Raw genomic sequence first — 72,089 nt, 5'->3', positions numbered from 1 at the left:
TAGCGCAATACATATAGGATTCAATATGGGAATTCTAGAATTTGACACATCAAATGCTCGTCAATGAACCTCCGAGAACGTCGGTACAACGTCGTGTATTGTTTATGGTGAATGAACTTTCTTTCCCATAACGAATTCTCTATAGCCCGTTGAAACGTTCCATCTGAAATTCAATGAATTCTTATATGTTAGTATGTGAACTAGTGTAGTTGACATAGGTATAAAAATGATCGCATTACTCACTTTTTACCTAAGAGGAGCTCGTGGATGATAGTGGTACACCATATTTCTAACTCTTACGTACTCTCGCATTGCCCCTTTAATGTATTGGAATCGAAATGCCAAGTCTCTCCATTTGCGGTTGTTGGTATTCGCGGTACGCCCCTGAAAGAACTCTTTAACTCTCTTCCAAAACATTGAATAGATTTCATTCGGACGTTCATGGAACGTATTAGCAAAGGATTTAACGAGACACAAATCTGCAAACAGTTCCCATTCCATTTTCTAGGCTAAGTGTGTGATATGAGAGTGGGTGAAAGAGATTGTCCTTATATAGATAAGGACTCAACGGCTATTTTTTTCAAATTCAAATCAAACAATCGGATTTTAGGTATGTCCATAAAAACCGATTCTAAAAGTTACATAACTTTTCTTCTTAGAAATCGGATTACATTTATGTACAGAAACACCGATTCTAAAAGTTAAAGAACTTTTCTTCTTAGCAATCGGATTACATTTATATACATAAAAACCGATTCTTGGCTTCAAAAGTTACAGGAGTTTTCTTCATGACAATCGGATTTTATAAAGGTACATGTAAACCGAATTTGAAACTGGACCTCTGGGAAATTGTCAGAATCGGTTTACATATAGTTACACGTAAACTGATTCTGACTGAAATGCCAGAATCCTACAATTTTTGCACATATTGTAGTTGGTTATTTTATCGCGTCTTGGATAAACACAAACAATTTTTTAAAGAGACCAGATTAAGTCATTCATAAACTAGGAATATAACCAAACATAATTCGACAATAAGTTTAAGACGAGACATAAGTTTTGACTCCATAATTATCCATAGTTAAAGACATAAACATGAATGTAACCATTTATTCATCAACATCCCCACCACGACCACGACCACCGCGTCCTCATTTAGGAGGTTGGGCACTGCTTGATGCACCTTCAGACATCCTTTTTGGGGGTGCTCTCTTCCTTTTTTTCTTTGGCTCCTCCTCCTCCTCATCATCATCATCTTCTTCCTGCTCCCCAAACTTTGCACCAGCTTCTACATCTTCGAGACCGTTCAATTCATCAATTAGCTTTTCATTGGCCTTCACATTTTTCCCTTTCCTGATTTCTAGCTTTGCCTGGGTTATCAAGTGTCCGACTCGTCTTCTCTGTTTCAATTTCAAATAACAAACATTCAATATATAATGCTAAAACCATTAACAAAATCGTAATTGAGTAACAATACGTACCAAGTAATCGAGAGCCGTATCTTTGTCCTCTATCTTGGGCCTCTCATCTACTCGTATCACTCGAGTATGCGAAACTTTGAGGTACCCCGGTATGTAACCCAGAATTGTCTCGTCATCTGCTCGAGATGGACCATCCAAAGGATATCTGTGAAATGCTCTGTCGTCCCAATAATCACATGATGGTAAAGGCTTGTGAACAATGAAAATATCATTATCATATGATTTGGTTTTTGTCCAATTGATGTTGAACATCTTGTGCGCCTTTGGGATTTTCTGTACGTAACCGCATTGTCTTGCAAATCTCCTCGGGTTGTACATTACATATCTTCTTGGGTGAAACAAAGGCCCACAATATTCACTTTTCTCTCTGCATCAAACCTTCTTTCCTTTTCCTTTAGCCAAATCCTGCTTGTAAGGATCAAAGACAACATCCTTCGTCGTCAAGTTGTCTAACTGGCGTCTCAAATTCAGAAAATCCATTTTTTGTTTCTTCGGCTTACTTCTGTAGTTGTACTTGTCTCCATAATGCTCTCCGTCCCATTCCTTGTTCTCAAAATCCCTTTTAGCAAATATTGGGAAGTGCAAATATATCCACGCCTGCAGAAAAGCCATATTCCCTCCGAGTTGGTTCCTGGCTTCCCTATAAGCCTTTCTCAACTCCTTCAACGAGTGTGCAAGCATGGAAGTGCGCTAAGAGTATTCGTGTATCTTGTCAAATGGTTGCAACAACTGGATAAAGTTGGCGTTCACACGCGCACTGGAAACGTCGGGGAAGATAACAACTCCCAGGACATAGAGGACATACGCATTGGTCGTGGCGATGATACATTGTGGCGTCACCTCTTTTCCCTGAGCACGAAGTTTCTTTGTTCCCATGAAGTTGTCCCTCAGCTTCGAGAGATGGAATATCCTCTGCTTTGACTTGCCTACTAGCATCTCCTTCTTGGTCTTCTCCTCATCCCATTGGAACACTTCCTTGGTCCACGCATAAATCTTGTCCCACGCAAGCTCTTGCGCTTACCCTTTGTGCTTCATGGCTTTACCTTCTATGCTTAGCCCGGTAATGAACTTCGCATCATTTGGAGTTATCGTCATTTCTCCAAACGAAAGATGTAAAGTATCTGTTTCCCCGTAGTATTTCTCGGCAAAGGCGGAACAAAGACGTCTTTCGTAACCAAGGTGGTCCAAATTGTCGATCGAAGGTACCAACCCCGTAGAATTGACTAGATCGACTACTTCCGGAACTTCTCCTTCGGTGGATTCTGGTGCTATAAGTGGCCATTGCCTCATCATACTCACTGACGTTCCTGGCTTCATAAGAAGAACGACATCCTTGTAATCCTATAAAACAAAACAACCACGATGGACAATCAAAACACTACACGGATAATAATGTTTACATCACATAGCATAAGGTTTAGGTACTTACTATGGTATTGTAAATGACGGAGGCCCAACTGCTTTTGTAACCCCATAATACATTTCCTTCATCACCGGGTATAGTGGATCATCAGGGCCGCGAGCAAACATCTTCAGCGGGTCGGGCATGTGGTTACCTTTCTTCTTCTTTGCTCCTTCTTTCTTCTTACCTTTTTCTTGAGCGTCTCCTCCTTGGTCTTGTTGTTAAACTTCTTGTTCTTGCACTTTTTCTTGAACGACTTCTCTTATCTCTTCATCAACTTCCTTCTCACTTTCATCCTCACCTTCTTCTTCATCACTTTCATCCTCACCTCCTTCTTCATTATTTTCATCCTCACCTCCTTCTTCATCACTTTCACTCTCATCACTTTCTTCTTCAACACATTTCTTCCCACGACTTTCTTCTTCAACACCTTTCTTGCCACGACTATCTTCATCACTTTCACTCTCATCACTTTCTTCTTCAACACCTTTCTTGCCACGACTTTCTTCTTCTACATTCATCTCCTCCTCATCACCTTCTTGTTCAGTAGGTGTATTAGAATCAGATTCTTCATGTGTTGGTTGCTCCGCTGGAGGTGGTGGGTCATTGATGTTGATCCCTTTCGCTTTAATCCCCGCGGCCCTTCGATGGGAAGCATTCAAATTTTTACCGCCTTGTCGACGAGGTTGCAAAGGCTTAGGAGTAGCAAGGTCATGTCTCTTCTTATATTTCTTTTCGGCTTGATTTTGTTGGTTGTCCTTGTTTGGCCTGTAGAATACGGAGTTAAGCGACAAGCAACAATGGAATCGAATGCATTTTTTCTAAGTCAAGGTACACAATCGGTTTTTGTTAAGTGCTAATGTAAACCGATTCCAGAAATCGGTTTACTCAATATACATATAAAGTCCGATTCCAACTACACAATCGGTTTTTGTGAAGACATATGTAATCCGATTCCAACAAAATAAAGATCCACGAATATTGGCTACAACAATCGGTCTATTTATACATTAATGTTCCCCGATTCCTTTTCACATGCAGAAGAATCGGTTTATAAGTTGAAGAACATAATCCGTTTCTAACAAGCATCGGGTTACTTCGACATTAACGTAACCTGAATCTGTGAACACTGAAACTTTTTGATTTCAAAATTCTCGATTTCTAACCTAATGCATGTTACTAAAACCTAGTTTAGAGGATTAGGTTGATAGAAAAGTACCTGATTCGACCCATTTCTTCCTCTTGTGCGATACGAGAGGCTTCGGATTGTTATTGCACTTCCTTCGTTCTATTTCGAATCGCTTCAACAAGTCCGGGATTGTACGCACTAGAATGATTTCTGTTAGTAGCGTACTTAGTTCTTGGTTTGGACATTTTATAGAAGAAAGAAAAGATTAATCGTTTTTGAATCGTCGATCATCGACGATTTTCGGTTTCAAAAATATAAAAAGAGAGGGAGTAGAGGAGATGAAGAATCGGTTTTTAGGTTAGAATTGAAAACTAATTTTTGTTAGTTAGGTTTATTAAGGATTGATGGGGGTAATTTAGTAATATTAATATTTTTTGAGGGTAATTTTTTTAGTTTACATAAATATTAGATACCCCTTATCATTGTGTATTAGGTAGATGAAGCAATCTATAGGCCCTAATTAAGTGGCATATGCCCCAATTTAGCCAGGATAAGATTATCATGTGAACTAGGAGGTTTTAACCATAATAAATCTTGAGCAATCTTTAAGGACTTCTGGCGTGCGTTACAGATGCCAAGAGCAAGTTTTCCAAAGAAATTTCCCATGGAATAATTTTTAAGGAACGAACAAACACAAACTTATCAGGTTTGGAGTGCTTGCCTGCTCTGATACCAATTGAAAAAGTGGGGGTACAACAACCACACCCAATATTTCGCTTAGCAATCTATACGGACAAATTCCAATGTACTTTGTAGAGAATCAACTAGACAGTCAGACTCAATTCAGATGAAAATTATATCAAAGAGTTTATATCTCAATCTCTCGATTTGATATATACTCAAGCAAATTGAAATCTGCGGGTCTTTATCAAATACTAGAGAGATAACTTGGATGGTACCAAAGACCAATATCCAAGTGCCAATCAATTTAAATCAACAACCAAAAGGTTGGATATTCTAATTGATTGAACAACGCACAACCTGTGATATTTCAATTATATAACAAAATATAATGCGGAAAAGAAATAACGCAGACACCAGAATTTTGTTACCGAGGAAACCGCAAATGCAGAAAATCCCCGGGACCTAGTCCAGATTGAACACACACAGTATTAAGCCGCTACAGACACTAGCCTACTCCAAACTAACTTCGGTCTGGACTGTAGTTGAACCCCAATCAATCTCACACTGATCCAAGGTACAGTTATGCTCCTACGTCTCTGATCCCAGCAGGATGCTACGTACTTGATTCCCTTAGATGATCCTACCCACAACTAAGAGTTGCTACGACCCAAAGTCGAAGACTTTAATAAACAAATCTGTATCACACAGAAAAGTCTACGGTAATAGATAAATCCGTTTCCCACGAATATACCTACGAGTTTTGTTCCGTCTTTTGATAAATCAAGGTGAACATGAACCAATTGATAAACTGGACTTATATTCCCGAAGAACAACCTAGTATTATCAATCACCACACAATAATCCTAATCGACGCAGCGAAAAAAGATATTGTGGAATCACAAATGATGAGACGAAGTGTTTGTGATTACTTTTCTATCTTGCCTATCGGAGATATAAATCTCAAGCCAATTATTACAATTGTACTCGTAACGATAGAAGATGCAAGATCAGATCACACAACTACAAGAAAAGTAGTATCGGTCTGGCTTCACAATCCCAATGAAGTCTTTAAGTCGTTAACCTGGTTTTAGAAGAAGAAACCAAAGGTTAAAGGAGAATTGACTCTAGCTATGTGATAGACACATTTTTGTGTCTAATTTGTCCTCAATGTCCGTATTGTTGGAACTCTATTTTTGTACTAATATTGTGTTTTTATGTATTTTTAGGAAATAAACATTTTTGGAAAATTCGGCTCGAAAAGTTGATTTTGGCACCTGGAGGACAAGTGTTATTCGGACTCTCGCTTTTGGATAAGGGGTAACTTAATTACTAAGGGGCACCCCAAAGGAAGATGCTATTCACACCCATACTCTGGATAGGGGGCTACCATTTTCTTCCCCATTTGAAACGATTTTGGCGGGAAATTTCTAAACAGTTCTGGCAGAATTTCGATCGTTAAAATGAAGGGGTTATGGGTCGATTCAATGGCTGAAATTTGGTATAGAGATGTGATATAGGTTAAGGAACATAGTATGGGTGACATGATCGATCAAATTTGGCTGGAATTTTCGGTATGATTCACACACCCAAAACAGAGCACGTGTATTGTAACACGAGCAAAATTGAAGTTCTTGTGTGCATGGGGGAGTTCTGCTGGCGTTGGAAGAGTGTTGAGGCGTGAATAAGTATAATGGGAGCGTGCAGGATCAAAGTTAACGCATGCATGGGATTAAAAATGGAAATTTTTGTTATTATTGGCAGCCGAGAATATTTGGATTAAATGGAGAATATATGCAATCAATGGTCGGATTTTTGGCTCCAATTCACTATAAATACAAGGAAAAATAGTTTGGGAAAGGTGTCGAGAGTCTGGGGGGCTGAGGAGAGCCAGAGAAGAAGAAATTCGAGTTTTCCCAAACTCGGTTTCTGCTGCTGCTGCTGCTGCTAATGAACATGAAGAACACGAAGAACGGACCTGCAACATCAATCGTTTTTCTACAGTAGTAACGACTAACACTTGCGGGTCGTAATCGGGCAGTCTTATTTTCCACAGCGTTTGCGACAGAGCTTCAGCAGTCTTATTTTATCACTGAGGGTCGTAGTTCTCTGGTTTTATTGTATTTCTCATATTCTCATCATTTGTAAACCATTTTTGAGCCATAATAAATTATTTTGAGAGCATTTTTACTATGATGAGTTAAACCCCAACACTGGGACGACGGAGGAGGCCGAGCTTCATACATGGGTAATTTTATTAATTCTTTTTAAGACTTTTGTATTAAAAATTAATTGAAATATGATTTGATTAAATTGGGTGTTATTTGATTAGATGGGTCATGCTTAGCTTAGGTGATCTGATGTTCCATGCTTAACATTTACAATCAATGTTTTGAGAATCTACTTTGGCAAAATAAGAGTCCATATATGTTTTGAGCGATTATTGTTGAGAATAAATCATTGAGCCCTATGTTATGAAGATTGGCCTAATCATTAGTCCCAGTACCTCTCTACCAATTTGTCAATATTTTTGTATATAATTTTTATAAATCTAAAAATCCTTCACCTTCACAAGTCTTAGAGTTCGAACCTTCATTATTACAACCCACGAAAAATCTCTAATCATTTTGGCGCCGCCGACGGGGATTTGTGTTTAGGTAGAATTTTTAGGTTTTTATTATTTTTTTACTATTATTTGTTCCTTTTTACGTTTCTTTTTGTGTCTTTGATTTACAGGTTCGAAGTGGAATATTAAGGACTTGGGATCAAAAAGCTTAAAGCTAAAAGCTAAAAGAGAAGAAAAAAAAAGACATAATTTTTTTTTTAAGGATTTGTAAATAGGCTTTATCTTTCATAATTTTTGTAATTTTTGGACTTTTTATTTGGACTTTATTCTGGACAATTGGACTTTATTCTTTTTTTTAACCCTACGGAAGGGTATTATTATTAAAAAAAAAATTATATAAACTGTGTGCAGGGAAGGACGACGATTACTATATCGTCTCGGCCCCTCGGGTTCGCACACGGACACCGGAGTCAGTGGCCCGAGTCGACTACAACGGTTCTTCCCCCGTCTGGTATGGGAGGTAAAATTCTAAACACCCGCGAATCTCCTGCAAGCGGGTTTACTGTTTGCCTTAAGGTGAATATATGTTGAGGACTTGAATACGGCTGTTTTAAATTCCTAGTAAAGGGCAAGGCCTGGCCAATACAAGATAAGGGTTCGGATTTCATCACCGTTCTCTTCTTGCCCGCCTTAGGAAAACGAAACCAAATGCGATCCTAAGCCTAAAATTTTGACTAGAACGAGACCTATAGGGTAACGATCTTAATAGGAAACTCGTTAGAAAAATATTGGTTGCTCTTTAAGCACACTTCAAAGTTCATGATGGTTTCTGTGAGTTGAATGCGTGACTGTGTCGCCTTATAATGCGGTGAGGCCTTGGGTATCAAAGCTCTACTAATCTTCCCTCGTCTCTATTCAACTTACTTTGACTCGGATTGATTCCAGAGGGGTTTTCTCAAATTGTAACGAATTCCCTTTCGAAAGATAGAAGTTGGTCTAGAAACAATCTAAGTGGAGCCATCATGCTTTTTGTTTGCTAGAATTTATAGGTTTGATTTGGTCGAGTCAGCCTTGTTTGTGATTGTGTAGAATTCCTCAGTAGTTTGTGTTTCCTCGGTGATGAATCCTTTTCAGGAGACGCCACCTGAGATGACGTTACGAGAATATACGTCTAGAAATTCTCGTTATCAAGAGACGTCTTCGGAAATGACTCTTGGTGAATATATGCGTGGGCAGCGATATATGGATACTCCAACTTTTATTGAGGAATCACCTCTAACGATCTATGAGAAATATTATAAACATAGACCATGTAGTTGGGAACAAAGCTTGAGAATTCGTGAATATCAAAAATTATATTGTGATGATGAGGAGGAGGAGGATGGTTATGATGATTATAATGATATTTCTAGTTCAAATCCAAATAATTTTAATAATTATTTACCTATTCAAAAGGACGAGGATTTGACTAGAAATACCCCCGTTTTAGACGATGATTACGAAACCGATGATGGTTTAGAGGAACCAGTTTATCTTGAGAGTACTGTTTTCGAGTCAAACGATTTAGAAACAATAGTCTTAGATTAACTCGTAGAGATTAGCGGGGATGAACCTGACTTAGAAAAATCAATCGCCCACTTTCAGGAATCTGATGACCTATAAATTAGGGAGATTATGACCAGTCTACCTAGAGACGCCGAAAACTCTAAGTTTGGGGGTGATTATCATTCTCCATGTTCTTTAACTCTTACAAAAATCCCTCACGTGGGACTTGACATCAATGCCTCAACCATCTTACAAGACTATCTTCGTACTCGTTTTCCCGAACTTAATAATATTCAACACGAGTCTCAACTGTTAGAAACCATCCTCTGGTTGATGAGGTTAGCCCAGGCAATAATATTAAGATTGACTTTGTTTTCCCACCAAAAACTTTTCTACCAATTGTGGGAACATATAAATTTCAGATGTGTCAATTATTAAGTTTTGAGACTAAACCTAATTACTTTAGGAGATTAGGGTCGACACATATGTTTAAGGAAGACCACCACTCTCTTTGTGGTCAGCTGTGTAAGTCAAATTTGATTGACTTTAAGGATCCCCAGTTATTCAGGTTGTTATTATTTTTAATTGAGTTTTTCCAGACTTTTAAGCCTGAACTGTTGGATCTTAACTATGAGGAAGTGCATCCAATGAAAATATTCTATCAAGATCCTTTCATAGAACCTGAACCTGAACCACAATGGGACATAGGTATCTTAATCAGGAAACTGGATAAGGGTATGCAGTACATGTTCATTTTCTTGGCTTGTTGCAGATTCCTTTTACTTGTGATAGCTCTATTTGGTTTCGATAACCCACAATTATTTCGGCTATTGCTATATGATTCGAGGTGATTAAACCTTTCTTAGTCTGGCTGAAGACTATAAACTTAGCACTTCTTGGGAGGTAACCCAATCTCATGCAACCCGGTAATATCCTTCCTTCACTCTTTTGCTTCAAATAGTAACTGTCTCTCCTTGTTCATGCTTTTAATTTCATCTTTAGAACATTGAGGACAATGTTAATTTTAAGTTTGGGGGTATGGGAGAAACTTTTTAGTTGCAATAAATAAACTCCAGAGCCTAGAAATTTACGCCTATTAAGGATAACACTAACCAATCTAAGTGGATGGAAACATTTTTGTTTTAGAAGTTGAGGAACCAATCTGACTAGATGGAAACATCTATAGAGTCTATTCATAAAAGCACAGAGCTCAGGTGTCAGAATTAACATGATAGTTTCGCCATATCTCGTCGAGTCCTTTTCACTTTCTATTTTTAGTTTTCTTTTATTTCAAGTGATTTGGTGGGGCACACGATTCAAGTTGTTACCTTTGCTAGGGTAAAATAGAGTGAATGAGTTACCTTTACAAAAAAAAAAAAAAATTAGACCAGACCAGTAGACCAATCGGAATAAATACTAACACTTGGATAGCAATATGTGTGTGTTCTCCCTGTCTCCGTCGCCTAAACAAGCGTGTAATGCAGGATCCACGGGAATCACCATGTAATCTGCTGACAAGAAACATGCGCTTCGGTCCACAAGGTCCAATCATGTTGTTAGTTCTTAAATAAATGTGTTTAATAAAGTCGACCACTGGTACCCTTGTATATGCCAGTTGTGTTGACCTAGAGTTAGGATTATTAACCACTGGTTCCCTTGTATATGCCAGTGTGTTAATATTAGTCAGACCGGTATCTCAGTCATTTAGGTTAGGTTCATCTTGGCAGAGGCCTTCAGACAGATATGGGAAACACCGTTCGCTTTTCAACCATCTACATTTTTCTTTTTCCATCTTCTTAATCTTTTCATGTGATTAGTATGACTCCGAGTATGATGTCCATCGTGAAACTATCTTAGTAGAGCTCTGTCACTTATATGAATTTTAGTATGCTTGAGTGCAAACTCGTGTACAACAATTGGAATTTCGCATCAGGGTTCTTCCTCTTAGAGTCAATAATTGTATGCCAACCAAGGAGGTTCTTTAGTGCTTTCCAAGGTTTTGCGTAGATAGCTAGAGTCTGGAGTAAAGGTTTTGTGGGTACACCTCTGGTAAACCCTCCGGAGACAACACTCCGCCACTAGGGCCACCTAGGGGTTCAAATGATTTTCCTTTCTAGAATAAATTTGCTCGAGGACTAGCAAATAATAAGTTTGGGGGTATTTGATAGACACATTTTTGTGTCTAATTTGTCCTCAATGTCCGTATTGTTGGAACTCTATTTTTGTACTAATATTGTGTTTTTATGTATTTTTAGGAAATAAACATTTTTGGAAAATTCGGCTCGAAAAGTTGATTTTGGCACCCGGAGGACAAGTGTTATTCGGACTCTCGCTTTTGGATAAGGGGTAACCTAATTACTAAGGGGCACCCCCAGGTCACCCCCAAGGCAGATTCTATTCGCACCCATACTCTGGATAGGGGGCTACCAGTTTCTTCCCCATTTGAAACGATTTTGGCGGGAAATTTCTAAACAGTTCTGGCAGAATTTCGATCGTCAAAATGAAGGGGTTATGGGTCGATTCAATGGCTGAAATTTGGTATAGAGATGTGATATAGGTTAAGGAACATAGTATGGGTGACATGATCGATCAAATTTGGCTGGAATTTTCGGTATGATTCACACACCCAAAACAGAGCACGTGTACTGTAACACGAGCAAAATTGAAGTTCTTGTGTGCATGGGGGAGTTCTGCTGGCGTTGGAAGAGTGTTGAGGCGTGAATAAGTAGAATGGGAGCGTGCAGGATCAAAGTTAACGCGTGCATGGGATTAAAAATGGAAATTTTCGTTATTATTGGCAGCCGAGAATATTTGGATTAAATGGAGAATATATGCAATCAATGGTCGGATTTTTGGCTCCAATTCACTATAAATACAAGGAAAAACAGTTTGGGAAAGGTGTCGAGAGTCTGGGGGGCTGAGGAGAGCCAGAGAAGAAGAAATTCGAGTTTTCCCAAACTCGGTTTCTGCTGCTGCTGCTGCTGCTAATGAACATGAAGAACACGAAGAACGGACCTGCAACATCAATCGTTTTTCTACAGTAGTAACGACTAACACTTGCGGGTCGTAATCGGGCAGTCTTATTTTCCACAGCGTTTGCGACAGAGCTTCAGCAGTCTTATTTTATCACTGAGGGTCGTAGTTCTCTGGTTTTATTGTATTTCTCATATTCTCATCATTTGTAAACCATTTTTGAGCCATAATAAATTATTTTGAGAACATTTTTACTATGATGAGTTAAACCCCAACACTGGGACGACGGAGGAGGCCGAGCTTCATACATGGGTAATTTTATTAATTCTTTTTAAGACTTTTGCATTAAAAATTAATTGAAATATGATTTGATTAAATTGGGTGTTATTTGATTAGATGGGTCATGCTTAGCTTAGGTGATTTGATGTTCCATGCTTAACATTTACAATCAATGTTTTGAGAATCTACTTTGGCAAAATACGAGTCCATATATGTTTTGAGCGATTATTGTTGAGAATAAATCATTGAGCCCTATGTTATGAAGATTGTCCGAATCATTAGTCCCAGTACCTCTCTACCAATTTGTCAATATTTTTGTATATAATTTTTATAAATCTAAAAATCCTTCACCTTCACAAGTCTTAGAGTTCGAACCTTCATTACTACAACCCACGAAAAATCTCTAATCACTATGCGACTAGTATCACAAGTAAGGTGTGGGGATTAGGTTTCCCAGTTGCTAGAGTTCTCCTTTATATAATCTTTCAAATCAGGGTTTGTAATCAATGTTAACTTGGTAACAAATCATTCAATATTCACCGTTAGATGAAAACCTGATTAGATTCAAGCTAATATTTCTCAACCATTGGATCGAAAACTTAGCTTGTTACACACAAATGAAATGTCCAATTTTGGGTTTATGTAGTCGTTCCCAAACATTAACATTTTTTGGTTCAACAATAGTTAACCAAATGGTTAGCCATATGATTACTTTCATATCCACCATATTCTTCTTCACCATAACTAGTTCAAATGACTCAAATGAATTAGTTAGAGAGTTGTTCAATTGCTTAGATTCTATGTAACCACACAAGATACAATCGAAGCAAAAACGGTTTGATTCACTTGAATCGTTTCATGAACTTTATAGCCACGGTTTGCAAAAGCATTCTTTAGTTTATATAAACATGAGTTCAAGAACAACCGATTTTAGATATAACCTGCTCAAGTTCGCGGACTGGGTTCGCGGACTTAAGCTCACGGAAGGAGTTCACAAACTCCAGCAAAAATTCTCGGGTCGAGAACTTCCGCCATTTCCGGACTTGGCTCACGCTACATTCCGTTTCTCTTAATCAACAAAGTTCGCAAACTTTGGTTCAAGGAATAAGGACTTATAGATATATGTGTTTCCACAACAATGCTTATATCCTACCAATGGTTATGTAATCTAAACTCTCATTTCAATCATTGAAACATTCTCAGAGGACGCTATATAGCCGTTATTCACAGACCATTTTCCGTCAGAGCAATTTCCAAAGTGATTGAAACATAACTTGATATTCGTCACTAGGTAAAGATGAATTTGGCTAAAGCAAAATCTTACTAACACATATTTCGGGAAATAGATAGGCGAGTTACACTCGGCTCGAAATAGCAAATGTGTATAATGAAAGTATATATATCAAAACGACTTTTGTCTCAAGAATAGGAGATAGAGTAGATAGACTTTTGAGTGACAGATAAGTTCAACTCTCCACATACCTTTTAGTCGATGAACATCCACCAGTTCCTTGAGTAGTCATTCGTCTTATATGATGATTTCCATGGAGTCTTGAGCTCAACTGCACTTTCTATCCTAGTCCGAGACCTTTAGCTATATAGGCTAGAAATCAAGACTTATAGTTTTGATCACTAACATTGACAAACATGCTTGAGATAGAAACGCATGCGAGTTCGACCGAGCAATGCTCTAACTTAATGAATATCTTAGGATACACATCTGATGAAAACATGGAGCAAAAATTATTGGGTTTTAACTCTTTAATGGGTCAGGAAAGTGTATTCGGGTCAAATACCAACCTTCTTAAATCCTATATTCCTTTAGGGGAATTTGATGTTTCATTCGATGATTTCAATGTTGATAACATCGATCCAGATTGACTTCACAATACTAGAGCTTATAAGAAACCATTTCAATCTCTCATTTCTCAGTATAGAGAAAATCTTTCAAAATGATGATTCTTCAGCAACTGAGCATATTAATTTGGAAAGGTTTTCTCAATCTCCTAACTCTTACCCTACATTTCATGGAACTGTTTCAGAGCAAAATTCCTCCAAAAGGTTCAAAGCATAAAAATTCAAGCACTGATGACCAGGTAATCTCTCTTCATTCTATTTCAGTTTTTAATTTCAATAATTTTATATCTTATGGATATTTTCCTCTATTCTTTTAATTAACAACAATCATCATTTTAGCCCTAGTTTTTGCTTATTATATTACTTGGATAATGAAAATATTATCTTGGAATGTACAAGGGTTGATAGCTAAGGAAACCAGAGATTATCTAGGGGACATAATTCAAAAACATAACCTAGGCATTATTTTTATTGATGAAACTAAAATTGGGGAAAAGAAGGCAAAAATATTAACTCAAAGGTATAATTATCCAAATTATGTGTATATTAGTTCAATTGGGTTGTAGGAGGTCTTGTTATTCTATGTAAAGATGGGTTTCCATGTGATATTGCTTGTAGTAAAGATAACATAATTCATCTAATCATTACATCTAATACTTCTAAGCAAGAGTGACTTATGTCCTGTGTTTATGGCTCAACTCGTTAGGATTTGAAAAACACCAATGGGAATTCATTGAGGATCTCAGTGAAAATGCTTTCAACCATGGGTTTTTATAGGAAATATCAATGTTCATATGTCTAAATTGGATGCTTCCACACATAGGAATCCTCTAGATAACTGGGTTTGTAACATTACCAATGATCTGGGTTAATAGACATGGGTTATTCAGGAAGTCATCACACTTGGACTAATATGACTAATGGTAAGGGTTATAAGAGGGCTAGGATTGATATGGCTCTACAGAATTCCAACTGGTTAAGAGAATATCCAGATTCTAAGGTTTATCATCTTTCATTTATAGGATCAGATCATTGTCCTATACTCCTTATCACATAAACAATCTCTTGCAAACCTAGGAATGTGTGGAAACAACGGTCTACAGATCACTGGGTTAAAGATGAAAATAATAATACAACATATTTCCGCTCTTTTGCAAATAGGAGAAGATCTAGGAATCATATTTCTGCCTTAAGAGATGATCATGGTCAGTGGGTTCATACTCCAAAAGATTTAGAAAAGCTTCTAACAAATCACTTTTCCACTATAGCTACTTCCACAAATGCTATCCTTCAATATCATTCCTTTAATATCATTGTTAGAGCACTGCTCGGTCGAACTCGCAAGCGTTGCTATCTCAAGCTTGTTTGTCAAGTTTAGTTCCCAAAACTATAAGTCTTGATTTCTAGTCTACTTATAGCGAAGTCTCGGATTAGGATAGAAAGTATAGTTGATCATTAGACTTCACGATGTTCATCGATTAAAAAGGAAGAACTACTAAGGGGAGCTTGTGGAACTTCATCAACAAAAGGTATGTGGAGACTTGGACTCATCTATCACTCAAAAGTCTATCTACTCGATCTCCTATTTGATACAAAAGTCGTATAACTATATAGACTTCAATTATACACATTTGATATTTCGAGTTGGGTTCAACTAACTTACATATTTCTCGAAATATGTGTTGGTAAGCTTTCACTTTAACCAAGTTCATCTTATATTCTTGACGAAAGTCAAAAGATGATCATGTGAAAATCGCCTGGTAACATCTTACATGATTTGTGTGAGACAATCATTTGATGTAGACTCAGAATGTTTCGTATTGATCGTTCGATCACTTGAAAATTGCTTTGAAGCTAATAGTTTGTGTGAGACAGATATTGCCGTCTTCCGAGAATGTTTCAATGGTTGAAATGAGAGTTTAGAACAAATAGATATAAGCACAGTATGCGTACTTGCATATGTGTAATCCAAGTCCGGGAAGCATGGTATGTATACCCGTATGCGTACTGATTGGTTTAGTAGAGGTCCAGGAACTAAGTACGCATACCGGTACACGTACTGGCGTGAGGTTCAAGTTACGGGACTTTACTGAGTTTGGTGGTATGCGTACCCGTTCGCATACTGGCGAACCCAAACTTAGTCCGACCACTAAGGTATGAGTACCCGTTTGCATAATTGAGTGGGTTATGTTCTAAAATCGGTTTGTTCATGAACTAATATATTTACATAATAAGGAATGCAATCTTTTGCAAACCATGGCTATAATGTTCATGACTTGATTCGAGTGGATCAAAATCGATTTTGCTTCAATTGTGTCTTGTATATTTCTATGAGAATATAAGCAATTGAACAACTCTAAAAGTAGTTTCATTTGAGTCATTTGAACTAGTTATGTTTAACATGAATATGGTTGATATGAAAGTGTTCATATGGCTTGAAAAAGTGGGGGTACAACAACCACACCCAATATTTCGCTTAGCAATCTATATGGACAAACTCCAATATACTTTCTAGAGAATCATCTAGATAGTCAGACTTAATCTACCTAAAAAAGTATATCAAAGATTTTATATCTCAATCTCTCAATTTGATATATACTCAAGCAAATAGAAATCTGCGAGTCTTTACCAAATACTAGAGAGATAACTTGGATGGTACTAAAGACCAATATCCAAGTGTCAATCAATTTAAATCAACAACCAAAAGGTCGGATATTCTAATTGATTGAACAACGCACAACCTGTGATATTTCAATTATATAACAAAATATAATGCGGAAAAGAAATAACACAGACACCAGAATTTTGTTACCGAGGAAACCGCAAATGCAGAAAAACCCCGGGACCTAGTCCATATTGAACACACACTGTATTAAGACGCTACAGACACTAGCCTACTCCAAACTAACTTCGGTCTGGACTGTAGTTGAACCCAAATCAATCTCACACTGATCCAAGGTACAGTTATGCTCCTACGTCTCTGATCCCAACAGGATGCTACGTACTTGATTCCATTAGCTGATCTCACCCACAACTAAGAGTTGCTACGATCCAAATTTGAAGACTTTAATAAAAAAATCTGTATCACACAGAAAAGTCTATGGTAATAGATAAATCCGTCTCCCACGAATATACATACGATTTTTGTTCCGTCTTTTGATAAATCAAGGTGAACAGGAACCAATTGATAAACCGGACTTATATTCCCGAAGAATAACCTAGTATTATCAATCACCTCACAATAATCCTAATCGACGCAGCGAAAAAAGATATTGTGGAATCACAAACGATGAGACGAAGTGTTTCAGATTGCTTTTCTATCTTGCCTATCGGAGATATAAATCTCAAGCCAATTATTACAATTGTACTCGTAACGATAGAAGATGCAAGATCAGATCACACAACTACAAGAAAAGTAGTATTGGTCTGGCTTCACAATCCCAATGAAGTCTTTAAGTCGTTAACCTAGTTTTAGAAGAAGAAACCAAAGGTTAAAGGAGAATCGACTCTAGATATGCAACTAGTATCACACGTAAGGTGTGGGGATTAGGTTTCCCAGTTGCTAGAGTTCTCCTTTATATAGTCTTTCAAATCAGGGTTTGCAATCAATATTAGCTTGGTAACAAAGCATTCAATATTCACCGTTAGATGAAAACCTGATTAGATTCAAGCTAAGTTTTTTCAACCGTTGGATCGAAAACTTAGCTTGTTACACACAAATGAAATGTCCAGTTTCGGGTTTATGTAGCCGTTCCCAAACATTAACATTTGTTGGTTCAACAATAGTTAACCAAATGGTTAGCCATATGATCACTTTCATATCCACCATATTCTTCTTCACGATAACTAGTTCAAATGACTCAATTGAACTAGTTAGAGAGTTGTTCAATTGCTTAGATCTTATGTACACAAGACACAATCAAAGCAAAAACGGTTTCATTCACTCGAATCGGTTCATGAACTTTATAGCCACAGTTTGCAAAAGCACTCCTTAGTTTATATAAACATGAGTTCAAGAACAACCGATTTTAGATATAACCTGCTCAAGTTCGCGTACTTAAGCTCACGGAAGGAGTTCACAAACTCCAGCAGAAATTCTTGGGTCGAGAACTTCCGCCAGTTCGTGGACTGAGTTCGCGGACTTGGCTCACGCCACATTCCGTTTCTCTTGATCAACAAAGTTCGCAAATTTAAGTTCAAGGAATAAAGACTTATACATATATGTGTTTCCACAACAATGCTTATATCCTACCAATGGTCATGTAATCTAAACTCTCATTTCAATCATTGAAACATTCTCAGAGGACGTTATATAGACGTTATTCACAGACCATTTTTCGTCATAGCAATTTCCAAAGTGATTGAAATATAACATGACATTCGTCACTAGGTAAAGATAAATTTGGAAAAAGGGAAAGCTTACCAATACATATTTCGAGAAATAGATAGGTGAGTTATACTCGGCTCGAAATAGCAAATGTGTATAATGAAAGTCTATATATCAAAACGACTTTTGTCTTAAGAGTAGGAGACAGAGTAGATAGACTTTTGAGTGACAGATAAGTTCAAGTCTCCACATACCTTTTAGTCGATGAAGATCCACCAGTTCCTTGAGTAGTCCTTCATCTTGTATGATGATTGTCATGGAGTCTTGAGCTCAACTACACTTTCTATCCTAGTCTGAGACCTTTAGCTATATAGGCTAGAAATCAAGACTTATAGTTTTGATCACTAACATTGACAAACATGCTTGAGATAGCAACGCATGCGAGTTTGACCGACCAATGCTCTAACAATCTCCCCCTTTGTCAATTTTAGTGACAAAACTATTAATAAATATGGAATACAAAAAATAAATAAATTAACTTTTGTAGCTCCTATTCCACATGCCTAATCTTCAACATCACTCGAAATCTTCATCACTTCCAAGTACTCCAATGATCCTAAAGGTTGTAAGTTTAGTATCATCGTTGTTGAAAATTCGTAGCTATAACAACAAGAAAGCAGTAGTCCTCAATCATTGTTATACAGTGTCATAGTATCATTACACAGCGTCAAAGTCCAATTGTATCACAACTTCAACAATAATACTATGGTGATATGTATCACCCCCCCCCCCCTTAGTTAATACTCCATCTCACATGGAAACCACTCCCCCTTACATAATGATCCGAAAACCATATGTATTTGTAGTGTGAACTACATATTAATTCCCCCCCTTTTTGTCAATAAAATTGGCAAAGGTACAAGAACGGGATCCTAATGAAATTTCCGAAAGAGATATTTCTTGACCAAAAGAAAGCAAAAGTATATCATCTAATTTAGATGCAATCATAAAGCCCAAACTAAATGCATTCATCAAGGAGTTTGTAAAGATACAAGATAACCCCTATAATATTCCACAGCCGCACTCCCCACAAGGATTTGGTAACTAACACAAGTGCAAAAGAACTCTCCGCCATAAAATGTCATTCCCGATAGAACAACAAGAGCGACTTTAATTTCGAAATAAAAGAAGGATTTCTTTGGACATAAAATATCACATACTAGTATGAATTTGAATCCAAAATGTTCAATTAAACTAACTACAAGAGACCCATGATTAATTTAATCGACAAATTATCAACATAAGTGAACTTATGGAGACTCAAAATATACAATTAGATTAATCACAAGAGAACCCATAATTAATCTAATCGAAATACACAATCAAACTAACCACAAAAGTAATCAATTTAATTGGTCGTGCTCGACCTAAGAAAACTTACGGAGCAACAACTAAATAACCAAACAAGATGATTAATTTAGTTGAACATGCTCGACATAAAGTACCTTACGGAACAACAACATAGCTAATCATGAAAATAATCAACTTGGTCGTTTAACGCTCAACATAAGACACTTTACGGAGCCTCACAGTAATACATAAAATATGGATCTGGGAAGATCAATTACTGCGGAATACACAAGGATTCATTCTATTTTCCATCACTATTCGCATAACGATATTTAATAGACATAATCCTTTCAAACAAAAGATTTTAACCTATCTTCCATCAACAATTGGCATAATAGGCTTAAATTTTGTATTTGTCAAAAGTCTATTCATTCTTTTATCAATACATGCATATCGACATACGAAAGACTTTACTTTTCACAAGGTATGAGATATTCATAGTTCACGGACGCAAACACACATATCCCATAATAAATTTGCAATATATAAAACCATAAAGATTAGTACTGCAAATATCATCTTCCAAACAAATTTAGAATTTAAACCAATAAATCTAAAAACATGAAGATGAACACGTTGGACATAGCTATGTGTAATCACAATAATGGCTATTCCAAACTCTAGTTATTCTTCTAATGAAAACAAGAAAATAGAACATTTACTAGGAAATAAGACCTTTGAAGAATTCTTTATCATCCCCGAACTCCTTGTCGTCAACAACCATTGGGATATAAGGTTCATTAAGGTATGAGTTTATATCAATAAACCTTCTCGGCTGATGTTGTCGAACCAGGGCCTTCTGAATCTCATGAGTCTTAAACACAAAAGCCTTTATTTGTTGAATCTCGTTTCGCATCTCCTTCAACTCTTCAAGAACACCAGAAAACTTCTGAGAGTTTGAAGGAACGGCTCTTGGCTTCCTCACATTCCTTATTTTTCTTTTCAAGGTAGGAGATAACAGAGATTTTTCTTTTTCCTTCATGATTGATGGCTTAACAATCATATTAACATCTTTTCCATCGGAAGACATCATGCTTGGAGTATCCAAAACGAATGGGTTTGTGAGAGGAATTCACAAATTGAACTCAACAAGTAGTCTTGAGATAAAAAGAGGTTTTGAGGAAGGATAAAGGAATGTAGGGTTTCGAAACCTTTAAATAGGTTAGCACACGTCCAACTCACAACCCTATAAAGAGTATAATTGTCGATAATAACCCCCAGGAAAAACAAAAACTAAGAAAAGAAGAAAGAAAACTTTTCCTAAAGCCTGAGAGGTACTAAATCATTGTCTCTTTTGATCAGGCACATGAGACATGATTTCCAAATCAACACAATCAAGTTGTGTTGTGGTGAACAACAATTTTTCCACCATTTTTCTCTTGAGAGGAATCCACAGACCTCTGTCTATCATAACGATTCGGCCATATTCTCTTCTCTAATGGTCTTGGTTTATCCTTGGAAACTAACTTCTTAGACGAAGATAACATCCTACATACCTCAGCGGTCTTCTGAGCAAGTTTAAGCTTCCTTACTAAATGATTTTCTCTTCGTTGAAGTTTGTTGACGTGCCTCAATTGGTGGTTGTACTTGTAACACCTTGAAAGTTCATGACCCTTTAGAGAACAATACGAACACATCAAACTAGGATAAAAATCAGGTTTATGAGATGTGCACGCAGCTAGACACATGGTGGAACCTGAAACATTACAAACAGAGTTTCCAAGAAATGGGTCAATTTTTTCTTCCAGGTTAGTTGGATTATCTTCTGAAAGGATATTGAAATTGATGTATGTATTGCTACAGTTATCAAAACCCATATTTTCACCAAGAAGTGCAACACTTGATTTCTCGTCTTCATTAGAATCATAGCTGACAGACATTTCATCAAGAGTTGCAGCAAAACCTTTGTTCCCAACGTATTTTCTACGATTTGGGCACTCGTTTGCAAAATGACCAAATCCTTTACACTTAAAGCATTGAGGAATATCCTCATCATCAGTTTCATATGTTTCCCTGTTTTTAGGAGGAATACGATTATGAGGTTTAACTGATGCTTTAGGCTTATCTCTGGAGAACCGTTTACTTCTTTTCAACAGAAGATCCCTAAACTTTCTTGTGATCATCGAGACTGACTTGTCAAGATCTTCATCTGATGAATCTGTCTCAGAATGATCATCTTCAGAGATATACACTTTTTTACTCTTATCAAGTAATTTAGTGTCCTTTTGTGCTTTGAACGCAACATCCTTAGTTTTGGATGAATGTTCGTGATCAAAGATCTTAAGCTTCCCAACCAACGTATTTCAGGAAAGATTATCAAGGTTATTTCCCTCAACGATGGCACGCTTCTTAGAATCGTATCGCAGCGATCTGAGAATTTTCATCACAATGTCATTTTCAGGAATAGTCTTACCCAATGCAAAAGATGCATTAACAATTTCAGACACTTTGTGATTAAACTCATCAAATGTTTCTTCATCTGCCATACGAAGGTTTTCCCAATCGGAATTAAGGTTTTGAAGCCTAGCTTCCTTTTCACTGGAGTTACCTTCGAATACGGTTTCCAAGATATCCCAAGCTTCTTGCGACTTAGTGAAGTTTGACACATGGTGCTGAAGATTTGGGGTAATGGCATGTATAATGGCATTCAAACCGTCGGAATTTTTCTTTGCAAAATTTATCTCGGCAGGGGTGTATTCACCAATAGGCTTGAGAACGTTTACATCTCCAACTGCCACGACAGGATCATTATACCCATTAACAACATATACCTATGATTGAATATCACGTGCTTGAAGAAAAGCTCGCATAACAATTTTCCACCATAAGTAATTAGAGCCATCGAAGACTGGTGGTACGTTAATTGAGATAACACCTCTGTCCATAGAGTCAGATCGCTACAAACACAGACTTGTAAGGTCTTGAACGTGTTTGCCTGCTCTGATACCAATTGAAAAAGTGGGAGTACAACAACCACACCTAATATTTCGCTTAGCAATCTGTATGGACAAACTCCAATATACTTTCTAGATAATCAACTAGACATTCAGACTCAATCTAGATAAAAAAGTATATCAAAGAATTTATATCTCAATCTCTCGATTTGATATATACTCAAGCAAATAGAAATATGCGAGTCTTTCCAAATACTAAAGAGATAACTTGGATAATACCAAAGACCAATATCCAAGTCTGAATCAATTTAAATCAACAACCAAAAGGTCGGATATTCTAATTGATTGAACAACCCACAACCTGTGATATTTCAATTATACAACAAAATATAATGCGGAAAAGAAATAACACAAACACTAGAATTTTTTTAACGAGGAAACCGCAAATGCATAAAAACCCCAGGACCTAGTCCAGATTGAACACATACTGTATTAAGCCGCTACAGACACTTGCCTACTCCAAACTAACTTCGGTCTGGACTGTAGTTGAACCCCAATCAATATCACACTGATCCAAGATACAGTTATGCTCCTACGTCTCTGATCCCAGCAGGATGCTACATACTCGATTCCCTTAGCTGATCTCTGGTGGACCCGGGAAAGTGTATAAAATTGAAGCGAAATGAAAACGGGCCTACAGTAATACCGCAAGTGCACGGTCGTCGGTTGTAGCTCGTGCAAGTACGGGTCGATCCACAGAGACTGGGTGTGTTTGGAGTTCTCTAGCTATTTTGGGCTCTAAATTGCTATTGGGCTATGAATAATCAATGGGCTTTTGACTGCTAATGGGTTATGAATACCCTTGGAATGAGTTGGGCTTTCAGTGGTTTTGATGGGCTGAACTTGGGTTCAGTTGGTTTCTGATGTGAATTGAACTGGGCTTGATCTTTGGATTGAACTGGGTCTTTGCCTCAGTGAACTGGGCTTCAGTTTGTACAAACAATGGACAGTGGGCTTAGAGAGTTTTTGGTCAAGAAGAAAAGAAGTGACCAGGAGAGACAGGTAACAGTGAGCAACAATGGCTCTAGGCCAAAACAGCAAAGATAGAGGAAGAAGGCAGTGAGGCAATAATACAAAGGCAGTTAGCCTAAGGCAAAGACAATGAAGAAAATTAAACAAGACAATGACTAAACAGCAAAGAACTAAACAACAATGCACTAAACAAAGCAGTGACAAAAGATTGTGAAAGTGATGAAGATAGTAGTGAAATAATGAGGCAATGGATGATAAAACAATAAACACAAGGTAATAGTGAAGTAAATGTGACAGTACAATGAAACTACAAGCAGAGAACAATGGAACCAAGGCCTAAGCCAAGGGCAGGGGAGATGGTGAAATGGTGAAGGTGAAATGGTGAAGGTGAGCCTAGGCATACTACTAGAGTGGGAAGAGAACCAGCTTGCTCACAGTCACTAGTGAGCACTAGTTTCTCCCCACTGCTCAATCAATCCAATGCTTCACAGGCTTTAGCCTAACATTCACACAAAACAGTAAACAAGAGTGATGAAAGAACACTAGGATGTTGAATCCACCATTAACCTAAGGGATATTCTACTCACAGCTAAGAGAATTACCAAAGTGCTAATTGTTTGATTAAAGCACAACTAGTCTAAGGGCTTAGCAACACTGAACATGAGCTGCACATGATGAAGACTATCTTATTGATTCATGGTTTCATCTAGTCCTAGCATTTGAGATTCAGAACATACATAATAGAAACAGTACAGAACATTACATCAAATGGAGAAACTGAAAAATACACAGAACATGGAAAAACATGGATAGCAAAACATGGATAGCAAAACATGAATTGAAAACAAGATAAACTAAAACTGAATTTGGAATTAAAATTGCAAATTAAAATTAAATCTAAAAATACACAACAGGGAAGAAAAATCTACCCAAGAGGAACTGGCTAGTCCAGCCCTCATGGGGATACACTGGCTAGTCCAGAGATAATCCTTTACATCACACCACAGTCCCCTTTTTATACCCAGACACCCAAATTAGGGTTTACAGAAAAATTCCTCAAAAATTCCCAAAACAGTTGAAATTAGGGTTTGGTATTCTCACCTAATTCGCTGAAATCAATCCCAATTAACGTCGACCCATGCCTTGTAATCTCTTCCTGCTTCATTCCCATGCGCCAACTGCTACTCTAGACTCACCTATTTGACTGATTTCTCACCTAGGGTTTCAGAGAAAAGAATGGTGAGAAATCAGTGAAATAGAGGGCTAGAGAGAGGGGTATTAGGTGGTTTAGGTAATATAGGTGGTTGTGATGATGGTATGGTGGTTGCATGGTGGTTGTAGCAGGTGAAGAAGGTGGTGGTGATGATGGTGGTACGGCAGGTGAAGGTGGTGGAGTTGCAGAGAGGGATGAGGTCGATGGAAAGAAGGGGAGGGGCTGTTTGTTTGGGTAGTATAGGGTTTGGTGTTAGAGTGTTGATCGGAGATATCAAGTTGGATGATCTTCGAAGATAGGCCATGGGATGTGGAGTTGATAGAACAATCTGACGGCGAGATGGAGTGGAGCTTGTAGATACCGTCGGATGCATAGATACAACGAAACCGACGACGAAAGATGAAGTTAGGTACTGTGGTGTTAAGCGGAAGTATTGAGATTTGATGCATAGTCAAAGAAGCGATCGTAGGATTCAAATGCAATCTAATCTGAAGGCTTAGAATTTAGGCACTATGATGTTTGACAAGAACTTCAGATTTTGATGCACTATAGTGAAGCGACCATCGGATGCAGATGTAATCTACGGCTGAAGATGGAGGCGGGTATGGATATAGAAAATGGGTTTGGGTAAGGGTTTTGGGCCTTGGGTATGCCAAGCCCATATCTTCTTTAAGAACAATTCTTCCTTCTTGAGCCCATTCCTAGCTTTTTGGACGTGCGCTCCATTCTTTGCGGCTTCCTTGCGTAATTTCTTCCGGCTTTTCACTACTTTTCTGCTCTTTTCCGCTCCGCAAGTCATCCAGACTTTATTTATTACCTAAAAATGCAAAATTAAGTAAGAAAAATATTTATTCTTGAAAACAATGAAAATACAGAATATGGGATAAAATGTAGAATTACTGCACAAAAGATGAGTTAAATGCCAACAAAAAGGGATAGATATATACATTATTTGGCACTCATCAAATACCCCCAAACCTGAATTTTACTTGTCCTCAAGTAAAACAAAACTAAGGAAATCCTACCTATACCACTGTCGCTGTTCTCTCGAATGCATTTAGCGTATGCACTAAGCCTTTTAAACCACTAAGTGTCCCTAGTGGACGAGTTGAAGTCTCGTGAAGGTTTGCTTAGAACGTACCTACAAAGTTCTAGGTCAAAATATAAGCTCAGATTCCATCAAATGTGACATGTGCAAGTCAGTTTAAGCTCACAGCAAAATGGAGATGTCAATCTAGCTATCAAAGGCACAATCCTAGCACTGATAACAAAAAAAGACATGTGATAAGAGTGTAAAGTGTATCTACACATGTGTAAAGAAAGATCGGATGTTATGACTACTAATCACCAAGAGATAGTTTCTCAGGCTAAGAACCGAGGTCGAAATCTAGCTAGCTGTCCGGACTTTACGAGAATTGTGAATGAGTTGGAGGTATTTCACAATTACTCGCGTTGTACATCAATGGCATACACCCTCCTTGCTTATTACAATGAAACAACAAAATGACTATTTACATGACTCTTATTTACATTGACTACTCTCTTTTATTTTTGGAACAAGAGAGAATGGAATTGATAAATACTTGATTTTTTTGTATTTTTCTGATATTTTTTTCTGAATATATACATCGTTTTTTTTTTTTTTTTTTTTTTCTTTTTTTTTTTTTTCTTTTTTTTTCTTTTTTTTTCTTTTTTTTTTTCTTTTTTTTTGAAAAAGGAAACACTTTTGATACATATACAAAAGGAAACAAAAGATTACATGACATTTTGCAAGAGGTAGCCCTTTTTGATGCACCCAGTTAAATTCGATGGTTGTTTTTCTTAATGTAACCTCCACCTTCTATCCCAACCAACCAAAGAACAAGCTAGTCAAGTTTCGTTCAGTATTCTAAAGTGATTGGCAATCGTGACTTCCTATCAAACACCTTGAAGATCGAGGCTATACATGTATTGGTAGATCGTGCGCGTGCAAATTTCTTGTCACTATGTGAATTGTGCTAGAATCAGGGTGCCTAAATATCTAGACTAAGACTCCTAATAATTACATATTTGCACAAGAGTCAACATTTCAAGGTAAATGAGCTCCATTTTTATGTTTTTATCATTTTTCTAATAATTTTTTTTTTTTTTTTGGAATTTTTCAAATTTTTTTCAAAAAGAGGGAGTTTTGTTTTCAATTATGGCATATTATCGTGGTATCTACTCTATACCCCCAAACCTAAACTAAACATTGTCCTCAATGTTTCAAAATATGAACAAAATTATAATACAACATATGAAGAGGATCATGTTGAGTAGAGAAAAAGGAAAGACAATACCCGATTTCGGCGAAAGCAGAATTAAAACTCCGTTATCCAAGGCAAAACTCCAACATATTCGGAGTCACAATGGATGAGCACAAAATATATACAAAAGGAAATTGAACTAACACATTATCTACAAGAAAATTTGGTTTTTAATGGGATTGGACTTTTTGGAAAAATTTGGTTTTGTCGGGAGACATTTGGAAACTTTTTTTTTTTTTTTTTTTAAAAAAAGAAAATAAAATTTGGTTTTTTGAATGGGAGCAAGCCCACTGTTGGTTCTCTAATGGAATGGGAGGAAGGCTGCGGCCCACGAAACACTAAGTTTTAATTTTGAAAGTTTAATTTGGCCCAGTTGGTTAAGGCCCGACGTTTGTTTTAAAACTTTGGTTTCGAGGTCCACTCTTGAGTGGAAACAAGCCCACAATCGGTTACAAGCTCAGCTGGGTTAAACCCAGAGTCCAAAATACCAGTCCAATGAAAGAATTTATACAAGCCCACAAATTAAACAAACAAGCCCACCAAAATTAATTACAAACCCAACAGAAAATAAAAAGCCCAAAAATTGGCTTTAATATTACAAGCCCACAATTAAAAATTGGAAGCCCACAATTCGGGTTCTCTTAAATGGGTTACCTTTTAAGCACAGCCCAGCTGCTCTGATATTGTTGCAAAAACCCAGTTGGGCTTTGGTTCTTTTCCTTGGTGGCGTCCCAGCAGAGGAAAAACAGGTTCAGAACAGCAGGTCCAACAGCAAATGAAGTGAAGCAGATGCAGATGCAAATGCTATGCAGTGAAATGCAAAAATAGCTAATAAAACTACAAGAAAAACACAGCACCAATCCCCGGCAACGGCGTCAAAAACTTGGTGGACCCGGGAAAGTGTATAAAATTGAAGCGAAATGAAAACGGGCCTACAGTAATACCGCAAGTGCACGGTCGTCGGTTGTAGCTCGTGCAAGTACGGGTCGATCCACAGAGACTGGGTGTATTTGGAGTTCTCTAGCTATTTTGGGCTCTAAATTTCTATTGGGCTATGAATAATCAATGGGCTTTTGAGTGCTAATGGGTTATGAATACCCTTGGAATGAGTTGGGCTTTCAGTGGTTTTGATGGGCTGAACTTGGGTTCAGTTGGTTTCTGATGTGAATTGAACTGGGCTTGATCTTTGGATTGAACTGGGTCTTTGCCTCAGTGAACTGGGCTTCAGTTTGTACAAACAATGGACAGTGGGCTTAGAGAGTTTTTGGTCAAGAAGAAAAGAAGTGACCAGGAGAGACAGGTAACAGTGAGCAACAATGGCTCTAGGCCAAAACAGCAAAGATAGAGGAAGAAGGCAGTGAGGCAATAATACAAAGGCAGTTAGCCTAAGGCAAAGACAATGAAGAAAATTAAACAAGACAATGACTAAACAGCAAAGAACTAAACAACAATGCACTAAACAAAGCAGTGACAAAATATTGTGAAAGTGATGAAGATAGTAGTGAAATAATGAGGCAATGGATGATAAAACAATAAACACAAGGTAATAGTGAAGTAAATGTGACAGTACAATGAAACTACAAGCAGAGAACAATGGAACCAAGGCCTAAGCCAAGGGCAGGGGAGATGGTGAAGGTGAAATGGTGAACGTGAGCCTAGGCATACTACTAGAGTGGGAAGAGAACCAGCTTGCTCACAGTCACTAGTGAGCACTAGTTTCTCCCCACTGCTCAATCAATCCAATGCTTCACAGGCTTTAGCCTAACATTCACACAAAACAGTAAACAAGAGTGATGAAAGAACACTAGGATGTTGAATCCACCATTAACCTAAGGGATATTCTACTCACAGCTAAGAGAATTACCAAAGTGCTAATTTTCTGATTAAAGCACAACTAGTCTAAGGGCTTAGCAACACTGAACATGAGCTGCACATGATGAAGACTATCTTATTGATTCATGGTTTCATCTAGTCCTAGCATTTGAGATTCAGAACATACATAACAGAAACAGTACAGAACATTACATCAAATGGAGAAACTGAACAATACACAGAACATGGAAAAACATGGATAGCAAAACATGGATAGCAAAACATAAATTGAAAACAAGATAAACTAAAACTGAATTTGGAATTAAAATTGCAAATTAAAATTAAATCTACAAATACACAACAGGGAAGAAAAATCTACCCAAGAGGAACTTGCTAGTCCAGCCCTCATGGGGATACACTGGCTAGTCCAGAGATAAGCCTTTACATCACACCACAGTCCCCTTTTTATACCCAGACACCCAAATTAGGGTTTACAGAAAAATTCCTCAAAAATTCCCAAAACAGTTGAAATTAGGGTTTGGTATTCTCACCTAATTCGCTGAAATCAATCCCAATTAACGTCGACCCATGCCTTTTAATCTCTTCCTGCTCCATTCCCATGCGCCAACTGCTACTCTAGACTCACCTATTTGACTGATTTCTCACCTAGGGTTTCAGAGAAAAGAATGGTGAGAAATCAGTGAAATAGAGGGCTAGAGAGAGGGGTATTAGGTGGTTTAGGTAATATAGGTGGTTGTGATGATGGTATGGTGGTTGCATGGTGGTTGTAGCAGGTGAAGAAGGTGGTGGTGATGATGGTGGTACGGCAGGTGAAGGTGGTGGAGTTGCAGAGAGGGATGAGGTCGATGGAAAGAAGGGGAGGGGCTGTTTGTTTGGGTAGTATAGGGTTTGGTGTTAGAGTGTTGATCGGAGATATCAAGTTGGATGATCTTCTAAGATAGGCCATGGGATGTGGAGTTGATAGAACAATCTGACGGCGAGATGGAGTGGAGCTTGTAGATACCGTCGGATGCATAGATACAACGAAACCGACGGCGAAAGATGGAGTTAGGTACTGTGGCGTTAAGCGGAAGTATTGAGATTTGATGCATAGTCAAAGAAGCGACCGTAGGATTCAAATGAAATCTAATCTGAAGGCTTAGAATTTAGGCACTATGATGTTTGACAAGAACTTCAGATTTTGATGCACTATAGTGAAGCGACCATCGGATACAGATGTAATCTACGGCTGAAGATGGGGGCGGGTATGGATATAGAAAATGGGTTTGGGTAAGGGTTTTGGGCCTTGGGTATGCCAAGCCCATATCTTCTTTAAGAACAATTCTTCCTTCTTGAGCCCATTCCTAGCTTTTTGGACGTGCGCTCCATTCTTTGCGGCTTCCTTGCGTAATTTCTTCCGGCTTTTCACTACTTTTCTGCTCTTTTCCGCTCCGCAAGTCATCCAGACTTTATTTATTACCTAAAAATGCAAAATTAAGTAAGAAAAATATTTATTCTTGAAAACAATGAAAATACAGAATATGGGATAAAATGTAGAATTACTGCACAAAAGATGAGTTAAATGCCAACAAAAAGGGATAGATATATACATTATTTGGCACTCATCAATCTCACCCACAACTAAGAGTTGCTATGACGCAAATTCGAAGACTTTAATAAACAAATCTGTATCACACAGAAAAGTCTACGGTAATAGATAAATCCGTCTCCCACGAATATACCTACGAGTTTTGTTCCTTCTTTTGATAAATCAAGGTGAACAGGAACCAATTGATAAACCGGACTTATATTCCCGAAGAACAGCCTAGTATTATCAATCACCTCACAATAATCCTAATCGACGCAGCGAAAAAGATATTGTGGAATCACAAACGATGAGACGAAATGTTTGTGATTACTTTTCTATCAGATATAAATCTCGAGCCAATTATTATAATTGTACTCATAACGATAGAAGATGCAAGATCAGATCACACAACTATAAGAAAAGTAGTATCGGTCTGGCTTCACAATCCCAATGAAGTCTTTAAGTCGTTAACCGGGTTTTAGAAGAAGAAACCAAAGGTTAAAGGAGAATCGACTCTAGCTATGCAACTAGTATCACACGTAAGGTGTGGGGATTAGGTTTCCCAGTTGCTAGAGTTCTCCTTTATATATTCTTTCAAATCAGGGTTTGCAATCAATGTTAGCTTGGTAACAAAGCATTGAATATTCACCGTTAGATAAAAACCTGATTAGATTCAAGCTAATATTTCTCAACCGTTGGATCGAACACTTAGCTTGTTACACACAAATGAAATGTCCAGTTTCGGGTTTATGTAGCCCTTCCCAAACATTAACATTTGTTGGTTCAACAATAGTTAACCAAATGGTTAGCCATATGATCACTTTCATATCCACCATATTCTTCTTCACCGTTACTAGTTCAAATGACTCAAATGAACTAGTTAGAGAGTTGTTCAATTGCTTAGATCTTATGTACACAAGAGACAATTGAAGCAAAAACGGTTTGATTAACTCGAATCGGTTCATGAACTTTATAGCCACGGTTTGCAAAATCATTCCTTAGTTTATATAAACATGAGTTCAAGAACAACCGATTTTAGATATAACCTTCTCAAGTTCGCGGACTGGGTTCGCGGACTTAAGCTCACGGAAGGAGTTCACAAACTCCAGCAGAAATTCTCGGGTCGAGAACTTCCGCCACTTCACGGACTTGGCTCACGCCACTTTCCGTTTCTCTTGATCAACAAAGTTCGCAAACTTGGGTTCAAAAAATAAGGACTTATACATATATGTGTTTCCACAATAATGTTTATATCCTACTAATGGTTATGTAATCTAAACTCTCATTTCAATCATTGAAACATTCTCAGAGGACATTATATAGCCGTTATTCACAGACCATTTTTCGTCAGAGCAATTTCCAAAGTGATTGAAACATAACATGACATTCGTCACTAGGTAAAGATGAATTTGGTAAAGAGAAAGCTTACCAATACATATTTCAAGAAATAGATAGGCGAGTTATACTCGGCTCGAAATAGCAAATGTGTATAATGAAAGTATATATATCAAAACGACTTTTGTCTCAAGAGTAGGAGATAGAGTAGATAGACTTTTGAGTGACAGATAAGTTCAAGTCTCCACATACCTTTTAGTCGATGAAGATCCACCAGTTCTTTGAGTAGTCCTTCGTCTTGTATGATGATTTCCATGGAGTCTTGAGCTCAACTACACTTTCTATCCTAGTTCGAGACATTTAGCTATATAGGCTAGAAATCAAGACTTATAGTTTTGATCACTAACATTGACAAACATGCTTGAGATAGCAACGCATGCGAGTTCGACTGAGCAATGCTCTAACAATCTCCACCTTTGCCAATTTTAGTGACAAAATTATTAATACATATGGAATACAAAAAATAAATAAATTAACTTTTGTAGCTCCTATTCCACATGGCTAATCTTCAACATTACTCGAAATCTCTGTCACTTCCAAGTACTCCAATTATCCCAAAGGTTGTAAGTTTAGTATCATAATTTTTGAAAATACGTATCTATAACAACAAGAAAACAATAGTCCTAAATCATTGTTATATAGTGTCATAGTATCATTACACAATGTCAAAGTCCAATTGTATCACAACTTCAACAACAATACTATGGTGATATGTATCGCTCCCCCTTAGTCAATACTCCATCTCACATGGAAACCACTCCCCCTTACATAATGATCCGAAAACCATATGTATTTTTAGTGTGAACTACATATTAATTCTCCCCCTTTTTGTCAATAAAATTTGCATAAGGTACAAGAAAGGGATCCTAATGAAATTTCCGAAAGAGATATTTCTTGACCAAAAGAAAGCAAAATTATATCATCTAATTTAGATGCAATCATAAAGCCGAAGCTAAATGCATTAATCAAGGAGTTTGTAAAGATGCAAGATAGCCCCTATAATATTCCACAGCCGCACTCCCTACAAAGATTTGGCAATTAAGCACAAGTTCAAAAGAACTCTCCCCCATTAAATGTCATTGCCGGGAGAACAACAAGAGCGACCTTAATTTCGAAGGAAAAGAAGGATTTCTTTGGACATAACAAATCATATACTAGTATGAATTTGAATCCAAAATATTCAATTAAACTGACCACAAGAGAACCCATGATTCATTTAATTGACAAATGCTCAACATAAGTGAACTTATGGAGACTCAAAATATACAATTAGACTAATCACAAGTGAACCCATAATTAATCTAATCAAAATACACGATCAAACTAATCACAAAAGTAATCAATTTAATTGGTCCTGCTAGACATAAGAAAACTTACGGAGCAACAACTAAATAACCAAACAAGATGATTAATTTAGTTAAACATGCTCGACATAAAGTACCTTACGGAACAACAACATAGCTAATCATAAAAATTATCAACTTGGTCGTTCAACGCTCAACATAAGACACTTTACGGAGCCTCACCGTAATACATAAAATATGGATCTGGGAAGAACATTTATTGCGGAATACACAAAGATTCATTCTATTTTCCATCACTATTCGCAAAACGATATTTAATAGACATAATCCTTGCAAACAAAAGATTTTACCTATCTTCCATCAACAATTGACATAATAGGCTTAACTTTTGTATTTGTCAAAAGTCTATTCATTCTTTTATCAATACATGCATATCGACATACGAAAGACTTTACTTTTGACAAGGTATGTGATAGTCATAGTTCACGGACGCACACATATCCCATCACAAATTTGCAATATATAAAACCATAAAGATTAATACTGCAAATATCATCTTCCAAACAAATTTAGAATTTAAACCAATAAATCTAAAAACATGAAGATGAACATGTTGGACATAGCTATGTGTAATCACAATAATGGCTATTCCAAACTCTAGTTATTCTTCTAATAAAAATAAGAAAATAGAAGATTTACTAGGCAATAAGACCTATGAAGAATTCTTTATCATCCCCGAACTCCTTGTCGTCAACAACCATTGGGATATAAGGTTCATTAAGGTAGGATTTTATATCAATAAACCTTCTCGGCTGATGTTGTCGAACCAGGGCCTTCTGAATATCATGAGTCTTAAACACAAAAGCTTTTATTTGTTGAATCTCCTTTCACATCTCCTTGAACTCTTCAAGAACATCAAAAAACTTTTGAGAGTTTGAAGGAACGGCTCTTGGCTTCCTCACATTCCTTCTTTTTCTTTTCAAGGTAGGAGATAACGGAGATTGTTTTTTTTCCTTAATGATTGATGGCTTAACAATCATATTAACATCTTTTCCATCGGAAGACATCATGCTTGGAGTATCCATGATGAATGGGTTTGTGAGAGGAAATCACAAATTGAACTCAACAAGTAGTCTTGAGATAAAAAGAGGTTTTGATGAAGGAAAAAGGAATGTAGGGTTTCGAAACCTTTAAACAGGTTAGCACACGTCCAACTCACAACCCTATAAAGAGTGGAATTGTCGATAATAACCCTCAGGAAGAACAAAAATGACGTAATGTGAAAAAGTGGGGGTACAACAACCACACCCAATATTTCGCTTAGCAATTTGTATGGACAAAATCCAATATATTTTCTAGAGAATCAACTAGACAGTCAGACTCAATCTAGATAAAAAGTATATCAAAGAGTTTATATCTCAATCTCTCGATTTGATATATACTCAAGCAAATAGAAATCTGCGAGTCTTTACCAAATACTAAAGAGATAACTTGGATGGTACCAAAGACCAATATCCAAGTGTTAATCAATTTAAATAAACAACCAAAAGGTCGGATATTCTAATTGATTGAATAACTCACAACCTGTGATATTTAAATTATATAACAAAATATAATGCGGAAAAGAAATAACACAGACACCAGAATTTTGTTAACGAGGTAACCGCAAATGCAGAAAAACCTCGAGACCTAGTCCAGATTGAGCACACAATGTATTAAGCCGCTACAGACACTAGCCTACTCCAAACTAACTTCGGTCTTGACTGTAGTTGAACCCCAATCAATCTCACACTGATCCAAGGTACAGTTATGTTACTACGTCTCTAATCCTAGCAAGATGCTACGTACTTGATTCCCTTAGCTGATCTCACCCACAACTAAGAGTTTCTACGACCCAAAGTCGAAGACTTTAATAAACAAATCTGTATCACACAGAAAAGTCTACAGTAATAGATAAATCTGTCTCCCACGAATATACCTACGAGTTTTGTTCTGTCTTTTGATAAATCAAGGTAACAGGAACCAATTGATAAACCAAACTTATATTCCCGAAGAACAACCTAGTATTATCAATCACCTTACAATAATCCTAATCGACGCCGCGAAAAACGATATTGTGGAATCACAAACGATGAGACGAAGTGTTTGTGATTACTTTTCTATCTTGCCTATCGGAGATATAAATCTCAAGCCAATTATTACAATGGTACTCGTAACGGTAGAAGATACAAGATCAGATCACACAACTACAAGAAAAATAGTATCGGTCTGGCTTCACAATCCCAATGAAGTCTTTAAGTCCTTAACATGGTTTTAGAAGAAGAAACCAACGGTTAAAGGAGAATCGACTCTATCTATGCAACTAGTGTCACACGTAAGGTGTGGGGATTAGGTTTCCCAGTTGCTAGAGTTCTCCTTTATATAGTCTTTCAAATCAGGGTTTGCAATCAATGTTAGCTTGGTAACAAAGCATTAAATATTCACCGTTAGATGAAAACCTGATTAGATTCAAGCTAATATTTCTCAACCGTTGGATCGAAAACTTAGCTTGCTACACACAAATGAAATGTCCAATTTTGGGTTTATGTAGCCGTTCCCAAACATTAACATTTGTTGGTTCAACAATAGTTAACCAAATTGTTAGCCATATGATCACTTTCATATCCACCATATTCTTCTTCACCATAATTAGTTCAAATGACTCAAATGAACTAGTTAGAGAGTTGTTCAATTGCTTAGATCTTATGTACACAAGACACAATCGAAGCAAAAGCGGTTTGATTCACTCAAATCGGTTCATGAACTTTATATCCACGATTTGCAAAAGCATTCCTTAGTTTATATAAACATGAGTTCAAGAACAACCGATTTTAGATATAACCTGCTCAAGTTCGCGGACTTAAGCTCACGGAAGGAGTTCACAAAATCCTGCAGAAATTCTCGGGTCGAGAACTTCCGCCAGTCCGTGGACTGAGTTCGCGGACTTGGCTCAAGCCACATTCCGTTTCTCTTGATCAACAAAGTTCGCAAACTTTGGTTCAAGGAATAAGGACTTATACATATATGTGTTTCCACAACAATGCTTATATCCTATAATTGGTTATGTAATCTAAACTCTCATTTCAATCATTGAAACATTCTCAGAGGACGTTATATAACCGTTATTCACAGACCATTTTTCGTCAGAGCAATTTCCAAAGTGATTGAAACATAACATGACATTCGTCACTAGGTAAAGATGAATTTTTCAAAAGCGAAAGCTTACCAACACATATTTCGAGAAATAGATAGGTGAGTTATACTCGACTCGGAATAGAAAATGTGTATAATGAAAGTCTATATATCAAAATGAATTTTGTCTCAAGAGTAGGAGATAGAGTAGATAGATTTTTGAGTGACAGATAAGTTCAAGTCTCCACATACCTTTTAGTCGATGAAGATCCACCAGTTCCTTGAATAGTCCTTCGTCTTATATGATGATTACCATGGAGTCTTGAGCTCAACTACACTTTCTATCCTAGTCCGAGACCTTTAGCTATATAGGCTAGAAATCAAGACTTATTGTTTTGATCACTAACATTGACAAACATGATTGAGATAGCATCGCATGCGAGTTCGACCGAGCAATGCTCTAACATGGCGAACTTCGGTTAACTATTGTTGAGCCAACAAAGGTGTACACGTTTAGGTACGGTTACTCATATCTAAATAAAGTTACTTTTCATTTGTGTGTAACAAGCTAAGTTCGATCTAACAGTTGAAATATATTAGGTTGAGTTTAATCAGGTTTTCATCTAACGGTGAATATTGAATGCTTTTTCACCAACGTAACATTGATAGGAAACCCTGATTTGAAGACTATATAAAGGAGAACTCTAGCAACTGGGAAACCTAATCCCAACACCTCCTGTGTGATACTAGTTGCGACTAAAGTCGATTCTCCTTTAACCTTAGGTTTTTTCCAAAACCCTGTAGGTTAACGACTTGAAGACTTCATTGGGATTGTGAAGTCAGACCCAACTATTTTCTCTGTAGTTGCGTGTTATGATCTTGTTGTTTTCTATCGTGATTGAGTACTATCTTATCTAAGATTTGCTCGAGATTTAATCTCCGATAAGCAAGATAAAAAATAAGTCACAAACATCTTCGTCTCATCGTTTGTGATTCCGCAATATCTTGTTTCGCTACCATACGATTAAGATTATTGTGAGGTGACTGATATTTCAAGGCTGTTCTTCGGGAATATAAGTTCGGCATATCAATTGGTTCATGTTTACCTTGATTTATCAAAAGACGAAACAAAACTCATAGGTTTATCTGTGGGAGACAAATTTATCTATTCAATAGACTTTTCTGTGTGAGACAAATTGGTTTATCAAGTCTTCGACTTTGGGTCGTAGCAACTTTTAGTTGTGGGTGAGATCATCTAAGGGAATTAAGTGCGTAGATTCCTGCTGGGATTCAGAGATGTAAGGAGCGCAAATGTACCTTGATCAGTGCGAGATTGGTTAGGGCTCAACAACATTCCAGTCCGAAGTTAACTTGGAGTAGGCTAGTGTCTGTAGCGGCTTAATACAGTGTGGTGTTCAAATCTGGACTAGGTCTCGGGGTTTTTCTGCATTTGCGGTTTCCTCGTTAACAAAACTTCTGGTGTCTGTGTTATTTCTCCGCATTATATTTGTTTATATAATTGAAATATCAAGGTTGTGCGTAAGTTCAATCAACTGTGAATCCAACCTTTGGTTGTTGATTAAGTTGATTGACACTTGGATATTGGTTTTTGATACCGTCCAAGTTATTTCTTATATTCAATCGGGATCGCAAATTCCTATTTGTTTGATTGCAGATTGAATTGAGAAATTGAGATATAACTCTTTGATATACTTTCTTAAGATTGAGTCTGACTGTCTAGTTGATTCTCTTGAAAGTATATTGGAGTTAGTTCATACAGATTGATAAGCGAAATATTGGGTGTGGTTGTTAGACCCCCGCTTTTTCAATCATCAATCCTATTATTTCATCAACTGAAAATGATGCATTAATATTTATTCCTTTAAGAGAGGAAAATTATAATGTGGTCAAAAGTATGCTAAGATGGAATGTTCCAGGCCCTGAAGGTTTTCCAGCAGGATTTTTTCTAACCCAATGTTCCACTGTTGGAAATGATGTTATTGAAATGGTGCAGAATTTCTTCATTCATAGGAAATGCCATCACATATAAATCACACCACTACATGTCTGATCCCAAGGTATACAACAAATGTCGATCGTGAGTAGAGACAATAAATTGACCAAAACTTCTATTTAATCCATTCAAGGTATACACGCCAATATCATCATCAAGAACTTTTTCATTAATTGTTGCTAGATTATCAGTAATCTCTTTATTTTGTCGCAAATATTCAAGAGTTGTGAGATTTACTTGTTTAATTGACTGCAGCTAACCTCTAAATAGTGATTTTCTTGCAAATAATTGCGTATTAAATTCAGATTTAAGATAATCCCAATATTGTTTTGAAGTTTCTAAGCCAAGAACACAAGAAGAAATGGATTAATTGAAAGTAGCATTGAGACAGGATATCACAAATATGTCCATAGCATATCAAAAAACATACTCATGATTAATCGTAAGTACTCATCGATGAAGATCATCTACTCAGGAGATTAATAAGAACCGTCAACAAAATGCATCAGATTGGTACTCGGTTGAATAAACTCAAATTGATGTCTCCATAGTAATAATTTGATGATCCCTCATGTTTGATGGAGACAAAGGTACAAATATTTTGAAAAGGAAGCTGGATCTAACTTTGTTGAAAGTGATCCATTGTTGAGTTTGAGGATTGTGAAAAATTAGAAGCAGTAGGAGATACCCTTAACAATAGAAGTAGAAAAAATATATAATGGATCTATTGATTTGTGAAGGATTATTAGGTTTTCTTAAAACATCAAAAGATGAATCAAGAAGGAGCGATAATTGAGTTCGGAAATTAGGGTTAGGATCTAAAAGAAATCTCGTAGGAGAAGAAAATTCTTATACCATGAAAGAATTCATATGCAGAAAGAGGATTTTATTATTAATTAACTCAGATATTACAGAATAGAGAGACTGTTATATAAAGCAACGTCTCTTACACATGTGTGAGATACATGATGTATCGACATAGACAACTCAGACAAGTGTAAACAGTTAAAAGTAAGAAATAACATAAAGATATAAAATTACACTATTGATCTGTCTTATAGAGCTACACCCCCTTCTTGTACCTCTCGCATGCAAACCAAATATTGTACGTATGTGCCATTAAGTTACATTCCCGTCTCAATATCCTCTCCTAATAGTGTGAGAAATTTGAATTATTCATGTTATTAGTTCTAGGAAAAAAAAGTTCAAGAACTGAAAATAGAGAGTGAATTACTTTGAAGTGATTTCAATTATCAACCATGTTATATTCCGATGACGTGCAATCCTTCTTATCAAGATTTTCATGACACTTATTCTTCAGAGATTTTTAATGAAACTCAAGTTTCCCAATCACTTGAGAACAACCAAGCTTTCAACATGATTATAGATGATATTATGGACATGATAGGCAATCCATCAAATGTTGTTTTGTGAATTTGTTTTTTAAGATGCATTTTGTGTACGGTGAACTTGTTTTATTTTCTAAACATGTAGTCTTGGTTTGAAGGATAGATTTGGGTTTCTGAATGTTTATTTACATTTTCTTATAGTTAGTATATGTTTGCTCATCAATGTTACTAATATTTTTGGTTTTAAATTTTTTTTTTGTTTTTTGTATTCTTGTAGTTTTAGATAATTTTCTTGTATGACTATCAATTTACTAATTTTCTTAAACATTCTGTTTAGGTAGAATGAGCGATTCGGATTCCATGGATTCACTTGACATTGTCATTTGTGGACATCGAAAGAGGTGAGCACAAAGGATGCGGACCACTAGGGTGGGAATGTTATTGTGGAAACAATCATCCTTGATTATGGATCTACAACCCAAACCTACCGAGGTAAGAAGACGACGAAAATGCATTAAGACTAGGGTACTTCACGATGCTATTATAATGAGATACTACTTTATAGGGATACCACTAACTTGTTCTGAACTCAATTTCCATGACCGTATGCAAATCAGAAGATCTTTATTTCTTAGAATCAAAGATGATATGTGTCAAATTGATGAAGAGTGGCCTCAAGGTATAGATTCACTAGGAATCCCCGGTCACTCACCACATATGAAAACCTTAGCTTGTATTACACTACTCGCTACGGGGGTTGCGGGGGACACCATCGATGATAATGCGAGAATGGGTAAAACAACCTTATACAAATACTTGAAGAGGTTTGTTAGAAACCTAGTTGCACTTTATAAGAATACTTACTTACGAAGGACTACACAAGACGATATTGATCGGTTATTGGCGGAGAATGAAGCAAGGGGTTTCCCAGGAATGCTTAGGAGTGTAGATTGCATGCATTGGCCTTGGAAGAATTGTCTTTCGAGTTGGGCGAAACATTACGCATCTTACAAAACTATACTGACAATTGTGTCAGAGGGGATTGCTCCATATGATTTATGGTTTCGGCATGCTTATTTTGGGCCGCCCGGTACAAACAATGATCTTAATGTGCTAAATTCGTCTCCGTTATTCGATGATATATTCAATGTAAGTGCCATAAATTTTCAATTTCGAGTAGATGGTACAAGATATAACATGGGTTATTATTTGGCGGATGTAATATACCCAAAATTATCAACTATTGTTGAATCTTATAAACGTACAAACACCAAGAAAGAAAAATATTTTACTAAGATGCAAGAAGCGGCTCGAAAAGATGTTGAACGGGCATTTGGAATTTTACAAGCAAAGTGGAATATAGTAAGAGGTCCAGTGGAATATTGGGATGAAGAGGACTTATAATATTGGCTTGTGTAATCATGTATAACATGATAATCAAAGATGAGCGGCGAGACGGGGCATGGAAAACACTCGAAGTTGACGACTATAGGATTTTTCGTTATACGACACCACGGAAAGACATCAATTGTCATGAGTTAAGTAATGAAACAATGTATAATCATCTTCATGAAGGTTTAACAAAACATGTATGGAAAAAATTCGGTATGAATCTGGCGACATAACTACCGCTACAGTAGATAAAAGTCCGACAAATATTTTGTGGTTCTTCTATTGATGCCTTTTATCAACATGTATGAAAAGTATACCAAATGATCACGTAACTAAAATTTTCTTTTTTTTTGTATGAAACATATGCTTGTCTAGATTCCATACTGATTGAGTTTTCTCATTTCCGTTATGGGCTGAATCCTAGGGAGCAATTAGAGCAATTAGAGCAATTGTTGCGCAAAATGCAGATTTTTTGGTTCTTCTACTGCTTCCTTTTATCAACAGGTATGAAAAGTATACCAAACGATGTTCTAATTTTAATTTTTATTTTGTATGAAATATATGCTTGTCTAGATTCCAGACTGATTGAGTTTTCTCAATTCCATTATGTTTTGAATCCGAGGGAGTACTTTGAGCGACTGTTGCGCAAACCACATATTTTTTGTTCTTCTATTGTTGCCTTTTGACCTACTTGTATGAAAAGTATACCAAACGAAGTTGGAATTTCAATTTTTTTCGTATGAAATGTATATTTTTCTAGATTCCAGACTAATTGAGTTTTCTCAATTCCATTGTGTTTTGAATCCTAGGGAGCAATATGAGCGACTGTTGCGCAAACTGCAGATTTTTTGGTTCTCTACTATTGCCTTTGGAACTACTTGTATGAAAAGTATACCAAACGATATCGTAATTTCTATTTCCTTTTTTTTGTATAAAATATGTGCTTGTCTAGATTCCAGATTGGTTGAGCTTGCTCAATTCCATTATGTGTTGAATCCTAGGGAGCAATTTGAGTGACTGTTGTGCAAACTGAAAATTTTGTCCGAATAAATTTAACAGCCTTCTTTTGATTAAACCTTGCAACATAGAAAACAAAACATGAACAACAAAAAACATAAACACCTGCTCTCTACTTTGTTAACTCTAGTTCTTCTCAAGTATCTCTTGTTGTTTCTTTTTAAGCCATTCTCGCCTGACCGGAGATAACTTAGACCAATTGGCCATCATCACTCTTTTTCTCGCGCTCTTTTAGTTATATTTCCTTCGTTTCTCGAGTATTTCATCACTTTTATTACTTGTTGCGCTTGAGCAACTTCTTGTTTTTTGAGATAGTTTATGAATTTTTCATTGCTTTCGCTAAAGATAAATTCAACCGAATCGTTAGAAGTGCCATTTTATTTTGCTTGTTTTTCGACTATGAGCTTTTTCTTGTCGGGTCCCCTTTGTTTCTTAGTTTGATCATCATCAGTATTATTTGTACTAGTACCGCTGTCCATCTCATCATTGTTGTCAACATCTTTAACTACCACCGGTGGGGTTGGGGGGGGTTGGTGTATATATATACGGTTCATCGGTGAATTTTGTGTAATCATAACCGGTTTCATTTTTGTATAATTCATAGAATGCATCAAGGTTGAATGCTTTCTTATAAATCTTAAAGTACTCAATCCGAGCGTGAATAATCTACAATGCAAACATATAACATTAATCCAAATTTTTAATAGCAAACATAAGTAAAACAATAAATTAAAATACTTACCAAGTCTTCGGATACCCAACCACTCTTTCCTCGATAGATTTTTCCGAGAACTCCAACAAATAGTTTTACATCTTTTTTAATTGCGCACATCCGATTTTCTAAACTTTCTTTTTCTTTACCATTTGGATTACCTTTTGTTTTCTCTACAAATAAAGGAATAATTCGATTCCAATATCGGTTTCTCGCTTGACTAACACCTACGCTACAATCACTCGTAATTGTAAGATGTGCTTCACAAAGTGCTGTGTATTCCTCTGTGGTATAATTAATTTGTTGCTTTATAGGGTTTTTCATCTTTGAGGTAGACATAGTTGTAAAGAAAGAAAACTAGTAGGGTAGAAGAATTGAGAAGAAGAAAACTAGTTGGTGTGAATTTAGTGTTGAAAATGTTGGTATATATAATGGAAAAATAGAGTCGTTGGTTGCGCAACAATAACTTTTTTTTTAAGTTATGTATGCAGGCGGCTGATGTTATGCCTCATGTGATAAAAAATACAACAAATGTCTAATAATCAGTCGTTTTTCCTTCTTTTTTTTCTCTATGAGGGTTGAAGTTCAGCCGTATATACAAACGACACATTTTCAGCCTCTTCACTTGGACGGCTAAAGATCAGTCGTTCAGTGAAGACTTTCCAACGCTCACTCGTCTCAATGAGTGTATGAGTGATTTTAAGGGAAAGTGGACCTTTTCACTGCCCATAGTGCCACCACATTAGATCAAATCCATTGAGGCTCATTCATATTGAATGAGAACCCTCACTCCATAGTCCTTTCTCTAAGGAATTGAATCACATAAATTTTAATTTGAAGCCTATAAAACTACCAGTGCTTTAGTATATATAATAATATCAGTACAAGGATCAACTTGTTGCTGAAAACCTTCATATTTCTCTCTTTCCACACCAGCCGTAAAATCGCATAAGGCAACCATTTCCAGACTTCAACTTCCTGTCAGATAAACCTTGTTGGTAGCAAGGTTCAAAGTTCAAATGCAAGTTGTAGTGAAAACACCAAGATATTTTGTCACCCAACTCGCATACCATATCTAGAGTTGTCATATTATTGTGCTAAAGATTTGTTAGAGTCGGAATGGAATTGTAAAAAGTTGTCCGTAAAAGTGCAGAATCTTTGGAGTTTGGTGGTATTCCCTTCTTCCAAATGAAAGAAGAAGAGGTAAAATGCTAACACGATCAATAAATACACTATTGACAGATACTCTCCAAAAATATTTATTCTTAATTCAATCATTTTTCTACTAGGCTAATTTTTTATTATTAATAGTTAAAATGGTTATGCTTCAAAAAAAATGATTATGAAATATTTACTATAAAATCGTTAAAACAACTAGAAAACAAAATACATTTCATCACAATTACAACTGCCACAGACTTCAAAAAGGTTTACAATTCAAGAATCCTCTCCTCAGAGATGTTGGTGTTTTTAGAGATGCTATTTTTTCTTCTTCTACTCCTTAACCATACTAGATGTTACCACAAGTTGTGCCAGGTAAACCATGACTAAAGTATCATCATTTACATCTGAAGCATGCATCAAATTCGGAAGATAACATGTTAGGGTCGGGATTTGATATCATAGCATTGTTTGTTGGGTGAAATAATCAAAAACAAGGAAAAATCAAATAAGCAAAATTTATTGATACTTAGCTCCTTTATAATGGAAGTGATCGATTTGATGAAACGAATGAGCTCCCTATATCTCCGCAACAGAAACAAGGCAAAACTTTGGAAAAACAGAGTGAGTCACGTGTTCAACACGTTGCTCTTAAGACATTAGCACCCGGATACACTCAAGAGTGATGCTATAGCCCTCACAGGACGGATATCTCCAGGATAAAACACCCTAATACACCTACTACTAGCATATGTAGTAGATGCTCAACTTGAGCTTGGCAACTCCGAAAAAATCATAAAGGAAAATCTCGAACGCTTGAGACAACAATATAAAATATATTTTTTCCCTTGGGGGTCCCTCTAAATATAGAGCAACCCCTTTCCCATAGATTTTACAAAAATTTGTTTATATAATTGACAAATACAACTTAAGAAGAAAAACTCCCCGATGTGGGACTAAAAGGTTTATATAGTTTCTTAAAACTACTAAAAATTGGAAACTCCACGATGTGGGACTAAAAAGTTTCATTCACAAAATAAAATAATAAATTATAATTTTTTATTAAAACTTTAAAAAATTATTTTTTTATTAATCGTTTTCCAACAATCCCCCACATGAATGAAAACTCAATAAAACATGAAAACACAGATAGATCTTGGTAAATCAACATCCCAACCTCACGATCCAAACAGACTGATCGTGCAAGTGTTGAAATCATACTAGTCATTTCTACGTCCTCTCCCTCACACAAAAGTGTGTTGACCCCAGGGTCATACTATGGATTGCATAAATCATAATAGTATTGAGAGCTTTCATCTTTAGTTTTCACATGGTGAGACTATAGGTATCTTTCACCAAAGTGAAAAATCATGAACTAGTGAACCCTTAGTGACCTTTAGGTCCTAAGTTCCAGTAATACCAAAACCATCAAAACGAAAATCACATAAAAAACGCAGGAAATACCATTTTAGGCAGAGGTGTCCATGAGGTCTTGAACCTTTGCTTAGTGAGATATTACCGGAATTACTTGTTAGAGACAGTGAACTATGTCTTGAACTGCTAGCATTTGATGTAATTCGTGATAACAACCACGGGTGATATCTCCAAGATTGCTGCCAAGCTCGTGCCGTTTTGTCCAATTTGGCCCTGGACATATCCTGTTTCTCAGAATGCTCTAGAGAATCAAAGCTCATATTCTCATAGGAAGCGGCCCACTTCCTCATTCAGATAGGTGAGTTTCCATAAAGAGTGTTACTGCTACACCCCACTTCAATCTTAAATTGAAACTATAGAACTCATTAAGACTTCTTAAAAGTCATCCTTCACATGCAGTCACACTATCACGTCTACACCATAGGGAAGGGACAGAGAATAAAATTCTCTGATAGTGTTTACCTTTACCCACCACAAATTAGTTGTCTCATTCGAAACCTTGATCTTGGGATCTCCAGTCAGCAAGGTTGAGTATCCTTCATGGCAAGTTTAATTTATGAGCTTAAGCCCCTTCCCCCTCGATGCATTTCTAACTATCTTGGGATAAACCTTTCGTCAAAGATTGCGCGATATTCTCCTTGGACTTTATCCAATCAATGGAAATAACGCCGATTGAGATTAGTTATTTTCAGCTTTAGCTATTATCTTGGCTAACACAATGTATAGATATAGCTGGCACAGGCCTATGCCAGAGAGGAATGTCTTCTAAAAACATCTTAGGCACTCGGCCCCCTCTCGTGCTTTATCTAACTCAATACTCTCAGATTCCATAATGAATTGAGCAATATATGTTTGTTTGTAAATCTTCCAAAAACAAACCCTGATGCTAGAGTGAAACATATCCACTCGTAGACTTAGACTCCTCTGAGTCAACTATCCAGTTTACATCACAAAGTCCCTCAAGGACAGCAAGATACCTTTGATAAATCAAATAAAAGGTAATAGAGTATTTTAGGTACCATAATACTCTACTCAGTGCATCTGAATGCTATTGCTCTGGACTATAATTATATCTACTTAACTTACTCACAATATAGGCAATGTCTGGACTCTTACAGTTCATTAAATTCATCAGACATCCTATAACTCTTGAGTATTCAAGTTAAGATACTCCATTACCCTTTTTTCTTGAGTCTACAAGAATAATCGTACGGAGTACAAGCAGGCTTACAATCACACTGATTGTATCTCTTAAGCACAAATTCAAAATAATGAGAATGACTAAGACTACATATGTTAGATTATTTTCTAATCCTCATCCCTAAGATTACATCAACAGGGCCTAAGTCTTTCAAGTCAACGTTCTCATTCAGCGCATGTTTTTAGTGGAATTAATCACATCTATGTTTGTATCAAGTATAAGCATATCATCAACATACAAGCATACAATCACACAGGCATCCTTAACAAGTTACTTGTAAATATACTTGTCAGATTCATTAACTTAAATCCACTACACATTATCACATGATCAAATTTTCCATGTCACTGTTTACGTGCTTATTTTATAAACCATACAAAATTTTGTTCAACTTACAAACTTTGTCATCATAACCTTTCACTACAAAGTCCTCAGGTTGGTCTATGTAAATTTCTTTATCTAATTCACGATTTTAGAAAAGTGTCTTAACATCCATCTGATGTATCTCTAATTTGTTTATGACAGCAATAACAATTAGCATCTCAACGTAAGTAAATCTCGTCACATGTGAATAAGAATCAAGGAAATATACACCTTCTTTTAGTTTATAGCCTTTAGCTACCAACTTAGCCTAATATTTTTCTACAGTTCCATATACCTAATGTTTCCTCTTAAAGACTCATTTACATCTCATGGTCTTACTCTCTGGAGGTAAACTATAAACCTCCCAAGTCAGGTTCCGACGGACTGAGTCCATTTCACTAAATGAAGCTTCTTACCAGAATGGGGTTTCAGTAGATATCAAGGCTTCTTTACAAGTCCAGGGCTTAGAACGCTAGGCATGTTATGAAGTCGCTTCATAAGAAGTCTCAAGTCTAATTGTTTTACTTCTCTTAGGCTCAACCTTAACTTCATCTTCCTTTAAGATAAGTTCTGACTATTTGAAAATAAATCTAGGGGATCAACAACACATCTCTAATGAGGTACAGGTTTAAGAATAAACATGTTCAAAGAACTCAGCATCCCTAGATTATGTAATAGTATTCACAACAAAGTCAGAAAAATCACACCAAAAGTATGAAAAATCAGAACACACAACCAAAAATCTATATGTAGAAGTATACTCAGCATACCTTATATGAAGACACAATCACCATTTTTGGTTTCTATCTAGTTCTTTAGGAAGAGGAATGACAATCTTAGTCAAACACCCCCACACTTTGACATATTCATAAGAAGGTCATCTACCTTTCCATAAATCATATGGAGTTTCATCTGATCCTTAAGGGTACTATATTCAGGATATACTAGTTAAGAGGACTCCTCCTCCCACAAGACCGCAGGTAATCCTGAACTAATCAACATGGTAATTATGATCTCCTTAAGGATACAATTAATATGTTCAAGGCTTCTAATTGGTTATCAACTTCAAGTTTATACATCTTAAGGCTTCTAAGGCATCATTCTTATCCCTAAGCAATTATACAAGATAGTACCTCGTACAATCATCTACGGAAGTTATAAACCATCTTTTACCATAGTGGTTTTGGGTTGAACTCATGTCAACTAGGCCTAACTGAATTAATTCTAAGGGATTAGAATTACTATGAACATTTGTGCTAAAAGATTTTATAGCATATTCATTTCACTTTTGTGTTCAAGATCCAAACTAAATTTGGGTACGAAGCCTATGCTAGGCAGTTTATACATTGACTTATAATTTTACGGTTCCAAGTCTACCATGCAAAACATTCAAAGACACACAAAAGAAAGCACAAGAATCAACTATGTTCACTTCATCAGATTTTCCTTCAAACTTATATAGACCCTAAGTCCTATAACTGTTGCCTAAAAAATCAATACCCTTAGTTATAACAAGTTTTCCACATTTAATTAAGATCTTCAATCTTTTACCATCTTCAAGAGAACAAGATACAATATTATTTCATATGCTCGGAACATGAAAACTTCATTCAGTGTGAGAATATTACAGATATGAGCTTATGCTCGACCTTTCCCTTTTATGCAACCTCTGTCGCAAATGAGTTACTCATATAGAGTTTCTCGACATCCCTTATCCTCTGATAAGAGGTGAACAGGTCTCTGTTTCAACAAACATACTTAGTGGCTCCAGAGTCCACCCACCAGTCTCTCACATTGGTTATTAAAATAACTTCCGACATCATGGTTCATTTTGTTTCAACTAAATTAGCATTAACTTTCTACTTATTAAGGTTTTATGTTGTCTACACTTTACTGCCGTATGGCCAGGAATTTTACAAACATACAATCACCCTTAATTAAAGTAATGTCGGATTCAGTTTTACGAAACATACCTTTATTATGAAGACTATGCTTAGAGTTGTGTTTGATGTTCTCTCCTTTGTCAGCTTTGGAAGACTTGTCTTCATCCACATGCGTCTGGTAGCCATGTTCCTTTTCAATTTCATGTCACAAACTTCGTTAATACTCTGACCACGGACATGGTAATTTCCCAATCACCTAATACACCATATCTCACAAACCTTAGTTCAGATAAAATATGAGTTTTGAAGATAATATCTAGATTTATAAACTTCGTTTAAACCACCGTATCAAAAAACTCATGGTTACCCCATAAAAACTACTTTAGTTAACAACAAAATTCTGCCCGTCAGAATTTTTCAGGAACGTTTCTCAGTTTTGTAAAATATCAAAAAAATACTTTTACAACTCCAAAATTTCTGAAATTTTACGTGGGTAACTATCAGGATGTCTACTACTTTGTGTCAAAAGGGTTCATCGAAATTCCTTCTATGTTAAGAGATAAACTCGAAACTCTACAGCTGACCAAAAATTCGTTTTTGTTTTTCACTCCACAATTAACATCCATGATTCACAAACCAACCAACCATTTTTTTATTATTACAAATACTAATGTCTTAAGATTGTTGGGTGCAATAATCAAAAACAAGGAAAAATCAAATAAGCAAAAGTTATTGATACTTAGCTCCTTTATAATGGAAGTGATCGATTTGATGAAACGAATGAGCTCCCTATATCTCCGCAACAGCAACAAGGCAAAACTTTGGAAAAACAGAGTGAGTCATGTGTTCAACACGTTGCCCTTAAGACATTAGCGCCCGGCTACACTCAAGAGTGATGCTATAGTCCTCACAGGACGGATATCTTCAGGATAAAACACCCTAATACACCTATTACTAGCATATGTAGTAGATGCTCAACTTGAGCTTGGCAACTCCGAAAAAACCATAAAGGAAAATCTCGAACGCTTGAGACAACAATATAAAATATTTTTTTCCCTTGGGGGTCCTCTAAATATAGAGCAACCCCTTTTCCATAGATTTTACAAAAACAGTGAATTTGTTTATATAATTGACAAATACAACTTAAGAAGAAAAACTCCCCGATGTGGGACTAAAAGGTTTATATAGTTTCTTAAAACTACTAAAAATTGGAAACTCCACGATGTGGGATTAAAAAGTTTCATTCACAAAATAAAACAATAAATTATAATTTTTTATTAAAACTTTAAAAAATTATTTTTTTATTAATCGTTTTCCAACATTGTTTAGGGAAGCCTCACCTTGTTTCATTTGTAACCAGTTTAGTTCTTTTTTCCACTTCCTCCTTATTAGCTTGATCAACCTACAACTTTAAATCGAACTCAAATAACCATAGTACTCTGGTGGATTCCCATTAATTTTGCTTTATAAAAGACTGAGAAAGTTTGACTCTTTTTGTTTCTTTGGAAAGGCTTCTATAATGTAAGCTTTAGGGAGATATTGTAATATGTAATGTCAAAATAAAAATAAAAAAACATCACACTTAATAAGGAAGAAAAGGGAAAATCCGTGTTCGACCGACTGTGATCAAACAAATACAAAATCTACACAAAAATAGGAAGTACAATATTATTGGTATTAGCTTGGCCAATCTATAAATATATATATGAAAATGAATCAGTTTTATTCATCATCCAAGCATAAGGAAAGAGTAATAAAATCCAAATTATTAACTAATTGGTAGAGACACTTAATTTTTCTAAATCAGTTTATTCTAATTTTGCTAAAGCTTCAAATATTTGTCGTGTCGTGTAAGTTATTACGAAATGATATTAATTGCTTTATAAGGAGTTTATGTGAACTGTGAAATATGCAAATACAATGGTCAAATCTGTTTTCAGCATATGAATTAGTATATATCATGTTTATGTCTGAGCACTGACAATTAAAGAGTTAAAACCTAAGAAAAGAGTCATTGCACACCTCATGTAAGATATTATATGAAAAATGGATTTTCTTATAATTTATTGTGTGGTTTGAATTTATACTTCTAAAATGATTTTTGTACTACCGTCAGTTCGGAGTTATCGAATCACAAATGATTTACCGGATACCCGACTGAATTTGCATTTAACCGAAACGCATAATAATCAATTTGTTCGTACGATGAATCGCTAACTATGGTCATGTCCCCTTTTTTCATCAACTTGCAAAGAAATTCTTAAATTGATCTTCTTGGGCTTTCATTTATCTGTACTCTTTCTATACTTTTTTAATGTTCCGACTAATGAGACATTTTATGGGCTTGCAATAAGTGGGAAGTTGTAAACTCACCTGCCTGAGAGAGGATCCAGTGCCTACCATCGAGACGATTTAGTATCAACGCTTACCGATTACTTATCTAATGAGTGAAAACACTATAGAAGGTTTGTCACAATTGAACGTACCTGGATTTCAGCTATTGAGGGTTACCAGTCCTCATCCCAAGCCATCCTTGAATCATGTGGAGTTTGGTAACCCCTTAGAATTTGCATATAATTTGATAACCTTGAATATACACGAGGAAATTTGAACATTTTTTGTTACCTGTAACTCCTTATTATCATCCTCAAATTGAAAATCAACCGTCAATTCTATCTTCACATTTGCTGCATTTATATCCAAGAAGATGTCCACAACAGAATAATGTTCATCGAAGATTGTTTTATGATCATCCCAATCATATACGTTCGTACCTGTAGGGACCGTACATGGAATCAAAAAAATCATCAAAAACAGAAATAATCACCTCCATTTCCTGATGAATTAACTTAAAAACGTTATCAAATTCTAAAAAAACAGTGGAAAAAGACAGTCATAGAATGAAAAGAAAATTAAGTTGGAGATGCAGGGTATCAAACTCGCATGCAAAGTGAGCACTCTACCATTTGAGATTAATAAAGTGGCCATGTTTTTGTAATGTATTTCACAAAATGGCCGTTTTTTTGAATGTTTATATAAAGTGGCCGAGATTGACCTTTTCCATCCGTTTTTTTTCAAAAAACTGTTAACAGTCGTTAAATACACGCGTGTCAGTTAACCTCCTTAGTAAAAGACAGTTTAACCCTCGGTGAGTCAGTCTGGATTGGTGAGTCAACTCGCCTGAGCCATATTCAAGCCATTATACTCTTCACCCGTGCACAGTCCTAGCATACATCTAAGTTATTTTTGTAGCTTCTCTGCAGCACAACAACACATTGTTTTGTTATCTTGGACCTGCAACCCATTGCAATTTCATTTCAGCTACACCGACACCTATAAGCTCCACTAAAACCACATCAACCTTCAATAGCACCACAAACTCATATACTACAATTCCAACACCACCAGAACTACTTGATTTCTCTTCAGCCAAGACTCATTCAAACAAAGCCATCCTCTTACTCTCCTTCTCATCTTAACTGACATCGAACCTAGTTATAACACTAATGTCATCTCAGTTTCATCTTCCTGTAAGCAACAAGAGAAACAAATCAAACCCATTAATCCTTGCATTTTGTTGAACTTAGAACCCCTGCAACAACTTCATGATCACAACATGAGCCAACAGATGCAGCCACTTCTCATTTTCTCCCTGTAACAATCACCAATTGCAACTGCACCTGCAATTTCATTTCAGCAGCAACATCATCTTCTTAGCCAATCAACCACAACAACTCTTCTTCCTTTCTAAAAAACAACAACATCACATGAGTTATCATCTCAGCTCAAAACTACTCACAACTTGAGCTCAACTCAAGCAACTTTTCATAACCTGGTTATTGCTTGGTTAACAACTATCCATTTTACATCCTTGCCAGTGACTACCAACACCTGCTCATCATAAACTAAAGCAGCAGAACATCAAAATCTCTTAATACTTGTCAATTTTAATTCAAGAACAAACCCATTGCTTCAAATCTGTCACAGATACACAACAACTACTTGAACTGCACTTCAAACCCTGATTTTTGTCAATCTCCCCAATTTCTTTCATGTCTTATATATATTCCATTTCACATCATATCGACAAACCCTAACTTCCTAGTTCATCAAAAACCCATGGAAATCAACATTCACAGCTTCTTCTTATCTTCGAACACGATCCTGCATTTTTCTCTTCTTGAGTTCAAATAATTCAAATCCATCAGTATTTCTTCCTCTTTGTTCTTCTCTACATCGATGATTCAATCACAACTACAAATTAATTCAATTGATTAAACAAAAAAAAATAAAAAGGAAAGAGCCCCAAACCCTAGAATTGAAACAATCGAAATCAATTGATTTCACCATCCAAACATGTGTTTTCATTAAAGACTAAGTTAATTAACGTGTGGGTTCTAAAATTCTTACCTGGATTTTGATTTCTTCATCCCCGATTTCAACTTCATCTTTGATTTGTACTTCAGCTTCGCTGCTGCATCCAGCAAAACCCTAAAAACTTCAAAATTGTCAAATATCACTAATAAACCATTCTTCTTCTTCTTCACTAATAATTACATCTTCGGTATTGACTGCTTGTGAGATCACTTCTATTTTTCATCAATCACTTGAGTTCGAAGAGAAGAATTGAGAGACAGCGAGAGACAAACATAAACAAGAAGAAATGAATGAAAAAAAGAATCGATAACATAAGGGTGAGGATGTAGTGGTAATTTTAAGCCCCATGATTGACTAAGTCAGCTTGGTGGACCATTTTGGTGGGACCAGGTGTTATATCTAACAGAAAGGCCACTTTATAAAAGATTTAAATTTTTTGGCCGGTTTATTAAATACATGGTAGGAAGCTGGACACTTTGTTAATTTGCCCTTTTATTATTAATCAACTTAAATATTACAGAAGAAACATACTGCTATATAAAGCAACGTCTATTACACATGTGTGAGATACAAACTGTACCGACATAGACATCTCACACAAGTGTAAACAGTTAAAAGTAACAAATAACATAAAGATAGAAAATTGCATTATTACTCTATCATACACTCCCCCCTCAAGTTGTGTATCAGCTAAATACATAAGCTTAACAGACAAGGACCAAACAAATAAATACGAAGTCCTTTAGTAAAGAGATAAACTAGATGGTGTAGAGATGGCACATAAGTAATATTCAGGAGTCTATTGGAGACCAATTCACATACAAAACGATAGTCAATTTCAATGAGCTTAGTTTGCGCATGAAATACTGGATTTGAGGCCATGCTAGCTGCACTCTGGTTATCACAAGATAGAGTAGTAGGAGTAGTAAGAGTAATACCTAGTTCAGATAACATAGATGAAATACAGAGAACGTCAGAAGTAGTTACAACAAGAGACTTGTGCTCTACTTCAGCGGAACTGCGAGATGGTAGGCTGTTTCTTGGATGACCAAGAGACAAGTGAGATACCCAGAAAAATAACATAACCACTAGTATATCTGCGTATGTCTGGACACCTAGCCCAGTTAGAGTCAGAGTAGGCTGTGAATTTTGCACATGCCCTAGGGGCTTGCTTCAAGCCATACAACGATTTCTTCAAATGACATACATAATCTGGATGCTCCTTAAAGACAAAAACCTTTGGTTGTTCTTACATCTTCACTAAGAAAACCATGAAAGAATGTGTTTGAAACATCTAATTGTTGAACATGCCTATCCCCAATAATAGCAACAGTTAAGACACAACGAAATTAAAAACAAAATTAAAGTCTCTGTATAATCTACACCATCTTGCTGCAAGTAACCCTTAGCTACTAATCGTGCTTTGAATTGCTCAACCATACCATCAGCATACAACTTCACCTTGTAGACCCACTTACATCCATTGTTCACGTCATCAGTTGGTTTAGCTAAATTCCAAGTCCCGTTATCTTGCAAAGCCATATATTCTTTGTGCGCAGCATCAACCTATATAGGTAACTTAACTACATCTTTTGTAAGATTTTGGCTCAGCAAGAATGTGAAATAAAGAAGAATAAGCACAAGGTAGATGATAAGTAGTAGAATGAGCTAGAAAATCTGGATGAACATGCTTAGGTTTTGAAATACCAATTCTTGATCTAGTCAAACCACTAGGTAAGCTAGGAGCAACAGGTACAATAACATCTACTAATGCATCAGAAGAAGAAAAAGAGGTGCCAGATGAAGCAGAATTATCTTCTTGTGCAATAGGCAAAGAAGAATCAGGTGAAGTATAAGTATCCTCTTTATTTTGACAAGTACTAGATGTAAAGAAATCTCCAGAAACACCAATAGGTAACACAAAAGTCTCAAGTGCACAAGATTGCGTAGTGGTAGAAGTAGTACAAGCAAAAGGAAAACTAAATTCATCAAAAGTAACATTTATTGAAACAAAGATTTTCCTTGTAAAATTATCATAGTAATTGTATCCTTTATACAATGGACCGTAGCCCAGAAAAGTACATCTGACAGATTTAGGACTCAATTTATCTTTCCTATAATGAGTGATGTTGAGATAGCAGCTACAACCAAAAACCTTGAATAAGCTATAATCTGGTAGTTCATTGAAGAGAACTGTATACAGAATGTTTAACTATAATACTTTTGAATTAATCATATTGATTAAAAATGTTGCATCAATAAAACTATCAAACCATAAAATGCTTGGGAAGAAAAACTTGAAAAGACAAGGTATTACCAACCTCGGTAATGTGTGAAATTTTTCTCTCAGCTAGACCATTTTGTTGCGGAGTATGTGGATTCGAAATTATAAGAGTAATACCATATTAATCAAGATAAGCTTTGAAGGGTCCTATGGTTAACTCATATGCACCATCAAATTGAAACTAGATAACAGAGGCTGAGAGAAGATTTTCATTTGTTGTTTTGAAATGAGTAAAGCATTTAAGAGTCTCATCTTTTGTAGTAAGAGGATATATCCAGTGATAACAGCTTAAGTCATCAACAAAGAGAATGGATATTTGAAACCATCTAAAAAATATGTAGAGGAGGGCCCCAAATGTCACAATGAACTAGTGGCAAGGGAGAAGTGGCAATTCTATATGAGGATGAGAAAGGCAGTTTAGTGTGTTTTCCTATTTGACATTCATGACAAAAATTATTTTATGATGCCATCAGATAATTGAACAAGATTGATAGAGGGTAATTTCTTAAGAGTGAGAGAATAAGAGTGCGCTAATCTTTTGTGCCAAATAGACCAATCATCAAGAAGAGAAGTAAAACAAGTAATAAATGGTGGAACAGTTCTTATTGGATAAATGTTGTTACACATTGCTCCTTCAGCAACTACTTCATCACTTGTAAGATTTTTTACGTTGTAAAGGATACATAGTTGTTGGAACAGAATTGAGCAACACAAATTAAGTTCTGAGTTAAAAGAGGAACCAGTAAAACATTTTTGAAAATTAAATTATGAGTTTTCTGTCACAAGAATAACATTACAACACCAGAAATGGAAAGAAACTTACCATTCTCAATTACCACCTGATGGGACCAGAATATGATGTAATATCATGAAGAAGATCTGAATTACTTGTAATATGTGCGGAACCGCCGGAATTAGGATCGACTTTGTGCTCACAACAAAATCAGTTGTAAATTGTTCAACACCAGAACATTTGTAAAAAGCTTGAGGAGATGCATTCTTGAAACCAGAAGAAGAAGCAGATGAAAAAGTAAAACCATAAGCTTTAGATGTAGAATCTTGAGACTTATTTCCGGTTGATGGAGTATAACGACAATGAAAATTAGCAGTATGACCTAGCCGTTTACAGATCTGACATTCTATTTTGGAAAAAATCTATGGAGGTCAATTCTCATTATTTTTGGAAGATGTTGAAGGTTGTGAAGTACTTGCTTAGGAGAATAGTGAGATTTCTTTGAAAAATATGTCGTGTTTGTAAAGTGAAGAAGTACCGAAGAGTCTTGTTCTTGAGATCGAAGCCATTGTCTTCAAAAAATGAATATTATTTATCTCGATCGTGAGTAGAGACAACAAATTTACCAAAACTTCTATTTAATCCATTCAAGGTATACATGACAATATCATCATCAAGAATTTTTCATTAATTGCTGCTAGATTATCAGCAATCTCTTTATTTTGTCGCAAGTATTCGAGAATTGTGAGATTTACTTGTTTAATTGAATGCAACTAACCTCTAAGCAGAAATTTTCTTGCAAATAATTGCGTATTAAATTCACATTTAAGATAATCCCAATATTGTCTTGAAGTTTCTAAGCCAAGAACACAAGAAGAAATGGATTGAGTGAAAGTAACATTGAGACAGAACATCACAAATCTATCCATAGCAGACCAAGAAACATACTCAGGATTAATCGTAAGTACTCATCGATAAAGATCATATACTCAGAAGTTTCATAAGAACCATCAACAAAACGCATCATCAGATTGGTACTCAGTTGAATATACTCAAATTGATGTCTCCACAGTAAGTAATTTGAAGATCCCTCAAGTTTGATGGAGAAAAGGTACAAATATTTTGAAAAGGAAGTTGGATCTGATTTTGTTGAAAATGATCCATTGTTGAGTTTGAGGATTGTGAAAAATTGGAAGCAGTAGGAGATGTCATTAACAAAAGAAGTAGAAGCAGTACATAATGGATCTATAAAGTTTTGAAGCATTTTTTTTTTGACACGTTTTTTTTTTTGAAGGATTATTAGTTTTGCTTGAAACACCAAAAGATGAGTCAAGAAGGATTGATAAGGAGTTCAGAAATTAGGGTTAAGATCGAAAAGAAATTTCGTAGGAGAAGAAATTCTGATACCATGAAAGAATTCAGATGCAGAAAGAAGATTTTATTACTAATTAACTCAGATATTACATAATAGAGAGACTGCTATATAAAGCAACGTCTATTACACATGTGTGAGATACAAGCTGTATTGGCATAGACAACTCACACAAGTGTGAACAGTTGAAAGTAAGAAATACCAGAAGGATAGAAAATTACACTATTAGAGCTTCTCCAATGGTTGATGTGCTTATTTCATATGTGTCAACATTGTCTTGACTTTCTTTTGGTAAAAATTTCCTTATATGGATATAAATCCCTAAATATTGAGAACTAAAATTTTTTATCTCCAACCCAAATCAATCTTAATGTTTGTTTCTTAAAGTGTCATTTAATAAAGATTAAGAATTATTCAATTATTCTTATGGCTAACAATTATTCAATTTTTATTTTATAACTTATTTCACTAGACATTCACCTTGACAATGTCTTCCCAAAATTAAGCCACGTCACTCCATATTTAGAGAAAATTGATGTGTATCATATATGGATCTAGATATTTATCCTCACACACATTCCATTAGAGAAACTCTTAGTCTGTCTTATAGAGAGCTACACCCCCTTCTTGTACCTCTCTCATGCAAACCAAATATTGTACGTCCGTGCCATTTAAGTTACATTCCCGTCTCAATATCCTCACCTGCTTCTCAGAATAAAAATCAAAATTCCAGTCCTCATATGCCTGATTGGCTAAGTCTTGCCGAACTACAAATGTTTCAACAATTTGGTTATCTGGCTTTTCTTTCTTTTGAAGGATAATGCCTGGCTTTTCAATACAATGTGACTGACGTTGTAGAAGGAGTTCAACATTATTATTACATTAAGAATTCATCCATCCAATAGAAGTGTTACTGAGAAAGTTTGGCATTCTTGTGCATCAAACTAAGGAGAACAAAAAGATCGCTCAATTTTATAGCAAAACAAACAAGCCTCAATCCTCGTACTGTTTTAAATTTTAGGTGCAAAAACCCAACCAGGCAACTACTGACAAACAAGCCTCATACTGTTTTAATTCACAAAGAGGTGTCTTCTTAAAAAAATATCAAACTGCGTTTTTCAATGTTTGAAGTTTAAGCCTCAAAACTCAAAATAGATTTGGCAAGAGCTTTGTTAGAATCCATGTGTAGACGATTGAAAGAAATGCGCCAACTGGGATTGTGATGACCCATGAAGTCACAATACCCTTGACAGTCTCTGCGCTCACGCTGTTTAGTCCTCTTGCAAATCCCACTCCCATGACAGCTCCCACAAGTGTATGGGTTGCAGAGATCGGTAGTCCAAACTTCGACGCAAAAAGAACTACTGAAGCTGCTGCAAACTCGGCCGCAAATCCTCGAGTTGGGGTCAGTTCTGTTATTTTCTTCCCAATTGTTGCTATAACCCTATAACCCCACATCATCAACCCAGCTACTATACCGAATCCTCCCCATGCAAGAACTTCCATTGGAATAACAAGCTCAGCTCCACCTGCACCTCCCTGAAGGATCGACAGTGCACCAACTAATGGGCCTATGGCATTTGATACATCATTACCTCCATGAGCAAATGACATAAAGCAGGCTGATAAAACTTGCATGTATCCAAAGACTCCATATACAATTTCCAGTTGGGTCCCAGTAGGGCCAGCAATGTCAGAGAGGAATCCTATATTTTTCTGCTGTGACGCATCTTCTTCTGTCTCTCCTTCTGCAGATTTCGTCTTAGAGAGGAGGTGTCCAAGCTTGTTGTTGATAGCTCGGCTAACTAGAAATGCGCCCGCAAATCCACATGTCAAGGCCTGGGCTAGAACCACAATAGGGTTCTTGCTTAGAGGGAAAGCAACAAACGAGATAGCCGTCACACCAGCAAAGACAGCAACTGGTGCAGCGGTAGCAGCAGCTTGTCCCGGATTTGGAGCAGAGTACACAAACTAGAAGAGAAAGAAAAGAAAAAGCAAATTGGGATGAATTAGAGGGTGATTTATAATTCTGTCCGTTTAATCAATATGAGGTTGGTTGGTTTAACTTTAAGATGCTTTCGCAGGGTTCCTGATTTTAGTTTTTAAGTCCCTTGATGAATTTGTACATACCCGACGTATACATTTGTAGACGAGAAATGAGACAGCTGCTCCCACAACAGGGGAAATGACCCATGATGAAGTCACTCTGGCCAATGAACTCCAAAAGACAGCTCCCACTCCACCATAAACCAGACCGAATCCCACCATAGAACCTACTATGCAGTGCGTGGTGGAAACTGGCCAACCATAGTAAGATGCAATCTGAAAATCCATGCAACAATGACAAGAAATACGAATCAAACACAACAAGAGAGATTATTTGTATGAATCAACTCTATGAAATACCCAACATGCACCAAAGAATCAACTCTACGAATTGATCTTAAATAATGATTTCAAAAGCTACAAGGAATTTGTTTATTTGTGTAATCCAGCAGACACTTAGTCAAGTTAGACGGTCAGTATCATCTTCTAGTGTCACTCTTATCATGGAAAGTTGATCAATGGTGATATTGTGGGATATAAATAGAGCATCTTAACATTTAAGTGTGCATATGTTTCTCCTGAGTTTGTATATGTCCACGTCCAAAGGCAATTTCTAGGTAAGACATTTGAAGTTGATGACCTACTTGTAAATACCTAAATTATAGTTAACATTCAACATAGTGTAGCTCTTTGGAAAGTAAATCTGCATTTTCATAATAAATAAATTAGTCATCAAGATAATGCACCTGCAACCAAGTACCAGCAGCCCCAAGAGAAGAGAGCAAACCAGCAAAGAGCAAAGATTGCTTCTCTTGAAACACATTAGCAACTAGAATTCCATTCTGCATTGTGTTTGTCACATGTTTCCCCATCAATAAAGCCCCTGAGAATTCCAACACTGCTGCAGTCAGCACAGCCTGTCGCAAACTCAAAGCACCCGAGCCTACCGAAGTACCCATTGCATTGGCAACATCATTGGCACCAATATTCCAAGCCATGTATAACCCAAACAACAAAGTTATATAAGAAAGCACCTTAGTCTTCAAACTCAAGCCTTGTCCCAATGACTTCATAAAAAATGGAAGACTAAGAGCAGCAATAGCAATACAAATAGATATCGCAGAAGCCGTTCTTGATGAGATATTAAAAGCCTGAGCCATTCCAGGTGATTCTTCAGATTTCACCTCCTGATCAAGTTTACCCTCATTCGGCACTGCATCTTTAACTTGTTCTTGTTGATCTCCACTTTCGCCGTCAGCAAAAGATGATAGACTTGCACAAGGTATAATGAACTTGGAATTCAGACTAAGAGAGGATAACTTAATGGGTACTTTCCGAGACTTGAGCGGTAAAAAGGAATTAGAATCCTTAACTTCTCTTTTGGAGAAATAGGTATCATGAAAATATGAGCATACATTGTTTTTATGTGGAGAAACATAAGAACATTGAAGTTGAGAACATCTTCTTTCTCCTCCAGGATTTGCTGAAGAAGAAAAACAATAAGAAGAAGTACTCATGTCTTGATGGAAGAAAGAGGGGGTAGCAGAAAGCTAGAGCGAGAAAATAGAAGATGAAGTAGAAAATGTAGTGGTAATATGGACCTTACGGTATTGGTGGATGGTCTGCCATGGATTGTGAAGGAGTATAGAGAGATGCAGGAGAAGAAAAGATGAAGAAATGCATATTATTTAGAATTTTAGAGCAAAAAAAGAGAAAAAAAAATTAGATAGAGAAAGATGAGTTCAAAATGAGTGGTGGTTATGTTTTTTCGTTCCATAGTGGATAACCCGAACAGAATGCTGACTGGCAAATTCAGTATGGTTCCGACATCAACGTCATACACATGGAAGACGTTGGTTCCGGCACCAACACGGTGCTGCTGGCAGTGGTCTTGATACTGGTGCTAGTGGTGGTGGTAGCACTGCTGGCACTGGTGACAGTGGTTCCAACATCAACTTCATGCCCTCTATTGGACGTGATGTTTATATCGATTTATGCAGAAGTTTAGTTGGACTGGTATTTTGGTGTGGGAGCCTGAATGAGTATTCTATTCCCTACTAAATACTGTTACATTGTAAACATGTTTCTCATATTCCATGCGGAGCATAAAGCACAACAAAAAAAAAAGCCCATTTCCAAAGATGCCATTGGCTACCAAATACCAATACAGATTACCAACTCAATGCCTTTGCAATGTTCGACTGTTCTCATTCTTGACCAAAGCTTCAATGGAGGAGAAGTGGTTCAATGCTCCGAATGGATATGGAGTTGCAGCTCTCCAGGGTGGTCACATCAAGAGTTCAAGTGAACCTTGCACAGAGAAAGATTGAGGTGACTGAAGCAAAGCTATAAACAACATACAGAAAGTACAACACCTAAATAGATTATGCATGTTATGTGTATGTTAATGAGAAAAACAAAGGGAAACTCATATAACTGCCGAGTAAGCGATTGCAAGTTCTTTTCTTCTATCCAACTTACATGTACTGAAGGCTTTTAGTGAATTTGTCATTCAAAAACCCATCAGAACTACTCTGCCAGCGTCATTCTTCTCGCAAATCTGATACAACCAGAGTACAAAATGGATCACACCATTAAAGTTGTTTTCACTTGCAGTGTTCTGAATGTACACGCATAGACACTCCGAACAACACCATCTGATTTATCACGTGTCAATCTGTACTTACAATGGTAATGAGTATGTTGATCCCGTCCAAAAGCTGCCAATTTTAGAACGCTATCTTTCTGATTTCAACAGAGTAGTTACAGGCTTGAGATCTCTCGGGTGAACAATAGAACTCCTTAAATCAATGGTCCTATCCAGTACCCAGCACCTATACCATAGAAGTTTGTCAGGCCACAAATCACTGCGCAGCAAATTCCTTAATTAGTTAAACAGGTACCAATACTCAAAATTGGTATTTCAAGTACATGGTTGGACCAAAAATATCTAAAGCTAGCACCAAAATTCAAAAGAAATATGCTTCCAATCCAAAATGGTAAACTGGTGCAAAGGCAAACTTAGGATTAAAAGCATTGAAAGTAATCATTTTTGATCCCTACACTTGCATTCATTTCATAGAGTCACGGATTGCATTATCACATTGTGCCAATCTGACAATGCACTACTTCATCTTACTTGCATTCTGTTAAACCTGACTAAATCTTCACTACCACTTCATCTTACTAATAAAAATAAAATTCTATCAGGCATTTATACAAACGACCAATGTTCATAACCTTAAACTTGACTAAATCTTCAGTACTACTAAAGCTAATTCAGACTTCAATTAGGGTGTGGAATTGACCCATGTGGAAAAGCAGTTCTTACCGATGTCTTTGAAGATTGTGAGAGTCGAATTATCAAAATGAGCTTTAAAAATGTAAATTGAAGCCATCGAAGTTTTACTGTAATAACTGCCTCTGCTGATGAAATTCACCAAAATCCCGTCAAGACTCGGGCAAAAACTTAAAAACACGTAGGAGTATTTTGGTCATAAAAAAACGACCACCAACATTTTGGTTAAACCAAATAACACCCTTGTCCTTTTATTTTTATATTGTAGATGAGAACATTATCCTGAGTTGTGCAGGTGCCATGATCAATGATTAATCATAACTGAAATGTAAGGAGCGCCGAAGTTTCCTTGAACATGGTTTTCTCTTTTCTTTAATAATTTCCCGTCCTCTCTCTGTTGCGGGTATAATGGAAACGATTTGATGGTTTTTCTTCTCCACCCATATGCGCCATTTTTGTCAAAGTCATAAAGAAAATCAAAAAAAAATTGCATTTCATTTCTTGTTTTTTCATTACATTCTATTTTGATTGTTTTATTTATTTATAATAACAAATTTTTCTCAAGTGATAAATTACTTCACCACCACACCATAACAAATTATTCAATCGCTACCCAAAAAATATTACAATCATAATAATGATAATAATCCATTGAATTTCTCTCAATCTTTTCAAAAATTTAATAGATCAATGAGAGAAAGAATTTTAAAAAAAAACAGAGAAATCAAAAAAAAGAATAGTATCAAGTAACAAATTCCTCTGTTTTTTTCTTCTTGATCATCATCATAAATTGTCATCTTGAAAAAACAGGTTCTTCAGTGATTGTGCTAAGTGATGGTTTTCTTGATCTACCAACTGATCTTCTGTGTTGAAGATCAGCAAGAATAATATCATCAAGATCTTCTAAACTCAGTCTTGGAATTTGATCATGATCACCACCACTCTGTTTCTTATCCCTTTTAATATTCCTAATCATAACAACCCATGAATCCTGATCTTCGACAAATTCTTCATCTTTATCATCATCATCAACAACAACAGAAGGTGGTACTATTATCGATTCAGGAGAAACTCTAACTTTATTGTTCCCACCACCAGATGCTGATGTTCTACCCTTATTCCCAGCAGCAGCAGTAGTAGTAGCAAGCAATAGTAATGAACCCATATCTGAAGCTGTAACAACAGAACTAACTCTTTTCATCGGAAACAAAACATAAACATTACCCATTTCCAAATCTTCATCAGCATTAAGAGCTGAAAATCTTGAACCAATACGCAACGATTTCGAATTCACTAAGAAATGATTTGGTATCTCAAACATGATTTCTGCTGCTTTTGTCAAAAAGGGTCCTTCAATTTTTCTGATTACTCCCTTTGGTAGTATAACTGTTGCTTCATTACTTGGTATGCTGTGTTTTCCTCCTGTCTGGATTGTTAGTGTACATGATACGTAGTTCCCCATTAGAGAAGTGGTGCTAGAGATTGGTTTAGAGAAGAGGAAGAGAGAGATAGAAGAAGAAGTGTGCTCAGAATGAAAGAAGATGAAGTTATAGATTTGGTGGATGGAATGTGGAGTATATATACCAGGGGCTGAGAGGATGTTGCTGCCAGTTGTTTCTAGTTTGACATTATTCAGCTGAATCCGCGTTAGGAGGTGGCAGACTGGCAGGCATACTGGTGGAATTGAGTATTCAATGGGAAAGTAATGTTTTTTTGGTACTAAGCCGGACGAATGTTTGTACATACACTCACTAGTCTGATATCTCCTTGGCAAACCACATGGACTGACTGGTGGTATGTGTACTAATGACATGACAATCTCAAATATCTGAAAATTTACCCTACTGACAAATACACAAAGTTAAGTGAATCATTTGGTTTAATGATGAGGGCAGAGTTTTACCCTACCAGTATGATTATATAAGAATTTTACCCTACCCATTTGAAATATCTAGAAAATCACTCTACCGTTGCACTACATTTACCCTACCGTTGTGAAATATCTTCCTTTGATTTTTCTTTTTTTTGTTAAAGGCATCTTTGGTAGTCGGCATTTGTTACTTTTTATTGTTTAATGGTGATTTTTAATACTAAGTTGTCATTAATTTCTTAGCTTGATGATCTGGGTGAGTTTTAAATGAGAAATATCTCAAGGTTTACAAAATAAGACAATTTGAAAATTCCATAATATCTCTTTTTTAAGAACGGAGAGAGTAGTTGTTAAGATCATACTCACACCGAAACAAATACTCCATAATTATGAGAGAAATTTTGTCGACAATATTGGGTTAGACCTTGCCACTCTGAAAATGGTGGATCTTCTGATTATTTATTTTTTTTTGACACGACCAACGACGGGATTCGAACCCCTAACCAACTTGGGAACTCGACTCCTGCTATTTCCCCCGACCAACTGCGGATGTTTGTGTGTGGTAGAGAAGCATCAAAATTGAAAATGTAAACAAATTTTTTTCAATAAAAGAAAGTTTTATTTCAAAAGATTAGGAACTGTACAACAAAATATCTTGCTTATTTACAATGCCAAGTAGTACTTTGTTCTTCAAAATTATACTATTGGATCATTTTCATCAAAAGATTTCAGCTTCTTTCGACTCCATTTAGCTAGATTGTCTGCTTCCCCGTTACCCTGCCTATTTACATACATGATATTTACATTAGCAACGTTACACAAAAAAGTTGAGACATCCCTTAAAATAGCTTTCGTTCTCCAATCACAAGAAGATGGCCTGTTATTTAAAAAGTTTACTGTATCCTTGCAATCTGCTCTTATTTCTATGTTATTTAGATGCAGCTTTTGCGCCCAACAGACCGCTCCTTGAATTGCTAATCCTTCTGCTGCTGACCCTGTAAAATGTAAACAATTGAACTAGCTAAATTAAACTGTGTGCTTAGAAAAGAAAAAGAAAAAAAAAAGTTGTGCGGTCAGAGGAATTGGGTTAGGCTGAGGTGCATGTTATATCAATTTTGAGAAAAACAGAAAAAGCAAAGATTTTGATGAAGTTAGTTGAAGTTTAACTGTAAATATGCGCTGTTTATCCGTGTGGGACCCAACCAATTAACGTCATTTGTTTTTGTTCTAGGTTAAAGAGACTTTTGGCGAGAAATGACCCTGACTTCTTCTTTAATGATTTTTCTTTTTTTGATGCAATTCTTTAATGATGATGCTCGCTCCGGTGTCATATCATTCTTTGCTCTTTAATCAAACGCATCTTTGCAAGTCTGAATTCTCAATTAATTAAGGTGGGATTCAGACTAATAAGTACTAGTTAAGGTGTTAGGCGTATCAATAAACAACGTACAACTTTGATAGTTATAGGGACAGTTTCCCGAATGAGATACAGGCACCACACTACCATTCCTTCCTTTTGTACCTGAAATTTATGCTTGGTCTAGGATTACTCAGCTGGTAAAGTGAATTTGATCTTGGAGGTGCAAATTTTGGTATGTGTCAGCAGTTCATTGGAAAGAAAGAAAACAGAGTAGTGTTGTTACTTAGAGCCATCTAGCAGAAAGGAAGAGTAGGCACAAACCAATCATTACGTTTTGGTTTTATCCTATTTGTTACATATACTAGTACTACTAATCTTAACTTAGTAACTTACTTAAGACGTAAACAAAATTTAGGAGTGTGCCCCGAGCAATGTCAATAATTGTCTTGATGGTCCATCTTTAACTTTGTTCACTAACTTTAACTCCAATGCAAGTGATCTGCAACTCTTTTCACATGTCGGGTGAGGGTATGAACGTCTAAAATGGTTACTTTCGTGTTAGGCTTCACGCTTAATAACGTGGTTTCCTTTTTGGTCCTAAATTTAGGAGTGTTTTTCGTGTGGGATTCATTTTATCTAAACGGATTCCACATCCATTGGATTGGAGATTAGGATATCTACTTCTTATTACATGCATGTGTGCAAAATATACAAAACAATATCACGGTGTAGGAGTATGTGGGCATAACCATGGTATGTGGGCATGAAAATCAATTGGAAAATGAGTGGAGAGGCCCTAAGTATTATAAACCGCAGGATCAACCAAGCGATACATACCTAACCATTTTGTTCAGAAATATGTGGGCATGAAAATCGATGAAAAATCCGAAGTTTTTGAAGATGCAGAGTAGGTTTGTCATGCTCAGCAGCATTATCAGATTGAAATATTTTGATCTTACGATTAAAAAAGATTTTCAACATGCTTTTGGAACAAAAAGAATATAGAAAAAACATCAGATTTCCGAGACATAGGAAACATCCAAATAAAACGACTAAACGCATCAATAAATATGATATAATATATGTAACCTTCATTAGATAAAATATGAGAATGTCCCCATACATCTGAGATAATTAATCTAATGGATTTGAATAAGTAGTTTTACTAGAATTGAAAGGCAACTTATGACTCCTATGTTCATGACAAGATGAACAAAAACTAATAGTCTGGCTTGAAACTGAAAGAGAAAATTGAGACATGACTTTGAGAATTGTACGCATCATTGGATGCCCCAATCTAGAGTGCCAGTCTTGTAAACTAGCACGTTCTCCTATGCAAACTCTAGGAGATTTATATGAGTCATCAAGTTTATAGAGGCCATCCTTCCTATTGCCGCGAAGAAGAACCTTCTCGGTACATCGATCCTTCACTAGACCAAAATTCGGATGAAATTCAAACAAAACATTATTATCAGTGGTAAGACGAGAAACACAAGAGATTGTGAGAGATTTGCGGAGCAAAAAGAATATTACGAAGCTGTAACTTACGGTTTGGAGTTCCTAAGATAGATGAGCCAACATTAGAAATTGGAATTGAGGAACCATTACCCATATGAATTTGATCAGGACCGGTGTACTCGGAGGGAAATTGAAGACGAGAAAGATCATTAGTGATATGATCGATGGCACCACTATCAGGAATCCATGGAGAAGAGAAAAGCAAACCAGGTGCCTGAGCAACATATGCACGAGGTGCGGTCGAAGGTGGTTGACGTCGAGGTGGACGAAAACTCCTATCAAAGCGATTCCAACATTCAGAAGCTTCATGATTTTTATGGCCACATAATTTACACGTTGTTTCTGCCCGGCCAGCACCACGTTGGGGTTGTGGTCTATTGAAAACATTGCAAGATTGAGAAGAAGCATACGGTGCAGGAGAAGAAGTATACGATGCAGGGAAGCGAGATGATGATGATGCAGGTGAACGAGACGGTGCAACCAAATTAGCGACAGGCTGAGAGTTTAACAACTTGGCTTGATGTTCAATACGTAATTCAAAGGTAAGAAGATACGTAAGTAAATCCTCTGTGGTGAGAGAACTCATAGTGGTAGTAAGAGATGTAACAATTGCATCATATGAACTGTCTAAACCAGCAAGAAGATAGTGTCGAAACTCTTTATCTGTGACAATTGTATTGGCAGCGGCAAGAATATCGAAAATATCTCGAGCACGATCTATATATGCTCGCATAGTTTGAGACCCTTTCTTTAAAGCACGTAATTCACAATGAAGATGATGGATTTGAACATCATATTTGTAAGAATATTGAGCTTAAAGAGAGGACCAGATTTCCTGAGATGTAGTTAGACGATGAACATGGCGAAGAACAGCTGGAGTAAGAGATGAAAACATCCAACTAACTAGAATTTTGTCTTGTTTTCTCCATGAAACAAAAGCAGGATTAGGGGATTGATCAGCAAGGGCATGTACGGGACAAGGGGTTGCACCGGTGACATGACCATTGAATTCATAACTTTGAAGATACGGTAAAAACTGTACACGCCATAACGAGTAATTGGTTTCATCCAGTTTGACAGTGATTATGTGATGGGGTTGAGATAATTGAAGAGATGACATAGTTGAGGATTGTAAAGAAGAGACAGTTGGTGTGATCAAAGAAGAAGTGGTAGAGGATTGTAAAGAAGAAATTTTAGATGAAACAGTTGAGGGTTCGATTGACATTGTTTAGGATCGAAATAGGCTAAGCTGATACCTAGTTGGATTTACTGAGATTTAGGTTAACTAAAAGAAGAGATAGAATAAACTTTAAACAGAAAATCGTTTATTGATTTCAATCACACAATATCAAACATACAAAGACTTAATATATATAAGAGTTTTTTGGACTTCAAGGTAAATTATTTCCTAATTGGTTTTGGTTTCTTAATACACAAGAGAATAAACTTTTAGCTGAGAAGTTACCGTGTACAATATTGGGTCATATTGTATACTATTGGGTCTTGTATTAACATGCATTAACCGTATTTTCTATTTATTTTTTCCTTACTTTAAATATTAGTATCTGCATTCTCATTATAATTTAATTTGTACTCTCAAAAGGTTACCAAAATTCAACAGGAGTTATCGAATTCCATATGATTGAATTATTTTTGCTAGCTACCGATAGTCCCCCATGCAATTTAGTAGATCCCTATTAAAATAATCATTTTTTGCTTGGTTCATAAGTATTTTTTAGAATCCCGTAATGGTAGTTTATGTTTTTTAAATGCTTTAATAAATTAATACTTAATGATAAGCTAGTTGTTCTAAATACCTATACACTTTTCCACTTATTTATGATAGGCTTAATAACTTATTTTGGTAGTGTTGTACCATCATCGGGCACATTATTAACACACCATAATCATCGAGCTTTCGACCACGCCCCTCGGCCAAGAAGGGAAGGGAAGGGAGGACAACATACACACCCACTTTCAAGCCTCGATTTGGTATCGCTCTCACAGCATGCATCGACACAGTGTGAAAAGACGAGGGTACCCAAATACACAACAATTTTTTATTTATCAACTTATAAGTCCTCTACCGAATGTGATCGTCTATGGGGTACGAGATCGGGACAATACAACAACAAGATCACTTGTGTGATTGACTATGGATACAAGATCGAGACGATACGACAACAAAGTGTGTACTTGATAATAGGTTCGGAAATAACCATAACTCTATAGGATAAATATCAAGTATTACGGAGTTAACGTACTTGTGTGTTTTACTTAATTACAATAACAATTATAATGCGGAAAACAAAGTAAAAGACACAACAAGATTTTGTTAACGAGGAAACCGCAAATGCAGAAAAACCCCAGGACCTAGTCCAGTTTTGAATACTCTCAGGATTAAGCCGTCATACAAAATCTAATACCAACTTCGTATAGTTGAGACCAAGCACACTACCCCGAGCGACTTAGTTCCATCAGTATCCTTGCGCCTTCGACTTCTAGAGTCACGCACGTGAATAGAAAGTCCTTTGGATCGTATTCCAAACAACAAATGAAGAATATGTTTGGTAACCACTCTAATCAATCTTGCTAGAAGATATTAATGATTCGTTGAAAAGGGCTCTTATTTTTAATCTAATAAACTCCTTTGTACGGTTAGATCAATCTAAATATTGATTACCAAAATAATCAATTTCTAGATTCGCAATCAATCAATATAGATCTCAAAGAGAAATTATAAAGTGATGCCGATCTCATGCAAATAATCAATCAAGTTTATCAAAGATAAACTGATTCTAGATGGATCCCAGCCGATCAAGGTTTGTGCACTAAATCCAAAAGATACGAAAACTAATAAGAATTATTCTTCGTCTTCAAAATTTTTATTGCCTTCAAAAACCTTCACAACAACACTTGAATCCTCTTGTGATCAATATCTCACATAACAGAGTCTGTTAACAATGGATTATCACAAGATGTCTTTAAATGTAACAACAGTTCTAAAGATCACATCGATACTTTGATCTAGTCTGAATGAATCTTATATCAGAAGAGAATATTTTCAAGAATAAACAAACTAGGTGGAATCAAAGTTTCAACAACCGTTAGTAAATCAAATCAATAATTTAAAAATAATAACACTTCAATTATTTAGTTTCTCACCAACGGTACTCGTAAAGCTTCTTGATCCCACATAAGTCTTTAAACGAGCGGTCGTAAGAGATTTCACCTAATTAAGATACTTTCCTCTCCGAATAGACGACTCCACCAGAAACAACAAGAAATGAATTTTACCTGGCTCTTAGGATAGTTTGTTAGAAATGCAAACTTAGGTATTTATAGACCGAGGTTGTTCGGACTCCAAGGAACTTCCAAAACCGAAATTATTTTTAAGATATGCAATGAATGCCCAAATTCGGTTTTCCTAGTTCCAAAAAATGTAGTCCGATATTTTCGAAATCTCTCATAGAAAATATCCAATTAGTAATTGCACATTACTAATTTTTATTCTCTAGAGCTATGCATTAATTGCTGGTAATTAAAGCACATAAAACCAAAAACCTTAATTAAAGATTCTCAATTTATTGCGGTACAGGATCACCTCGAGCATTAAGAAATATCTTTGAACAATAAATGATAAGAGTTATGTAAATTTTCAAATATGTCGACATCATGAAGCTTTTCATCTTGGTAAACCCTTAAACCCTAATTCACACACAACATGGAGAAATATGTGAACCACGGTTTTAGATCATAAACCTACTATATTATTACTCCAAAGAATGTTGTGATCGGATACAGTAAGATTCCCAAGATAGGTTGTAATCGGTTATGAGACCGGTTACACCTTGCTTTCCGAAACCATCATGTGACCGGTTACACTTGCTTCCAAGGTAACTATGTGAAAGGTTACACTTTGCTTCCCGAGGTTATCATATGATCGATTACTACTAACCTCCAATACATCATGTGACCGGTTACACCTTGATCCAAAGTGTTTATGTGACCGGTTACATATAGCATCCCAATAGCATGTGATTGGTTACACTACGTTATCGATTCTAACTAGCTACTCATTATAGGCCGTGACCGGTTATACCTCAAGTCTTAACATAGTCAAGATAGGTTCTACCACTGTCAACTCCATTGGTCATCCAAAAAAGATATTCAAAGAATAACAAGACCAATCATGATTTTCCTTTCGATTATGAAAACAAGTTCATACATATATTTCCTTAAACTAATGTAAAGATACATAGTTTTTTAGGATGAAATCATACCTATATGATGCACACATAATCAAATAAATATATGCAATAGATTATATCGATGTCGTCTTTATGAAGTTCCAAAAGATA

General features: G+C 36.3%; 4 protein-coding genes across 4 annotated transcripts; 1 reads left to right on the top strand and 3 right to left on the bottom strand.

The window, feature by feature from the left end:
* The first annotated feature begins 40,253 nt into the window (after nt 1-40,253).
* Nucleotides 40,254-41,111, top strand: LOC113279299. The gene has a single exon (XM_026527999.1). The coding sequence runs from the start codon at nt 40,254-40,256 to the stop codon at nt 41,109-41,111; it is 858 nt and encodes a 285-aa protein (XP_026383784.1).
* Nucleotides 41,112-54,826: 13,715 nt separating this feature from the next.
* On the bottom strand, nt 54,827-56,833 carry LOC113279298. The gene is made up of 4 exons (XM_026527998.1): nt 56,803-56,833; nt 56,468-56,670; nt 56,355-56,370; nt 54,827-55,440 (listed from the first exon to the last, which is right to left on the bottom strand). Exons 1-4 carry the CDS (start codon nt 56,831-56,833, stop codon nt 54,827-54,829), a joined length of 864 nt encoding a protein of 287 aa, XP_026383783.1.
* A 1,650-nt stretch (nt 56,834-58,483) lies between these two features.
* Nucleotides 58,484-61,393, bottom strand: LOC113282188 (inorganic phosphate transporter 2-1, chloroplastic-like). The gene is made up of 3 exons (XM_026531152.1): nt 60,429-61,393; nt 59,767-59,958; nt 58,484-59,607 (listed from the first exon to the last, which is right to left on the bottom strand). The coding sequence occupies exons 1-3, from the start codon at nt 61,197-61,199 to the stop codon at nt 58,783-58,785; spliced, it is 1,788 nt and encodes a 595-aa protein (XP_026386937.1). The 5' UTR covers nt 61,200-61,393; the 3' UTR covers nt 58,484-58,782.
* Nucleotides 61,394-63,773: 2,380 nt separating this feature from the next.
* Nucleotides 63,774-64,442, bottom strand: LOC113279297. Its single transcript, XM_026527997.1, has one exon. The coding sequence runs from the start codon at nt 64,440-64,442 to the stop codon at nt 63,774-63,776; it is 669 nt and encodes a 222-aa protein (XP_026383782.1).
* Nucleotides 64,443-72,089: the final 7,647 nt, after the last annotated feature.

The sequence above is a fragment of the Papaver somniferum genome, chromosome 5, assembly GCF_003573695.1.
Source record: "Papaver somniferum cultivar HN1 chromosome 5, ASM357369v1, whole genome shotgun sequence".
NCBI lineage: Eukaryota > Viridiplantae > Streptophyta > Magnoliopsida > Ranunculales > Papaveraceae > Papaver > Papaver somniferum.
The sequence above is the reverse complement of the archived record's forward strand: the minus strand, read 5'-3'. Positions and strand labels throughout refer to the sequence as shown.

Coding starts and splice junctions, on each gene's coding strand:
- LOC113279297 (XM_026527997.1), bottom strand. CDS start 64,442: ATGGGGAACTACGTATCATGTACACTAACAATCCAGACAGGAGGAAAA.
- LOC113279298 (XM_026527998.1), bottom strand. CDS start 56,833: ATGGCTTCGATCTCAAGAACAAGACTCTTCG. Junction 56,671..56,802: donor CTCAAGAACAAGACTCTTCG/GTACTTCTTCAC, acceptor TTTCCAAAATAG/AATGTCAGATCTGTAAACGG.
- LOC113282188 (XM_026531152.1), bottom strand. CDS start 61,199: ATGAGTACTTCTTCTTATTGTTTTTCTTCTTCAGCAAATCCTGGAGGA. Junction 59,959..60,428: donor CTGCTGGTACTTGGTTGCAG/GTGCATTATCTT, acceptor ATGGATTTTCAG/ATTGCATCTTACTATGGTTG. Junction 59,608..59,766: donor TCTACAAATGTATACGTCGG/GTATGTACAAAT, acceptor TTTCTCTTCTAG/TTTGTGTACTCTGCTCCAAA.
- LOC113279299 (XM_026527999.1), top strand. CDS start 40,254: ATGAGATACTACTTTATAGGGATACCACTAACTTGTTCTGAACTCAAT.